The sequence below is a fragment of the Anguilla rostrata genome, chromosome 14 (assembly GCF_018555375.3).
Source record: "Anguilla rostrata isolate EN2019 chromosome 14, ASM1855537v3, whole genome shotgun sequence".
Classification (NCBI taxonomy): domain Eukaryota; kingdom Metazoa; phylum Chordata; class Actinopteri; order Anguilliformes; family Anguillidae; genus Anguilla; species Anguilla rostrata.
In genome coordinates, this window is record NC_057946.1 from 23,615,281 (window position 1) to 23,686,581 (window position 71,301).

Genomic DNA, 71,301 nt, shown 5'->3' on the forward strand with positions numbered 1-71,301 from the left:
TTGGGACAGATCTATCATTCTTAGCATCTGGTCTCACTCACCCCAGGGTTACACTTTTAAATGCTTGATTCCATAACCACCATTCTAAGAAGCAAGCTAGCCCACTTTTGGGACACCTACACAAAGTTGCAGTGATTGTTTGGCAGGCTGCAGAGAGAGAAAAATGCTTAAAACTCAACCGTTTCTGGCCCACAATGACACACGAGTCCTCAGCCTGGATGCACTGGGATTTATTTGCACACGAGCACTAGCAGCTGCACAAGGCTCATTAAAAAAAAGAGGTTTAACTGAGGGTCCTTTCACAGATCTAGTTTTTCAATGTCGTACAAAGGACTGGCGAATTCTGGTTTCTCACACATACACATGCCCACACACACACACACATACACACCCCCCACCTCTTGACGTGAGACACATTTGCAGAGGTGACACTGAGACAAGCAGTTACCCTAGATGCGTTATTACACACACGCACGCACGCACACACACACACACACACGCACACACACAGGTAAGGCAATGGGCTGGTGCACACCTGATCATGAGCATGTTCTGCTCCTGGGTCAACCGGGGACCAATGAGGACACCCCAGCGAAACCCCAGTCTCTGAAACCCCCCCCCCCCCCCAGTGCACTGCAGGTACTGCACCCCCCACTGGATAACCTGCCTCCTGAAACAGGCTCCGCCCCATCCCCCATCATCCTTTGGGGTTCTTCTCCGTAATTAATTACAGTGCACTCACAAGAACAGCTGACTGCCACGGCTTTAATGGTGGAAAACACTAAACACTAATTATGGTTTTGTTTCATAAAAATGCTTCAGAGAATCAAATAAGGTTTGGAGAATTCTTAAGAACGATGTGCACTGTAATAAAAAGTCATTGGTTCAAGCCTGGCTTTGAGTACTCAAGTTTAGGGGTGGGAGGGGGAGACAGTAAGAAACACTGGTCTCCCAAAAAAAGGCAAACCCCGCCCCCCCCCTAAAAACCCCACCCATCTCAACAACCAACCAGGTAGTCCACTCCCTTCTTTCTCTCGGGTCACCCGGCAGTGAGTGGCGGCTGGCCGCCCGTAGCCCCGCCCCCCCGGGCCCAGGCCCCGCCCCTCACAGCCTCTTCCTCAGCTTGCCCTTCTTGGTGGCGCCGCGGCCGAAGCCCGACTTCTTGACCTCTCCGAGCCGTTGCCGGGAGCGACCGCGCAGCTTCTTCAGGGCGCCGCTCTGCAGGAACTGCTGCTTCTGCTGCCGCTTCCTGTTCTTCAGGATCTGCTCCCGGCTGCGCAGCTCCGACCGCGCCCGCGCCCCGCCCTTCTGCTCCGCCTGCTGCTGCTGCTGCTGGGGGCCCCGCCGTCCTCTGCGGCCTGGGGGGGGGGGGGGCACACGGGATGACCCGTCACAAAACGCAGGGCGCGGCATCGCAACACAGTCATCATAAAAATACATTAATATGCACAGACACACTGACATGCTAACATACGCTTGCACGTGGATACACATATGGCTACACTGACACAGACACTGACACAGACCTGACACAAACACTGACACAGACTCTAACAGACACTAACACACATGCTATCACACACACTCAACTAACAGACACAGACTCTAACAGACACTAACACAGACACTGACGCACATGCTATCACACACACTGAACTAACACAGACACCAACACAAACACTGACACACGCACACTAACATAGACACTGACACAGACACTGACAGGGATACAGACACACAGACATGCATGCGGGCAGTCTGAGGGTACGCTACCTCCACCTGGCCTTCTCCCCTTTCCTGCTGTCTCTCCCTCAGAGTCAGAGCCTCCGTCGTCCATCTTGTACTTCTTCTTCCACTCCTCATAGCTGCAGGGTTTCCAGTCAAGGAACCCAACCGTCCTGATATCAACAATCAACTGTACCGATATGCACAATCAGCTGTCCCGATATCAACAATCAACCCTCTCGATATCAACAATCGACTGTCCCGATATCAACATGTCGCCAGAACCTGGCAATGACACGTGAATACTTCACCCAAAGGGAGAAATTACACTACTGGCTGGACTTAACAATTATTGCCTACAAACATCACCTCTGTCGTTAAAAGCAGGACTAAATTTGCATCTAGCAGAGGTATTCAATAGCTGAGCTGAATTACCATACCTACCTCCTAACATATTCATGTTTGGTCTCCTTAAAAAGAGGCTAAAACCATGAATCTTTTGATAATATCATGGTGTTTAGCCCAGCTTTCAGCAACATAAGGTAACTTCAACAAGTAAATTTGTTGACTTTTAGATAAGCCGGTCCCTGTCATAAATGAGCCCGACTCCTCACTTCCAAAGACACTCAGGACAGAACCGCCACCGTAAAGGAAACACAGCTGATCACATGGTTCCTGTCACATGGTTCAGATTAAGGCCCTGAACGTGTCGCTCTTCTCAGTCACAGCCTTGGTATGTGTAAACGCTAGCAGAGTCTGGTACGACTGCCAGCACACCATGTAAAAAAAGAGGATACAAGCTCTTCTTCTTCTTCGAGCTGACCACCTGCCCGCTCTCCGTCCTCACTTTCTTCTTCTTGTCCTCTTTTCCGGTCTCCCGCACAAACCGCTTCTTCTTCCGGTCCCTGGGGGGGGTGGGGGGGCATCAAGGAGGAGAGAAATTTACCGAATAGCCTTTCGCACCAACCGTATCAAACGGCATCATTAAAAACAATCACCACATGATCCGTAATGAGAGAAAGAGACAGAGAAGGGAAAAAAAGTGAAGAGAACGAGAGAGTGAGAGATGAGACGCAGGATAAGAGAAACAGAAAGAGAGACAGAGAAAGGAACAGTGGAAAAAAGAGAAGGAGAAGAGAAAGACAGAAAGAGAGACGGAGACAGCGAGCCCCGGTGCATGCTGGGGAATCGGGCGCGGCTCTCTCACCACTTCATCATGCTCTTGTGCTGGTTGAGCTGCTCGCCCTCGTCCCCCATCAGGTCCAGCACAGCGGAGGAGGCCTGGAGCTCAAACGCGCTCCCCTCCCCTCCCAAACTGAGCCTGCACACCACAGCACAGAGATTTAAACATCCACACACACCACCGCACAGAGATACAGCCTTAAACATCCACACACACCACCGCACAGAGATTTAAACATCCACACACACCACAGCACAGAGATTTAAACATCCACACACACCACAGCACAGAGATACAGCCTTAAACATCCACACACACCACAGCACAGAGATTTAAACATCCACACACACCACAGCACAGAGATTTAAACATCCACACACACCACCGCACAGAGATTTAAACATCCACACACACCACTGCACAGAGATTTAAACATCCACACACACCACCGCACAGAGATTTAAACATCCACACACACCACACCACAGCACAGAGATACAGCCTTAAACATCCACACACACCACCGCACAGAGATTTAAACATCCACACACACCACAGCACAGAGATTTAAACATCCACACACACCACAGCACAGAGATACAGCCTTAAACATCCACACACACCACAGCACAGAGATTTAAACATCCACACACACCACAGCACAGAGATTTAAACATCCACACACACCACAGCACAGAGATTTAAACATCCACACACACCACCGCACAGAGATACAGACTTAAACATCCACACACACCACAGCACAGAGATTTAAACATCCACACACACCACAGCACAGAGATTTAAACATCCACACACACCACCGCACAGAGATTTAAACATCCACACACACCACAGCACAGAGATTTAAACATCCACACACACCACCGCACAGAGATTTAAACATCCACACACACCACAGCACAGAGATTTAAACATCCACACACACCACCGCACAGAGATTTAAACATCCACACACACCACCGCACAGAGATTTAAACATCCACACACACCACAGCACAGAGATTTAAACATCCACACACACCACCGCACAGAGATTTAAACATCCACACACACCACCGCACAGAGATTTAAACATCCACACACACCACTGCACAGAGATTTAAACATCCACACACACCACCGCACAGAGATTTAAACATCCACACACACCACTGCACAGAGATTTAAACATCCACACACACCACCGCACAGAGATTTAAACATCCACACACACCACACCACAGCACAGAGATACAGCCTTAAACATCCACACACACCACCGCACAGAGATTTAAACATCCACACACACCACAGCACAGAGATTTAAACATCCACACACACCACACCACCGCACAGAGATTTAAACATCCACACACACCAGAGCACAGAGATTTAAACATCCACACACACCACACCACAGCACAGAGATTTAAACATCCACACACACCACACCACCGCACAGAGATTTAAACATCCACACACACCAGAGCACAGAGATTTAAACATCCACACACACCACCGCACAGAGATACAGCCTTAAACATCCACACACACCACCGCAGAGATTTAAACATCCACACACACCACAGCACAGAGATTTAAACATCCACACACACCACCGCACAGAGATTTAAACATCCACACACACCACCGCACAGAGATTTAAACATCCACACACACCACAGCACAGAGATTTAAACACCCACACACACAACAGCACAGAGATTTAAACATCCACACACACCACAGCACAGAGATTTAAACATCCACACACACCACCGCACAGAGATTTAAACATCCACACACACCACGCAGAGATTTAAACATCCACACACACCACAGCACAGAGATACAGCCTTAAACATCCACACACACCACCGCACAGAGATACAGCCTTAAACATCCACACACACCAGAGCACAGAGATTTAAACATCCACACACACCACAGCACAGAGATTTAAACATCCACACACCACCGCACAGAGATACAGCCTTAAACATCCACACACACCACCGCAGAGATTTAAACATCCACACACACCACAGCACAGAGATTTAAACATCCACACACACCACCGCACAGAGATTTAAACATCCACACACACCACCGCACAGAGATTTAAACATCCACACACACCACCGCACAGAGATTTAAACATCCACACACACCACCGCACAGAGATTTAAACATCCACACACACCACCGCACAGAGATTTAAACATTTACACACACCACAGCACAGAGATTTAAACATCCACACACACCACCGCACAGAGATTTAAACATCCACACACACCACAGCACAGAGATTTAAACATCCACACACACCACTGCACAGAGATTTAAACATTTACACACACCACAGCACAGAGACACAGACTTAAACATCCACACACACCCTCTACATAGAGACTCTACACCCACCCTCTACAGACACATACTCTACACCCACTAGGGGTGTGCAGAGACATTATCATTATCTGTATCTGTATTCGGATAGAATTTAAACAGCTGATAGTGATATATTCTTGTGCTGCCGTTTGGGCATATTATTTTACCGTTGTCAAGCAAAACTCTGGTTGGTAGTTCTATTTCCACCGTTGTTAAGCAAAAAACCTCTGGTCGTTAATTCAATGAAAACAATGACTCATTCTATCAAGAAAAAACAGTTCCTTCTCGTTTTATATCATACAATTAGTTTATTCCATGTATACCATACATTTTTTGTCATTACATTATTTAATAAAACTGCATGAAACCTCTCTAAGACCCTCTGAAACGGGTTTTGAATGGCAGCTAGCTTTATGATTGGTTCGCCATCACGAGGCAGCTGCTATGTGCCGGAGTTCCAGATACTTTCTCTCTCTGCCCTTGTAACGTTAGATAGAGGCTATGAGACTCGACTGGAGCTGCTCCCCCCCCCCCCGAATCCGAATAATAACGAGCAACTTCGGGTAGAAGAAACATCTGTTTCCATCGCATTATTCGTGCTTTCCCAAATACAGTATTCGCATTTGGATACATCCCTAACACCCACACAGACCCTCTACAGAGATACAACTCTACATTCACACACCGTCTACAGAAATACAGACTTAAATATCTACACACACCCTCTACATAGAGACTCAACACCCACACACACCCTCTACACAGATACAACTCAACACCCACACACACCCTCTACAGAGATACAACTCTACACCCACACACACCCTCTTTAAAGAGAAAGATTACATCCAAACCCTCTTCAAGGAGAGAGTCTAAATCCACAAACCCTCTTTAAATAGAGTAACTACCTCCACACACACACACACACACACACACACACACACACACACACCCTCTTTAAGAGAGACTTAAACATCCACACACACTCAGGACCCAGATGTCGTAGCGGTGGTCGTACCCTCTCTCTGAGTTGAAGTCTTTGGGTCTGTAGGGGATGTAGAACTCTTCATCACGAACAGGTCCCCTGGTCTTCGTCTTCTTCGTCTTCGGCCCGGCGGCGTCCCCCTCCCCCTCTTCCTCCACCTCCTCCAAATTTTTCCTCCTCTTCCCCCCCACCACTCTGGAAAACACCCCCTGTGGGTAATTGCAACACAAGACACAAGACACATTAATGAGGGATCCAACTGCACATGGAATACAAAATCAAGCCCGTTTCTACGTTTTCAAAGACTGCAGTACTAAACTACTGACCTAATAATGATCTTTTGTAAAGTGCTCACATTTCCCTCAGTTTTGCTAAGAAAAACTCCTCTCGGGCTGACTAACCATTGGAGAGGGAGGCTTCATCAGGTTTGTGACTCTGTGCCTAACAAACAAGCCAGCCTGGCCATTGGGCCATTATTCACAGATTTCCACCAATCAAAGAGTGTTGGAACACAGCAGGTCTTTTGATTGGTCTGTGTGATTCCGTGACTGACAGGTCTCCCATCTCCTCCAGGAGAAGGTGTTTAGGGGTGGGTAGGGAGGGTACCTGGATGTCCTCCTCCTCGCTCTCGCTGTGTCCCGGGTCGGCGGGGGCGGGTCTGGGCGGGGCGGGGCACTTCATCAGACCCTCGGCGGCCCGGTCCTCGCGTGCCCGCTGGAACTTGTCCACCAATCGCGTGTCCCGGCTCCTCTTGGCCCTCATGACCTCGCTGGCCGCCGTCTTGCTGCTGGAGTTGATCTCGAATATCGTCTGAGGGGCGGAGAGGATACGCCAGAGGGTCACCAGGCAACAAACGTCCTCAGTGCTCTGGGTACTAGACCCGTGCTCTTAAAGGTACAGTAATTATCACCAACCGTTCAACGTTACTTTAAATTTTACTGAAACTGTTACCCGGGGTCTGCTGCAGGTAAGCGTGTTCTCATGACACAGACAGACAGGAGAGTTGTCTGTTGCCTGAGAATACTGAGGCACTGGACAGCCTACATTCACACGCTCAACAGCAGCCGGTCTTACACAACCACGGAAAAATTGGAAGGCATATTTCTGTGCAGCGCTGGCTGGTCTCAACTTACGGCTTTAGACTTGTAGGTCTTGATGCTGTCCACCATCTTCAGCCGGTCAAGTTCCATGCTCTCCAACCCCGAGCCTAAAGAGAAGAGAGAGAGAGAGAGAGAGAGAGAGAGAGAGAGAGCATGATGACTCTGTTGTGATGTCATCGCTGCGTTTGCGTGATGGCGGTGTGACGGGGCGCAGACTGACCGAGCAGCGGGTGCACGGCCATTCCGGAGAGTTCCGTGTTCTTGACCCGCTTGAATGACTCGGGGGAGGGGCTGGGCCGGGACTTGAGGTACTGCTTGTAGGCGTTCTCCGCGATGCGACGCAGGTTCTGCAGGTCCAGGGAGTTCTGGTGGGCCGTGATGAGCTGGGCCTCCTCGTCGTCCAGCACGCTCTGGGGGACCCGCCCAAACACCCCGTCGGCATCTTGGGGAGTGACAAGTTTTACAGGAGGGAACGCAATTATACACACGCAGAGAACCAAACGACATGTTAAAAATGAGTAGAGAAACTAATAAAGCTTCATATTTCAAAATAATACTATGAAATGGCAATACTGTGTTTAATTTTATTCCATGAAGCTCCATGTGAATTTGACTTCACACAGTGCAAGACAGAAACTAAGAAATACTTCATTAAAAACCATTAGTACTCTGAAAAATGAATTTTGAAAGAACTGAATAACTAGGTGTGACTGTCTGGTTGGTGATGTGCCAGACAGTTTGGGCTTGGAGTGGGTACCTTGGGGGTGTTCAGGCAGGGCGAGCTGTAAGGGACGTCCCAGGAAGAGATGGAGGTCGTAGACGAACGGGACCTCGTCGGTGCACACCAGGCTGTAGGCTGTGCCGCCTCTCCCCGCACGGGCCACTCGACCTGCGGGACACAGAGCACCCCCGTTAGCTCCTCAAAGCGACCCCGATATCCCCCACTCACAGCAGACAGCCCCCGCCCAAAATCCATTACCTGCACACAGATCCACCCCCCCTCTCCAGAACCATTCACTGCAGACAGCTTCCTCTCTCTGTCACTAAAACATCTCACCGCAAACAAATCAATTATATCCAGAGATCTCTCTCTCTAAACCAATTACATTCAGAGATCTCTCTCTCTAAACCAATTATATTCAGAGATCTCCCTCTCAAGAATCATTACACTCAGAGATCTCCTGCTTCAGAACCATTACACTCAGAGATCTCTCTCTAAACCAATTATATTCAGAGATCTCTCTCTCTCTAAACCAATTACATTCAGAGATCTCTCTCTAAATCAATTATATTCAGAGATCTCCCTCTCAAGAACCATTACACTCAGAGATCTCCTGCTTCAGAACCATTACACTCAGAGATCTCTCTCTCTAAACCAATTATATTCAGAGATATCTCTCTTCAGACCCATTACACTGAGACGGACCCCCTTGCTCTCCACACTAACCGACTCTGTGCAGGAAGAGCTTGGCCTTGGAGGGGAAGTTGTAGTTGATGACGTTGTCCAGCAGGGGGATGTCGATGCCGCGCGCCGCCACGTCCGTCACCAGCAGCACCATGGCCTTGCGGTGGACGAAGCGGCCGATGTTGATCTTGCGAGCCGTCTGGTCCAGAGCGCTGTAGATGTAGGCGCAGTCCACGCCCTCTGACATCAGCAGCTGTGGGCGGGGCAGAACAGTGAGGGGGCAGGACTCAACAGTGAGGGGGCGGGGCACCACAGTGCGGGGGCGGGACACAACAGTGTGGGCGGGACACCACAGTGAGGGGGCGGGGCACAACAGGGTACAGGTAGGATATAACATTGTGGGGGTGGGCCACCAGTGCGGGCAGGACACCACAGTCTGGGGGCGGGGCAATACAATGTAGGGGCGGAATACAACAGTGTGGGGGCGTGACACCAGTAGCTGATTGGCTAATTGACTAACTGACTGACTGATTGTCTGACTCACTGATTGATCTGACTCATACGCAGTGACCGTAGTGACATGGTCAGGAGTATCTGGCGTGTGATTGGTGCAGGACTCACCTCCTTCAGATACTCCACGTGGTGCTTGGTAGCTACGAACACCACGGTCTGCTCCTGGGGCTTGACCACGTTCCGCAGGAGGTGCAGGAGGAGGGCCGGCTTCTCGTCCATGCGCAGGTGGAAAAAGGCCAGCTGCGATTGGACAGGAGGCAGGTGAGCAAATCACACAGATGAGCAGCGACTAACGGCTGCTCACAGGACAGATCCCCACTCAGTAAGACAGGAAGTGTTTGAGCGTGTCACACACAGTAACTAAAAGTCTACAGGAAGCATGAGCGTGTGTCATACACACAATGAAAGCCAAAAATAAACATAACCCATATTCACTGAATTGAGGTCACCTTTATGTGAATGAGCCCCACACTAATAGGTACTTAAATCCAGGAGACAATTTGGATAGGTGGCTTAAAAAAGTACACTCGGTCCAATTAATTGGAGCATGCACTACAAATATTTAAAAACTCATTAGCCTGATATTTTCATAGTCATAGGCATGTAGACGCTGGTCTCTCTGCAGTTCAGTTACAGTATAATAAGCCTGATCCCTGTCAGAAGCAGAGCTCAGGGTCAGTCTGTAGTTCCCACCTGTAACTGATCGCTCAGCTTGGTGTCCACATCCAGCCGCAAGAGCACAGGTTCCGTCAGCCCTGCAACACAGACTCACATTAGCACCTCCCTCCTCAGGAGTACAGACTCACATTAGCACCTCCCCATCAGGAGCACATTGACCTCAGGCGCATTAAACACAAGCACACTCCAGCCTCCCATCAGGAGCAAGACTCACATTAGCACCTCCCCATCAGAGCACGATACATTGCTCTCGACACAGACTCACATTAGCACCTCCCCATCAGGAGCACAGACTCACATTAGCACCTCCCCTCAGGACACAGACGACCTCAGGTCAGATCTTAGATCCATCGAGCACAGACTCACATAGCACCTCCATCAGGAGCACAGTCCAGCACTCACAGCCGATTAGCACCATCAGAGCCAGATCATTAGACCTCCCCATCAGGAGCACAGACTCACATTACAGCACCTCCCCTCCATCAGAAGCAGAGACTCACATTAGCACCTCCCCATCAGGAGTACAGACTCACATTACAGCACCTCCCCATCAGGAGCACAGACTCACATTACAGCACCTCCCCATCAGGAGCACAGACTCACATTAGCACCTCCCCATCAGGAGCACAGACTCACATTACAGCACCTCCCCTCATCAGGAGCACACACTCACATTAGCACCTCCCCATCAGGAGCACAGACTCACATTAGCACCTCCCCATCAGGAGCACAGACTCACATTAGCACCTCCCCATCAGGAGCACAGACTCACATTAGCACCTCCCCATCAGAAGCACAGACTCACATTAGCACCTCCCCATCAGGAGCACAGACTCACATTACAGCACCTCCCCCCATCAGGAGCACAGACTCACATTACAGCACCTCCCCTCCTCAGGAGCACAGACTCACATTACAGCACCTCCCCCATCAGGAGCACAGACTCACATTACAGCACCTCCCCTCCATCAGGAGCACAGACTCACATTACAGCACCTCCCCCCATCAGGAGCACAGACTCACATTACAGCACCTCCCTCCTCAGGAGTACAGACTCACATTAGCACCTCCCCATCAGGAGCACAGACTCACATTACAGCACCTCCCTCCTCAGGAGTACAGACTCACATTAGCACCTCCCTCCTCAGGAGTACAGACCCACAGCTCAAACCTCCCCTCGTGACGAACATGGTCTTCATTGATAAGCCTGAATAAAGCTTTCTTCTCAGCATGCATACTTCTGTTCAGCCCACTGCCTGTCTTACACCCATTAAACCATCCAACCCAAACCACATAAGCACAGCCTTCATTATAGCTATTTTAGAATGAGCAGGACCTGCGTTATCCATATTTTGCCATCTCTTTAGCATAGAACAATGGCATTAAGCCAAAACTACACAAACTTGGTACACGCGTCCAAATCATGAAGCATGGCGGCCTGCGGACTCACCGGCCCGGGCGAACTCCACCAGGAGCTTGGGCAGCGTGGCGGAGAAGAGCAGGGTCTGCCGGGAGTCCGGGAGGCGGCGGATGATCTCCTGGAGCTGCTCCGCGAAGCCCATCTCAAACAGCCTGGAAAAGTCCGGAAAACCCGGGACAGAGCGCTCCGTCAGCCCCCAATCCGACCTCACACAAGAGCCACAAGCACAGGCTGCTATCAAGCTCAAAACCCCTCCGCCTTAGCACTGAACCCGGTCAACCCCTCTGCAGCTTAACGCGTGTTAAAAGTGCCGCCTGAACACGACCGCAGGTGTTCCACAGCGAGAAGCCTCACCTGTCAGCCTCGTCAAAAACCACATACTCCACGCCATGCAGCTTCAGGTTCATCTGCATGACGACGTGCATCAGACGACCGGGGGTGCCAATGATGCTGTGGGGGGGTGGGGGTGGAGGGAGAGAGAGCGAGAGGGGGGGAGAGAAAGGGGGGGGGGGGAGAGAGAAAGAAACGTTAAGTGTGAACATACATGAACATACATGTACATGTAACTGCACATGTTCAAGGTGTCCATTGTATGTAAAAAAAAATGTTTTAAAAAGGGGGGAGTTCCACAGTACTTACATATCTGGGTTTTCATGCAGAGCAGCGAATTGATCGTCCATGCTGGGGGGACAAAGGCAGAGCCATGTCAGATTACAATACTATAGGTGCTCATTACACTCACCCATACCCATAATGCACTGCTGCAGTACACCTACTCCAGCTACAGAAAGAGGCTTTAGACGGCCAAGTTTCCTCAGGTTTTGGCTGCATGAGTTCCTTCCAAAGACACACCAGGTATACACAGGCTACTAGTTTGTTGTGAGTGAGAAATACGCCTCTCCAAATGTACTGGTTCCGCTACAGTCCTGTGACACCACTGTGTGCACCATAGACACTGTCTGGTGGCCCTAGTGCATCAGAGGAGTATACATTCTTAAAATATCAGTGCTATTTGAATGGGAACCAGCGACACAGAGATGACTCCTAATGAGAGGGGAAAATAGCATTACCTGTCTCCTCCCAGGATCAGTGCTGTCTTAAGGCCGGTGAACTTGCCGAGCTGCAATATCACAGAAAAGAAAACTCACTACCCCGTTAACACATGCAGTGTTTCATGGCAGAAGGGGAACTCAACACAAGACACTGATAATACAAGTATTTTTACAATATATTTCCATCCAATTGGAATAAATCATGATGCCAGAAAGTTGAGTTTTTAGTTTTAGCCCAGTGACAGCAAAATGGGCACAAGGAAGGTAGTGGGGTGGCATTGTAGTATAATGGGTAAGGAACTGACTTTGTCAGTTCTTTGATTAAATTACATTACAGGCATTTAGCAGACGCTCTGATCCAGAGCGACTTACACAACAAGCAATGCAGGCTAAGTACCTTGCTCAGGGGTGCAACAGCAGTGTCTTATCAGGGAATCGAACCTCTGACCTTTAGGTTGCAAGGGGTAGGACACTACTGTTGTACCCTTCAGCAAGGTGCTTAACCTGCTTAATCTGAATTGCTTCCGTTTATATCCAGCTGTATGAATGGATGTAAAAAATAAGTTGTTGGCTGTACGCCTGTAACGTAAGGTGGCGTGCACAAGCACACTGTGATTTCATTGGCCGATGAAAAGGGGGAGTGCCCCGAGCGGCACACGGCGGTAAGCAGCCGGAGCCATGGCGGGAGCGCGGGAGGTCCTCGCCTCTTTGGTGAACTTCATGGTCTGCAGCGCCAGCTCGCGCGTGGGCGTCAGGATGAGGGCGCGGGCGCCCGTCTGCGCCTGCGGGGCCTTCAGGCGCTCGAACATCGGGATCAGGAACGCCGCCGTCTTCCCGCTGCCCGTCCGCGCCATGGCGACCACGTCCTTCCCGTCCATGATCAGGGGAACCGTCTGGGAGCGGGGATTGAAGTGTTATTACTTTTTTAAAGTTGTATTAGTTAGCTTAGTATTACAGTATTGTTGTACAACTTTACTGACAGATTGCTCCCAACTAAATTTCATTGTACCAGTGCAATGACAATAAAAGGAATCTTATCTTATCATATCTTGAATGCGTTTTTTCCACTCCATCATCTTTTCCCTCATATTTAAAGATCAAGGTTATTTCGGAAAGGCCACTAACTCACCTTTCTCTGAATAGGAGTAGGGACTTTGTAGCCCTTCTTCATGACCCCTTTGAACACTGGATAGCTGAGCCCTGAAAGGAGAAATGACGTTGCTTTTGAATTTCTAGAGAGGCACAGAAATTCCTGCGATTTCTATTTCAAAGCCATCCTGGATCTTACCCATTGACTGGAAACCTCCAGACTTTTTCTTCTTCTTGTTCTGCGCCCTGACCAGTTCCCTGGTGTCCGGCTCCACGTCGGAGAGGCACTCCGATGCGGCGGGGAAGCGGAGGGTCTTCCTCTCAGGCTGAGAAAATAACCAGAAATTAATGGAGATCAAGAACAACGCGACGAACATAACTGACTACGTAAACTCGGACGGACAGTGTCGGCCCTGGACATTGAGAGACACCTTAAGCATGATTTCATTTTGGACCCACATCCCCCCAACCCAACATTCTAATAAATATATTGCTATATTTTAGAATAATTAGGGGCTCCCCTGGGCGATCGCGGGGGCCTAAAGAGCAGTTAATGTCGCTTATTCTGTGGGGCCGGGTCTGTCCCAACAACAACTGTCATCATGTTGAATAAGCCAGGGATCTGATCTGTGGCAAAATAAGTCGAAAGCTTGCTGTCAGTAGCTAGCAAAATAGCTAGCTATCCCATAGCTCCATGCAATCTCGCTATTGTAAGGATCTATCTATACCGCCAGGTAGCCCCAAAAGATTAAGCTAGCCATCACGATGGCTCGGTAGGACTATCTAGAGACTATGTACAACCCAACATGTACACATATAGGTTAGTAAGCCTAGTTAACTAACCATGTTGTTTAGCCTTCCACGATTCAACTCGCAACTAAACTAGCGATAACTAAAACAACAAAAGATTTTAAACGGTCAGCAAGCCTGCCGTTTTATACAAATGCACATAAATAAAAAAGAAAAATTAATAACTTCTCACCGTGTCATCTTGCATCTGGGCAGCCAGTTCAAATTCGCCACCGTCCGAATCCAAATCGGGTTCTTTTAATTTACTCCCCATATGTCGTTTTTTCTTCGTGAATTTTTTCTTCCTTTGTGCCATTGTAGACGAAGCTTTTCGCGTATCTTAGAACGTATATAAAAGAGAAATTTTCGTGACCGCCTGGTATTGTATTAAAAATCCCAGTTTTCAAATATATTTACAAACAATTCTGCATTTAATTTTGGGGATACCACCACAAGGCAGACATTTTGTTAACACGTGTGTTCTGCAGTCCCTCAGTGTCGCACAACACTGACGTCAGCCGGCCCAGCCGAGGAACTTCCACTGAACTCCCAAGTCCCCTCCGTGCGCTCTCAACCAAATCAAGTCCCGAGCGAACATGCTTTTTCGGATCCGCAATGATTTGGTCCTTCGTTCTAAAGACGCTGAATTAAGCCGCGTTTCCACCGAAATTACCCGGAACTTTCAGTCCCAGGAACTACTTTACCAGGAACTAAAAGGTTCCTTCAGCCAATGGTTGTCTGCGTTTCCACCGGGGTCTAAAGTACCGCGAAGATTAGGTAAATTAGCCCACTGACGTTGTCGTCGGTCCATCTGTCATATGAGTTCTTCTGTAACCCCATACTACCACCGAAGTAGCCTACATTATTTTCTAATAACCGGGACAGCCCGGAGGGGTTTATTCCACTTATATACAACGGGTTACCAACAACTATATATGGTTACTTTTGTATTTATTGATTTTCATATATCCTCTCAAACACATTCATTAACAGCAGAAAACATGCACACGTTGTAAACAATTAGCTGTTTTATTACTTTCTCGTCGTCAATTCCATATAGGCTAATCGCAAAATGACAAGAATAGAACGAAAACTCGGACTTGCGTGAAAATGTAAATTAGTAGTGGTACAGCCACCGTTTGCTTTCCTTCGAAGTTACTGCTAGCCGAGCAGCGACGTGTGCCCTCCAGATGCGAACCATGCACCATAAATGAGTCCATAGTCTTCCTGGTCTTTTCGTGGAATTGAAAAATGGCAGTAAAATTGAGTAAAATTACGGCAGTCTGAAAAAGCTAAAGGTTTTTAACCTGTTATTTTACCCGGATAAAAAGTGCGGAAGGTGATTTCCAGTTTGCTTGTACTGTATCACCAATGTTAATTATGCATAACTACCGCATAGCCTACCTCACATAACTGCATCAAACGTTTTGAGTCAATTACAACGGGCTAACAAAGAAAATCCGGAAGAAAATATTCAGCAACCGAATTAATCCGTTTGAATGTTTTGGTAGCCTACGTAATATGCTGTCCCAGCACGAATGCTTAGCATTTTATAAAACGAATACTAAAGCAAGAAAAGAACAGAAGAGCACACGTTATAATTCCAAGACGTTGACAGGTTATAACCAAAAGTAGGCTACTGCGCCGCATAACATACAAGTTTGATTTGAAGTTATTATGAAAATAAATTGGTTTGCGCTGCATATTTTCAAACATGGCGGGTAATGGCGGAAAATAAATACAACACAAACGCTACGAGTACTCGACCAATCAGAAATGTTCAGCGCTGCAAGCTCCACCCATCCCCATGGGGACTGCTCTTTGAAAATGGCCGCCTGAATGCAAACTCATGACCTGTCTCTGAGCATTACCTGAGAAATCCGTCACACAGAAACTCCAGAGCAGATGCTCACACCAGAGTCTGCGTTCCTGCCCACCGCACCATCGGTCAGGGAAAACTGAGCCCTTCCAGGATTTAAGATGACACACAGTGATGAGCACTTGTCTGAGGAAAGTGGTTTGTGCATCCATCCATGTAAGAGGAGAGTGCCATGTCAGCAGGCCCTCTAGTCCATGAATTCAGGGGAGAGCACTAGTGACCATCCAGCATCCTAGCCCAAAGTTTGGGGGAGCTAGCCTGTATCCCACAGTTTGGGGGAGCTAGCCTGTATCCCACAGTTTGGGGGAGCTAGCCTGTATCCCACAGTTTGGGGGAGCTAGCCTCTAGTCCACAGTTTGGGGAGTTTAGCCTGTAGCCCACAGTTTGGAGGTGTTAGCCTGTATCCCACAGTTTTGGGAGAGTTAGCTTCAGCCCACAGTTTGGAGGAGTTAGCCTGTAGCTCACAGTTTGGGAGAGTTAGCTTGTAGCCACAGTTTGGAGGTGTTAGCCTATAGTCCACAGTTTGGGGGAGCTAGCCTGTATCCCACAGTTTGGGAGAGTTAGCTTTAGCCCACAGTTTGGGGGAGTTAGCCTGTAGCCCACAGTTTATAGGAGTTTTCTCCGTATCCTGGTGAATATTATTGGTGTCCAGGCTGTCCGTTTCTCTGTCCACATACAGTATCATGCTTGTTGAGGGTGAAGTGGGCCCCCTTGAGAGTGTTCCACATACCACTCCTGAAAAAAAAAGCAGAGAGAGAAAGTCAAAATGTCTATATTTCATAAACACCAAATTTTGTAACATATGTCCATTCTTTAATGTGAGCATGACATTTTTGGGGTGCCATCCCATATCTATGAAGAGCCAGAAGGCTGTACGACCAGCGACTCCCTCCTCTTTCGCACCTGAGTCTCCTCCTCGTACATCTTCATGCTCAGGTCAGTCTTAGTGCGGGAGCGTCGACCCACAAACACTAGAGAGGCAAGCTGCAGAGAGAGAGAGGGGGGAGAGAGAGAGAGAGAGCAGGAGAGAGAGAGGGGGGAGAGAGAGAGAGAGAGGAGATGAACAGAGAGTAACTGTCTTTATCCCACTAGTGTGGTTCACATGTCCTTTATCCACAGAAATATATTAAAACACACAACACATTGCTTTAATGGTGTCAGTCACAGTGCCTGGATATTTTCACCAGAACAAGTGAGAATGTGTGAGGAAAAGGAGTGTGTGTGTGTGTGTGTGTGCGCGCGCATGTGAGTGTGCATGTGTGTGTTTGTGTGCATGCTTGTGTTTGTGTGTGTATGTGTGTGTGTGTGTTTGTGCGTGTGAATATGAATGTATGTGTGTGTGTGTGTGCATGCTTGCGTTTGTGTGTGTGCATGCGTGCACATCCATGTGTGTGTGTGTGTGTACGTGTGTGTATCCGTGTGTGTGTGTTTGTGCATGTGAATATGAACGTGTGTGTGTGTGTGTGTGTTTGTGCATGTGAATATGAATGTGTGTGTGTGTGTGTGTGTTTGTGCATGTGAATATGAATGTGTGTGTGTGTGTTTGTGCGTGTGAATATGAATGTGTGTGTGTGTGTGTGTGTTTGTGTGTGAGTGTGTGTATGTGTGTGAGTGTGTGTGTGTGTGTGTGTGTGTGTGGAAAGGGACAGGGACCCACTCTGTTGCTTTCGATGCTCAGCAGTGCCTCCTGTAGGGAGCTCAGGTTGGAGCGTTTGGGGTAGGTCTTTTTACTGAGCTCCAACATGGACAGAGCCTCCTCCCGCAACACTTCCACCTCAAACACCACACCATTATCATCTATCACATAATCAAACACCATGCATTATCATCAGTCACATAATCAAACACCATGCATTATCATCTATCACATAGTCAAACACCATCCAGTATCATCAGTCACATAATCAAACACCATGCATTATCATCTATCTCATAATCAAACACCATGCATTATCATCTATCACATAATCAAACACCATGCATTATCATCTGTCATATAATCAAACACCATGCATTATCATCTATCACATAATCAAACACCATGCATTATCATCAGTCACATAATCAAACACCATGCATTATCATCTATCACATAATCAAACACCATGCATTATCATCAGTCACATAATCAAACACCATGCATTATCATCTGTCATATAATCAAACACCATGCATTATCATCTATCACATAATCAAACACCATGCATTATCATCAGTCACATAATCAAACACCATGCATTATCATCTGTCATATAATCAAACACCATGCATTATCATCTGTCATATAATCAAACACCATCCAGTATCATCTATCACATAATCAAACACCATGCATTATCATCTGTCATATAATCAAACACCATCCAGTATCATCAGTCACATAATCAAACACCATCAATTATCATCCATCATATAATCAAACACCATCAATTATAATCTATCACATAATCAAATACATCCATTATCATTTACCACACATCCAAACACGATTCATTATCATTTACCACACATCCAAACACCATCCATTATCATATATCACACAATCAAACACAGTGCCATTACCATATGTCGCACGAACGCTATATCATCTGAGCACAATCAAACCAAATCCATTATCATCTAACATAGAAACACCATCCTATTATTATCTGAGCTCAGTCATACAAGATTGCTTTTTTATCTGTGCATGAACATAAAACAGAAACATACACAGTCTCATACACAAACACACACAAACAAACACTAGCACGCACACGCACGCACACACACACACACAGTATCAGACCTCCTGGGTGTCCCGCTGGTTCTCTGTTTTTGCGGCTGTAGTTCATTCTGAAGACAAAGGCATCCAGAACAAAGGCCACAATGATAGTCATCACAACCTGTGGTTCAGATCCAAAGAATCAGCCTGTCAACTTTATTCACACCACTAGGGGGCAGCAGAGCAAATAGACTAAGAACCTTGTTGTCATAAACTGCTAAAGAGAGACCCTTAAACCAGTTGCAAGGCCAAACAAATTTGTTCTGAGAAAACAAAGAAACTACACAGCCAATAGATTAATAAAAAAATATTTGTATGAACAGCACACATCATTACAATAGAGGAAAAACACACAAGTTTGAAAATGGAGGAGTGCAAGATTGCCTCACCATGGTGATGATGTAAAAGGTCATGAAGTAAAGGCGACTCCAATGACTGGTCTGTGATGTCACCCCTTCCTAATGGGAGGGGGGGAAGGACTTGTCATCTGTACATGCCCAGTCGCCAATCACAGGCCAGAGATGTAGAATCTAACTATTCCCGATCATGCTGAACAGCCAATGGGAGAACCCACCGGTAGAGCACTCGCTGCCCACTCCCCCAGCAGCGCTGATCTCAGATCAGTACTCAGTGAGTTAATACCTGATATCACACATGGTGCTGGGTTACTGCGCTCTGATCACAGATCTGTGTGTTTGCACACAGCACATGCCTGCGCTAAAGCTGGACTGATAGTGAAGCAGTGAAACTGTACCTTTCATTTCCAGCATTATTTCCACAGTGAAGAAAATCAAATCTATATACAATGGTCCTTACCATTGTAATATACCAGTTGTTGATGACTGTCAGCTCAAACAGTGTGACTGCAATAAGGAAAAACAAAAAAGAAATCTTTACTCAAGAGTTATCCACTGATCACTGATTTTGGTAACACTTTTACAATAAGGTCCCATGAATTGGCATTAACTAATGTAGTTTTTAACTACTAACTACTGAAAAGTTAAAATGTACAGCTTTGTTAATGTGTTTGTACGTTATTAATTCATGTTAACAACTACATTAGATAATTCCAGTTCCTATTGGGATTAAAGAAACAGTTAATGTATTTCTTAATGGTTAACTAATTATAAGTTTATCCTATGTTTTACAAGTTTATAAATAATCATGTAACTAATACATTAGATAGTTAATGTTTTTGTTACCTACTAACTAAATTTCAAGCTTAATTAATGTATGTATTACATCATTAATTAATGTTAAGTACTACATTTGTTAATGCTAATTCATGTGACCATATTGTGAAGTGTTACCACCTATTTCCACTGAGGTGTGAATAGCAGCTAGCCGTTGTCTCTGTACTGTAGACAAGATTGCTGTCAATGAGCTCTTCTGGACTGTAAACACGCAATGATGGAATGATCTCACTGTGCACGTATAAATGACTTTGTGTGTGTGTGTGTGTGTATGTGTGTGTCTTTGTGTGTCTTTGTGCTTGTGTGTGTGTGTGTGTGTGTGTGTGTGTGTCTTTGTGCGTGTGTGTGTGTGTGTATGTGTGTGCCTGTGCGTGTGTGTGTGTGTGTGTGTGTTTGTGTGTCTCTGTGTCTGTGTGCGTGTGTGTGTGCCTGTGTGTGTGTCTGTGTCTGTGTCTGTGTACGTGTGTGTGTGTGTGGTATGTGGGCTGTGTATGTGTGTGTGTGTGTGTGTGTGTGTGTGTGTGTGTGTGAGTGTGTGTGTGTGTGTGTGTGTGTGTGTGTGTGTGTGTGAGTGTTTTCTTGTTTTACATGCAGGGTTTGTATGTGCGATTGCCCACCGAAGGCACTGAGGATGTCGTTGAAGTTGTTCAGATAGTAGTATCCCTCATCCAGAACAGTGCGGTTGCCGACGGTGATGGCGATCTGCCGGTAGGACGTTGCCACTGTGCTGTTTCTGAGGGGGGGCAGGGGGGTGGGGGGGGTGGGAGGTTGGAGAAAACCTTAAAAATGGATCTTTAACCACAACCCACTTCCCGCACCAATCCATAAACTGCACCCTGACATCTAATCTCTACACTCCCACAAACCCCCGAGTCCACGGCGGCGCTAACGGAGCTGCTAACGGCTTCAACCTGCCGGCGGCGCTTCGAACGTTAGCGCCCCTAGCGGAAACGGCGCTCGCCGCGTTCCGCTTCGTGAGCCGCCGCAGCGAGACGGAGGGGTCCGAGAGCACCGACGTCCCGGGACTTGGAGGGGGCGGGCGGATTTCGCATCGTCACGCGTCTGACCGAACGCGGCCCGTTACCGTGGATACTCACTTGCAGCAGTTGGGGTAGACGACGTTGGCGAAAAACTCCATCCCCACAATAGCGAAGGAGTAGTAGAAAATGATGAGGGTGAGTCCCAAACTGTGAGATTAAAAACATCGGCCTCTACTGAGTCAGACCCTAATATGCTTAGACAAGTGATCATAGACAAAAACACAACACATTATTGCTCACAGGCACACAAAACACCTGACCAATCAGAGCTCAGAATGAGCCTGCTGGAGTGGTCGACACAGAAATGAAAATGACACAAAACACACAGCCCAAACAGGAACCACAGACACAAAACACACAGCCCAAACAGGAACCACAGACACAAAACACACAGCCCAAACAGTCAGTTGACACACCAAGCAAGTTACCCGAGTTAACTTCCACCCTCGCGCAGGGTGCAGTAGGCTACATGCATTGGGGGGCGTTACCTGGCCATCCGGGGAAGGAGCTCCACCATGGTGTCTAAGACAATGCGGAAAGATTTCTTAATCTTAAACAGCCTACAAAACACAAGGGTGGGGTGGGGGGAAGGGGTAAGGGGGAAGGGGAGAGGGGGTGAGTCTCCTCCGGTTACAGAGACATGGTTTTTCAGGCTTTAACTGAAGAGGAAAGAGACTCACAGAGAGATTCACAGAGAGGCTAGAGGCTCACAGAGACACACAGAGAGACTCACAGAGACACAGAGACACACAGAGAGACTCACAGAGACACAGAGACACACAGAGAGACTCACAGAGAGACACACAGAGAGACTCACAGAGAGATTCACAGAGACACACAGAGAGACTCAGAGAGACTCACAGAGAGATTCACAGAGACACAGAGAAAGACTCACAGAGAGACTCACAGAGACACAGAGACTCACAGAGAGACTCACAGAGAGATTCACAGAGACTCACAGAGAGGCTCACAGAGATTCACAGAGACTCACAGAGAGGCTCACAGAGATTCACAGAGAGATTCACAGAAACTCACCTGAGGAGCTGCAGCGGCCGCAGGGCCACGATGAAATAGAACGGCTCGACATCGAAGGCCACGGCGACCAGGCCCAGGACCGCGAAGAGCGTGACCAGGAAGTCAAACCTGGACGAGACACAGACACGCGCTCAGATCCTCCCCCCTGTCCCCTCTGCTCCACCCCTACTGGAGGATCTCCTGCTACATCACAGTAAAGAACATCCGTTGCCACAGTAATGCACTTGGCCACGTCCCTTAACGCCTTCATACGGGAGACTGAAATCAAGTAGCAGTATGTTCTGGAATTTTTCTGACTTGTGGATATTGTGAACACTGAGGCACTGATATCTGAAGGGTTGCCTTCCCCTCTGAAGTGCTTTCAATACGGGATTTACCACCGTAGTCAACCTCTTCATAGGGGCCATTATTCTGGGAGAAAAACATGTATCTACGATTGAGGGAAATATTGGAAACCCAGTCTGGTGAGCGTACCCCTGCTCTACAGCACAGCCCCCAGCTATGAGCCACGTCCAAAAGCTTATTTAATAAAAATAGGAAATTATTCACATTTTTAAAAACTCAATTTAAATATTACCTCTCCTTTTCACTGAACTTGGATCATATTCTTGCGGTTTTATGGTTATGTCTTGGCTGATAATAAATGATTGCAGCCGTCCATCAGTGCGCCTTCATCGCTTTGATTTAAAGCTCCACTGGGGCACAGACCCCAGGCCCCAGCTCTCACATCCCAGAAAATCACGTTTCTGCACCCATACAGCTGCCTTTTTTTTTTTACCCCTTAGTTGTCTAACTGCTTGCTTGGCAGTGACAGTGGTTACTACTTGTCATGATCATTTTAGTGGGGCACAGAAAAATATTACTGGGGCACGTGGGCTAGTAAACGTGGTCCGGCAGCACACCTGCTATCCAGTAACTTACAGTGAACAGAAAACAGTCACTGACACCGCATTACAACGGAGGAACCCAGATAAGGCACACAGCATATGCAAAGAGCCCTCTGTGTAAACACGGCAGAGATACTCACAGGTTCCACCCAGAGCTGAAGTACTCCACAGGGCCCAGACCCGAGGTTTTCAACAGGATCTCCACCCCATAGACTGCAAACAGGCAGACATTACTAATCTACACGCTCACCCCATAAACTGCACACAGGCAGACAGACATTACAAATCAACAACCTCACACCATAAACTGCACACAGACAGACAGACATTACAAATCAACAGCCTCACACCATAAACTGCAAACAGATAGACAGACAGACAGACATTACAAATCAACACCCTCACTCCATAAACTGCAAACAGGCAGACAGACAGACAGACAGACAGACATTACAAATCAACAACCTCACACCATAAACTGCAAACAGATAGACAGACAGACAGACAGACAGACATTACAAATCAATACTTTCACTACATGAATTGCAAACAGGCAGACAGACATTACAAATCAGCACCCTCACTCCAACAGGATCTCCACCCCATTAACTGCAAAAAAGTGGCCTCGTCATGACTCATTATCCACCAGGCTTGAAGCCATGACACAGGTCGACAATTTGTTTAGGGGGTACATACAGACATAGCAAGCAAAAAACACACAAGCATGCACACGCAAACACATGTACACATGTACATGCACACCCACACGCACTCACACACATGCACACGTACATGCACATGCACACACATGCAAAAACACACAAACACACACACACACACACACACACACACAAACCCACACTCAACCAGCAGCGTTGGTTACATAATTCTTCCAGAGGTTAAAATTAAAAACAAGTGACAAGCTGAGCAGAAGGAACTGAATTTGCATTTGGTTTTATTTAGACTGTGAAAATGTGCAAATTATCATTTTTTTGGTCTTCCAGTTAATTCTACATTACTATTCACACACTAGATTTAATCACCAACCTACTGTCCACTGTCATACCATGCCTACTTCAGTAATTCTGAATATTAACAGCTCTGCTATTGCTTACGGCTATATGCAAGAAGCCTGGCATTACCAGCGACAGGCAAGAACCTCTCCACCACTTAAGAATGTTACCCAAGATAGTAGGGAGCCAGTCAGTTTGAATCCCAAAGCTAACAACCGACATCTGAACAAAGATGTATGACTTTATCGCCTTTTTTGTGATATTCTGTGATAAAAATTTCCATCGTACAATTCTGCTAACATTTTAGCGCAACAAACTTTAAGTCTTGAACATTGAAATCTTGGACATGCACACATCTGGAATTTTGTCTTGTGGTTAGGTTTAAAACAAATGAGCAAAACAAAAAACAGAATCACATTTTTTTTATGACAACAATTCTCTCAAAGTGTTGAGGTGTTAAGATAAAGTATGCGCCTAATATCAATGCACGTTTGACTGAAACTCAAAAAATAAAAAGATAATGTAAAAAACGATAAGGGCTAAAAGAGGAGGAAATGTGGAGTCACTTACTGCTGAGGAAGACTATGTAACTCCAGGGAAAAAATGCTGACCAGGAGGAAACGTCTGCACAGAAAACATCAGAACAGAAGATTGCTTTACTTAACTTCGATCAAATCTGCTGCTTTTATTGACGAGAAAAGTTATACTTACTATGTAAAAGCTACAGTATAAACTACATTAATAATTAAGCCATCATACATAAACAAGAGTGGTGCATTGAACAAGCATGTTCAAGAAATATTGAAAAAACAAAAAACGATTCTCTTTATAATACCAGTCCATACATACAGTACATGGTCCACAGAATAATGTAACCTACGAATCACAGTCATTTCCACTTGGTCATTAGAGAAGTATATTTGTTTCAAGAGAGATAAATTGCACAGTTTTACTGTATGTGTTAGAATACTCTCCGGGCACTCAAAGTAGAGGTGTGATTCATGTGAACTGCTTGAATGGAGATAAAGCCCCACTGGTATTAAAGTTAAGAAGAGTTATTAAACGCCTGCCTGTGAGCATCTAACTGTGAAATATCTCGGGCAATGGAGGGAGAGGGAAATCTTACTGTTCACCAGATACGTTCCCACCAGGACCCACACGCCATTCACCGCTACCACCACGTCTGGAGGCACAGAGAGAGCACGAGGGAGATATCACACTGGTGCACAAACAGGCTGAGATCCCACTGGTGCACCAACAGGCTGATATCACATTGGGTTTGAAAGGTGAACAGGTTGATATCACATTGGGTTTGTATGGTGCACAAACAGTTTGAGATCACATTGGGTTTGTATTGTGCACAAACAGTTTGAGATCAAATTGGGTTTGTATGATACACAAGCAGGTTGAGATCATATTGGGTTTGTATGATACACAAAGAGGTTGATTTCATATTGGGTTTGTATGATACACAAACAGGTTGAGATCACGTTGGGTTTGTATAGTGCACAAACGAAATAGACTCCTTCTGTGTAAATCGCATTAGCATTGCCATTCCGTGCAGAGTCTGGTGTTAAACTCTGACTGTCCTGGTGTTGAGTGGCACTGCTGGACAGAACGCAGTTGACCGGGCTTCGACCAGAGGGGAGGGGTTTCAGGCAGCGAGTTGGTCTCATCGCAGAAGAACGGCTCATTTTATTGGTCAGCTCGTCTGCAGAACTCCTGCGTCAGCTGCGCGTGAGGCACAGTGCGTCCAGATTTAAGGACTGCGCAGCTGAGCTGGGGGGCTGCAGAAGAAGCAGGGTGCGCTTCGGAGTAGTGCTTTTCTTCAGAAGAGAGCTTCTCTGCAGAAGAGAGCTTTTCTAAAGGGGAAGGTCTTTTCTAGAGGAGAGCCTTTCTAAATGACGAGAGGTTTTCTAGAGAAGAGCTTTTCAACAGATGAGAGCTTTTCTACAGATGAGAGCTTTTCTACAGATGAGAGCTTTTCTAAAGATGAGGGCTTTTCTGCAGAAAAGACATTTTGTGCAGAGGCTGCTGCTGCAGCAGAGTAGGACCTAGAATAGACTGGGAACCTAAATTGAGATCGAGAGCAAGGACATATAAAAAAATTGGCTAGAAAAGAAAAAAATCTCATTGTCCAAGGTACAAATTCAGGTTCCTCTTATTTGTAATCTTTCAGAAGCATTACTTCTGACAGGAGTACACGACCAATGTCTCGGCTGCACAGTACTTGGAGAAAGTATTTGGTATGGGAGGTGCTCTCCCACAAACAGAAAACAAATAGCTTGTGAACCAGACCACAAAAATGAAGGAACTGCTTAAAGAACTTACACATTCCATACTGAAAGGCTTTGGATTTCACAAATCTTCGAATTCCTGTGAAAGACGTTTTAATAAAATATAGATCAATGATGCACCGCATCTCAAGCTTCTCTCAAAAACACCAAGGCATATTTCCATAAGCCTAAGTAATAAAGCAGGGAATTCATAAACTGGTATCTGTTTTTTCTTTGGTTGTCTATTTGTTTACAATGCATCTGTGGTGGCGTACAGCACAGAACTTGAAACTGAGGCACAGATACAATAAATACTTTCTATAAACAAATGTTTGGTGTATGATTACTGGAACTAGAACTAGGGTTCAGACATGGGGCATTGCTTTTGTAATCAAGGAATCTGAATAGGTTCAGACTACAAACTTGCAATATGCTAAAAATCCAAAACTGTAGGTCATCCTAAGGAGTTATTCTCAGAGAAATATCAGAATGTTGTTGTGTAAATGCCAAATATGGGGCCTGAGTTTGTCGCTTTGTGGTAAAACTCCATGGTGTCATGGGTCATTGATAACATCAGTCACCTTTGAAAATGAGGACGGTGGTGTGTGGAAGGCTGTCGAACCAGTGACTGCTGCTCCGCTGTGCCTGTGACACACACACACACCCACACACACACACGCATACACACACACACACACACACACACACATGCACACACACACACACACACACACACACACACACACACACACAGTATGTGAACATAACAACAAAAGGTAGCAGAGAGTAAATTTCAAAGAAAATCTAGCAAGCAGCAGCTCACCGTCCACTTCAGGCCCATGACTTCATAAAAGTGATAGAATTCCTCCCGGCTGAAACAAAATGGAGCCATGACCTCAGAGTGTGAGCTGTGAGGAGAACCGCTGGTCTCAGAACAAACATTAAACAGAGCTGCTACTGACACATAGCTATGCATCCCAACGGGTGCCTGTAATCCAAAAAACACAAGCACTGGAAAATGACACGGGTCTTTTCATGTGCCTGTTCACATGCAAATTAAAAAATGTGAAAAGATCATGTTACATGGGAACTCGACATTTTCACATTTGATTGACTTTTTTCACACATGTGGTTTCTGAACACGTGGCTTTTTAACACACATAGTTTTTGAACATGTGATTTTTTCCCTAGAGACTAAGATTAAACACACGCAGGGTGTGTGCAGGATAGATGGGGTGTGAGGGCGTGTCGAAACTGAGCGTGGGGCAGGGCGAGCTCGCAGGGCGTGTGCAGGATAGATGGGGTGTGAGGGCGTGTCGAAACTGAGCGTGGGGCAGGGCAAGCTCGCAGGGCGTGTGCAGGATAGATGGGGTGTGAGGGCGCGTCGAACCTTAGCGTGGGGCCGTCAGAGCGGCTGAGAGCCTTGAAGGTGAGGAAGCGGTCGTGGGCGGCCATCTGCGGCTGGTAGAACCGCATCAGCCCGTCAAACTGCCTGAGGGACACCGTGCTGGGGCTCTGAAATGGACACAGCAAAGCCCTCCTGTACTTCAGCAGCAAAGCACTACCTATCTCTACTGACTAGGCCTTATGCTTCTGAGCACAATTTACTGAATACAAGTAAGTCATGGGATACTTTAGTATGTTACATTGGAAAATGTGCTTGGTTGCTGTCTTCATGCCTTAAATACATTTGCAAAACACACAGTAGCTTCTGTCAGCTCTGTGTAACTCTAACACAGTGGGTGGAGTCAGCTCTGTGTAACTCTAACACAGTGGGTGGAGTCAGCTCTGTGACTCTAACACAGTGGGTGGTGTCAGCTCTGTGACCCTAACACAGTGGGTGGAGTCAGCTCTGTGACTAACACAGTGGGTGGAGTCAGCTCTGTGACTAACACCGTGGGTGGAGTCAGCTCTGTGATTAACACCGTGGGTGGAGTCAGCTCTGTGACTAACACAGTGGGTGGTGTCAGTTCTGTACCTCTAAGCAGGTGGACCCACTGATCCTCACCTGTTTGCTGACCAGGAGCTTGAAGGCGTGGTCGATGGCTGACCTCTTGTGCAGCAGCAGCGACTTGAACTTCATCTTCTCCACATCGTTGAAGGTGTCGAACACCACCGCGAGGAGCTGGAACGGACAGCAGCGATAAGCAGGACCCGCAGCTCTAAGCCGCCCCGCTTTCCCACACCTGACCAGGTGAGTTAAGGTGTATCAGTGCTGCAGGTGAGTTAGGGTGTATCAGTGCTGCAGGTGAGCTGGGGTGTGGTGGTGCTTCCTCTTTTTAAGCTGCTGCCCCTCAGTACCTCAAGCTTGCGCTTCTCCCCTTCTAATCCCTCTGGTGGATTAAAAACGTCAGCAAAACACACACTTTTTCAGCTCCGACCACAAAAAAAAAGATTTTTAAAGTTTTAAAATGAAGTTGAACTGGCAGCATTTTTCTAGGAGCTGAAAAGGGGGGCTTTTTGGGGTCATAAGAGTGACTCAGAGCGTGGGACACACCCACCAGGTTCATGATGAAGTAGAGCTCAATGGACAGGTAGACGATGAAGAACACGCAGGACCAGCCGCTCCTGGAGTAGGCCGGCATCATCACGTCCGGAAAGCTGAAGCCGAGCCCGAGAAGCCAGGAATCAGCCATTAATCAATATCAGAACAGCACTCTCACATAAAACACTTTTTTTAAACAAGTAAAAAAAGACCTGATTGTGTTTAAATTTCCATTACACAATCACACAGGATGGACCGAGCACTATTTCACGAGTGACACAGAGTGACACAGCGCTTTTTAAAACTGTCCTGTAATGAGCGTGAACACAACAGGAAGGGGCGGGGCTTACTTGGCTGTGGTGAGGAGCACAAACAGACTCACGATGCTGTTTTCCAGCGAGCTGAAGTACTGTAACAAGACACGACACAACCTGTTCATCTGCCCGGAAGAGACACAACATGCTAAACACATCCGGTCCAAGCACAGTACTCACTGGGTCTGCCGCGTTTGGAGAGAATAAATAAAAACCTGCAAAGGAAAAAATCAGGGTATTTGAAGGATATATTATAGGTATTCTGAACATGAAAACATTTAAGAAAAAAAGCCAGATACTACACATATGATTCTTTATCAAATCAACACAATATAGAGAGAGTTAGTGTGTTGGTAAATAACAGTACCATCTACTGTACATAAATCTGCATAATTATTGCATATTTACAATGTATTCTAAACTGTATTACAAATAATGGTGTTAACTCTTTGACAAGTAGGCTTTTTAGAATGTTTTTTCAAAATTCTAAGTCAGTGTTCTAGAACTCCACTGCTTTCAAGCATTAGAATGTTCAGTTAAGAACATTCTAATCACATATTAAAAAGTATGAATGGAGCAATTAAAAAGCAGACTTGTGATAACTGGTGACTGGGATGAGTGTGTGATGAGGGGCTCACCCAGGATGGAGAAAATGATCATGAAAAAGAAAAGGAGGAGGAGGATGTCGATGAAGGGCGGAAGGGACTGGAAGATCTGTCGCAGGTTCCTGGCGGTGAAGGAGATTAAACATGGGCTTTCATTTAAATTGGAGGTCTACAGCATATTTTGAGGTGATGGACACCCCCCTCCCCCGTGGCAACACTACTGCACCCCAATATTCAGCAAAACATTGATTCAAACACAACTACAGGCATATTTGTGTCCATTTCACTCTGTGATCTATGTGTGATGCAGTATGACAAACTCTCCAGTAGGGGGCAGTGAAGAGGCTTGGGGGGGGCGGATCTCAGCAGGGCGTGCGGCTGCCTCACCTGCGCACCGCTCTGCAGTACGTGCAGTCCACCAGGAAGATGGGCCGGAGGGCCCGGGTCACTCGCATGTGAGACGTCTGTCGGATCAGAACCACGATGGCCTCCACCAACTGGAGCAGCAGAACACAGGTCTGGCCAAGAGTCCGGGAGGGAGAGAGTCCAATCAGGTTTAAGGAGAGTGGCTTACTGCACACTTAACATTGCTACAGGGTGTGGCTTACTGAACAGGAAGCACTCATAATTTATTCATATTACTCATAATAAATGCAGGGGAGCCCAGTGCATGGATTCACATAGATTTGCAAAATTTGTCGCGGGATGATGACATCACACGCTACCTTGACCATGATCCTCTTGTGGCAGGTGAAGGCCTGAAAGCCCAGCCATCTGAGCTTTATGGAGAGTTCTAACGCTACTATCACCAGCGCCAGCAGCTCCAGGGTGGTGTGGACCTGCGGGGGAGGACCACAGCACGTCACTGCTTCTCTCCCCAAACAACGTCTGTGGAACTCAGCTATTATCAAAACCAGTTTAAAAAATAATGTTTTTCCTCCAAAAGTAAATCTTCAGTTCATTGAATCTGGAAGTCAATGTTAAGGATGAAATGAAGAAGGGGTCCAGATTTGTGAGTAATGTCTATTCCACGGTGCTATTCCATAGAACAAAAACAGAAGTTTTGGGCAAAATGATTGATGTCCGTTAAGGGTGGTGTAGTAGCATGGGCGGGGCACGGGGGAAGGGCGGGACGTACGTAGACGTCCAGCTGAAGGCGGGGTACGGCCGGGGCCTCGGCCAGCGACAGCGCCATCAGCAGGAGCCCCGGGAGCAGCTCCATGGCGTAGAACAGGGGATTGTGGGCCGCGAGGTAGGCTGTCAGAGCCTTGGGGTCACGTGGGTGCGTCAGGAACTTGTCGTTGTTCTCCCCCTCCTGTCAGTCACACACGTGGCCCAATGGTCATGTGACCAGCAGTCGTCCAATCATAATTGCTCTGCTTTATCATTTTAGCTGACATCATCCTGCACAAAGCTTACCTATCTCATAATTGGACACATTAGCTGTTCTTGTACCATTTCCAATATTATCCACTGTAGCTACGGAATAATTACTGCTGGAACAGTCAGTGCCAAGAGCTCTTGTGAAAGGTAATAACTGGGATTAGATGGCATAATAAAATGTAAGAAATGGGTGCATATTTCAACACCTTTAAAGCCACATTATGAATGTTATACTGTCCAACTACACCACACTGTATACAGTATTATCCTCACATAAATTTCAAGGATACAATTTTATTAAACTGGATTTCTCATTTATACTATGTATATAAAATAAAATAAAATTCATGAAACTGACAATAAATAACATAAACTATGAAGTATATTTTTCATGCTGCTTACCTGTAGATGGATAGTTACCTCCCCTGGTCTTCCTCACCGAAGCAGCCATGTTGAAGGTTGAAGCTGAACGCTGCTTACCTGCAGGTAGACAGTGGCTTCCTGTGGTCTTCCTCAGGTGACGCGAGTGTTAGAGGTTGCAGGTGAACGTTGCTTACCTGCAGATAGATAGCTGACTCCCCTAGACTCCTCTCACCTGAGCAGGCACATTGAAGGTCGCAGGTGAATGCTGCTTACCTGTAGGTAGATAGCGGCCTCCTGGTAGTTGGTCTCCCAGCTTTGGCGCAGGGTGCGGAACTGGGACGTGTAGTCCCACAGCCCGGGCGTGGGTATCACCACGTTATTCATGATGTCATAGCCGCCAACCTCACCTATCAGAGTGGACGAGGCAAATGCCGGTGTTAGCAGCCCAAACCAGATCGAGAATCCAATATCCAGATTTAAATAAAAGATCCAGCCAGATTACCCAGATTACCATAAAACTGATCCTGTATTGCGAACGCAACTGGAGCACAAGTTGTCCTCACGTAACTGCAAGATTTTCATATTACAGTTTTAACAACGGAAAAACTCTTCAGAAACTTTGCTAGCCAGCGAGGAGAAAAAGAGAGAGCAAACTTCTGAATTTCATGGTAGAAAACAAGACTCAACAAGGGGGAGCAAGATCTGTTCCTGTCAACCCTGAATGGTAAATACACAGACATTACACATCACTCTATCCTCATGCAGCAGTTGTACTCTCAGTATACTCATTCAAAACACAGCAGACCACTCCCAGCAGGCAATGCTCTCTGATTCAGGTACACGAACAGCTGGAGATCTTTCCTAGTGGTATGTGTTTGTGTGTTTTAGTGTTTCACAGCAGATGAAATCTTCATCTAAGCTTGACTTATAGACACAATTATCCATTATAAACATGCACCTGGATATTTTCTGAAGGGAAATTGAGATTGTTATTCACCAGGGATTTCAGCATGACACCTTGTGGTTTAATCAGAGATGGAAAATCCAGGTTCAGAAAGTAAAAGTCCTCCCCGTATTTTGTTCCAACCACCTGGATTTGGTAATTAGCACACTTCTTCAGCTAGGGGGTAAAACTAATTATAGAAATCAGCGGGATGAGTGCATGGGTGGAAGAAACATGTGGCAGGACTTTTAATTTCTGATTCCTCGACAGTCCACCCCTGTGTTTATTTTCCAGTGTAGTTCCCTGACCATTACTCACGGCATATCTAATCAGTGCTCATTACTGCAACCTCTGTAATTGATCCAGGAGAGCACACAGACAGGCACGTTCTCATCTTCCAAGCACACTCTGCTTCTTATCACACTGTAGTTCACAAGTCCAGCTCACACAGACATGAATTGAATGAAGACGCTTCATGTGCATCTTAACAAGACGGACTAGCAGTTTATCCAGTCCACCAGTAGGTACCACTGGTGTGTGGGGAGAGGCTGCCACCCCAGCCGACTGAAACCCTCCCTTTCCTAGGCGACAAGAGCCGGCTGTGTGTTGCCCGGCAACGCTGCCGGTCACAGTCAAGACTGGCACAGTCTGCACTCAATACCAGGCCATGGGGGCCCATCCACGCACCAGTACAACAGAGCCTTAACAGATACCAGACTTTGAGACTCATCCATGCACTAGAACAGGCCCTTAACATATACCAGACTGTGGGGCCCATCTATGCATCGGAACAAAGCCTTAACAGATACCAGACCATGGGGGCTTAACTTACTACCAGTTCACACAGCAGCCAATGTGTGCTGTACTTTTTCACATATAAACATACTGTACCAGGGGAGTCCAACTCTGAGCAGGGGGAGATCTGGGCTTTATCAGTTTCATACTGTACCAGGGGAGTCCAGCTCTGAGCAAGAAGAGGAGATCTGTGCTTCATCAGTATCATACTGTACCAGTGGAGTCGAACTGCAGGCAGTAGGAGGAGATCTGGGCGGGAGTTTCCTGCGTCAGTTCTGTGTCCCTCACGCCGTCTCTAACAGTCCCTCCCGCCCTCATGGCTGAAGGTTCCGTCTCACCGGCCGTCGCTAATGCTGATGCTAACGCTAACAGAGAAACGGGCATCAGGAGTCTCAGTCAATGAGTCGATCGAAAAAATCAAATCAATCCTGGTTTTAGAGCCGTGCAGATGGCCCAAATGGTCTTTCTAAACACAGAGATTGTTTGTGTAACAGCCAATGGGACAGCAGGCAGCGACTTCACACCGGAACCACGGGGGGATACAGTCAAACCTGAGGCAAGCCCGGCCACGCGCAGACGACGTCAGCAAAGCCTGCGATCGTCCGCCAGCTCCGAGTCCAGCGGCTCCGAGTCCAGCGGCTCCGAGTCCAGCGGCGTTCCGCGCGAAGTTCGAGCGGTTCACTCCGGCCCCTTATCCCAGCGCTCCGGATCCGCTGGCTGGCCGGACGCAAGTCCCTCCGGGGCCACGACCGCTGACAAACGCTGCCGAAGGCGATTCCCGCTTCTGCTGAGCGAGGCCCGGTCCCACAATGGGGATTTTATTCATCCGCCATGAGCTGCTGTTCTTAAACTACCTGAGAGAGAGGGAGAGAGGGAGAGGGAGAGGAGGGAGAGAGAGGGAGGGAGGGGGAGGGGAGAGAGGAGGAGAGAGGGAGAGGAGAGAGAGGAGAGGGAAAAGAGGGAGAGAGAGGAGAGAGAAGAGGGGGTGATGGAGAGAAATGTGGGCCCAATCCACGTGGGGAAGTCCAGTCTTCAGCTCCACGGAGCCCAGGTTGTCAGCTCTGAATATCCATATCGCCTCAAATTGAGATGAGTCCGTCTGTACCCCCTTAAAAAAAACCTCCCGCTATAACAAAACGAAGGGCTTCAGCGGTCAGGCACTTGGGTCAGACGTCCTGGTCACTCGATCGGATGCGTGCTGTTGTGCAAAATCAAGTCCTGTGCGTTGTTTTGAGGCTTCTTTTTTGAAGAGCGGACACATTAAATATCCGCTGTTTTGCAGCTGAAACACTTCATTAGTCCTCTTGCATCGAATACATTTCCACTGCAAAGATTCTCCAGCGTTTCCAAACTCCCAGGCATGAAGGTGTGTAAGTCAGACTGGACGGGTCCCGTGGAATTCTGCACATGTGGCTGATCCCATTGGAAGACACCCCCCCCCCTCACCCCCACCCCTTTCCTGTAAATCTGCGATGTATAGCTGTTCTCTCTTCCTGTTCCCTTTAAAGCCAGGGTGGAAATTCCGATCTCAGAAAGAACACACTGTTTTCACAAAAAAAAAAAAAATGTAGCCTGTCACTTCAAATCTTACCTCACAGTTTTTTCTCTCATGTTTCTAACAGTCCTGCATGTTTGTGGATTTACACACATTAAAAATACAGGCACTACGGTGAAATACGAGCTTGTTTGATAGCGCAGCTTGCACAGAACCGTTCTCCAGGCACAAAAACACAACAAAATGTGAGAGAACTTTGCCAGCACAAAGACCCGTACTCTGGGACCAGGTGGTGCGAGTCAGTTCAAGGGGTCAAGGGAAAAATGTGAGCAAAGGATTGTGGGTAACTGCGATGCACTCCTCAGAGACAGAAACAGGTCTCGCCAACCTCCACCGACTGCAGGATGCCTGCAACAGAATGAGGCAAAATAGTGTCACCAGATTTTTAAACTGAAAACCAGGGACTGTGTACTGCCTCCCGGCTAATACACAGTTGATACAGGGCCTCAGCCGCTTCTGGCTACCAGATTCTGCTCTGTTTTTTTCCCCCTGTTTTTCGATGCTTTATCTATGTGAGTGATGGAGGTGGGAATGACATCCACAGCAACTGCTCCCGGTCCTGCTGAAGAATTCATCTGTATTCCTGACAGAACCCCTTCCTGTGTTTCTAAAAAAAAAAACATGGCTGTCTGTTTTTTTTTTGTTACAGAGCTGTTCCCTCTGAGTTTGTAAAAAACCGAGAAGGCTTTCTGGATTCCTTGCAGACATTGCAGAAATGTTCCCCATCTTGCAAAAACAAAACAAAAAACTAGAATGTTGTTTGTATTTCTCCCATAACTAGGAATTGGACTCTTTGCTGTCATGGTTTTGGTTTTGCCATCATTAAATGAGGAATGTTTCTTTCACCTTGAAATTAGCTTTTAATTTCATGCTCTACAGAGAGGGTCCCCCTTATATTGAATAGATTTTACAACAGGCTTGTGATTCAAACCAGTCCATTTAATGTGATCATTAGTGATGAGAAACGAGACTGGTTATGGATCTGTACAATAATGTACCTACAAGACCGTAATTCAGATTCACAAGTGACTGCTTAAGCCACACACTGAAACTATACTGACAGATATTATGCAAAATCATTTTCAGAGGAGACATTTCTATGACTTTAAACAGTTTTTTTTTTTTTACAACAGTGGGACATTGTGATAAAATGTCTTTTTTTGCCCTCTGCCCTGTTGAACCAATATGGGATCATGCTATAACTGAACATAAAACAGAGCATGTACAACAGGAAGGACATAACTGACGGTTTGAACAGCAGACTGTCAGGACCTGCTTAGACTCAAAGTAAAATGAATGTGAATTCAAATAAAAAAGTCCTGTTTCTTACAGTAACCAGTCAGGCCAGTCAAGAGCTGCTGCAGTTCCTGGAACTTCCAACAGACAAACACCGCAAGGGCTGATGGGCAATCGCACAGTTCGACGGCGCTTGTTGTTATCTACAGAGCGCGCTACGGAGAGCGCGTGTGTGAAGCGCAAAAACCTCGCTCAGAAACGGAACGCCCCCTCAACCGTTCACTTCCGCCAGCGCGGCACAGAGAGAACAAGCCTCGGGCCGGAGAGATCTTGGACAGCCCGGTTTTCCTGGTCCATGGCCAGGTTTTCCTGGTCCACAGCCCGGTTTTCCTGGTCCATTGCCCGTTTTTCCTGGTCCATGGCCCAGTTTTCCAAGCCCAAGGCCCGGTTTTCCTGGTCCACAGCCCGGTTTTTCCTGATCCGTTAAAAAGAGGGAAAAGCAGAAGAATGAGAGGTACCACGTGAATGCAAGCAGTCAGTCACACAAGACCATCCCGGTGAACATCGCCTAGAAGACCCCCCCCCCCCAGCACTATGCTGAAGCGGCTGGACCCAAGGCTCATCAAGACCAAAGTGTCCTCATCAGGGTGATGAAAGGGGGCTTCATCAGAAGCACACACTGACATGTCACCTGTCATTCGGAGTCATTTGCTCTGAATAAACCTCCACTTAGACAATATTCCTCAAAGGCAGCAGAAGAACAGCAGACGACTACAGCTGACTTTCATCATTATTAATTGCTTTATTTAATTAAGCTCTGTTCTCTGAGTCAGTCAGAACTGGAACAAACATTTAAAGGAGACATGCCATTTGCTCACACTTGTTGACTATTTACATGCCATAAGAAATCAGTTTATTTTTTTCCGCTATTTGCAAAGATGAGTCTACAATGAATCGTGTTTAGACTGAATCTTGGTCCTAGTGCCCTCCATCACAAAAGCCGCACGTTCCACTTGTATGGCAACAATAAAGTGACTGTGACCCTGCTAAATCAAATGCCATCAATGTGAAAGATATTCAAATGGCTGCTGTTTCCTCATATAAGCTTAATTTCAGAGCATTTAGAGAGGGGCCTCCTGGTTGGTCTGTCCAGCTGATGCACCTGTCTCACTCAAAAAAAGCCCAGTCTTCAGGTCCAATCTCGGCCCGGGCGTGTGAGTGCCAACTGTTTCTGCCCCACCCCCATAAGAGCTGCTGCTCATCCACTGATTCATTTAATTGTCTTAATGAAGCTGAAATTCATTATTTCAAAATGGGGTTACACAGTAGCCAACCGTGAAACACAGAAAAGGCCAAAAGTGTAGTGGAGTTATTATGTGTGCTCGGAGGGTCCAGGGCACAGCGCTTTTGAAATTCATATAATTCGCTGCAGCGATGCGGCGGGGCTACGCTCCCGAAAGTAATGAAGCCAATCTGATTATGCGGCGCATCGTATTATTACTCCAGGAACGGGCCTGAATATGTATCCCATGAGCCTCGTAATGAGGCCAGATGTCAGCGTGTTTTGGGTCAGTTTTCCTATTTTAAAAAATATGCACTCTGACAAAGCAGCGTAGATGCTGAATTTAAGCTAGCGAGGGATGAGAGAGAGAGTGGGAAAGAGAGGGAGGGAGGGAGAGAGAGTATAAATTAAAAGATTGTTCAGCTGATGCGCATGCTGAACTATAAATCTGAGAGCCTGTTAAATATTCCTCAGTTGTATCTGTGTCAGTTTTTAATTATTCAGTATTTATCCACTGCCCTTAAAATCCAGGCTTTGTCCTCAGTTTTCCTTTAAACAGGCTGTGCTGGAGTCCGTGTCTTAGCCAATGAGAGAGACGTTTTTAATGGACAGGGTGCAGAACTTTTATTTTGGTGTAGTGTACCAGCCACAATATGTTCCAAGCACTTAGGCCTGTAGAAAATACAATGAAAATACCTTTCCTTCTGGGTCTTGAGCTGTCCAGTCCACCATTATTCACAAGCAGTGTCTATGGGCTGGATGAATTCCTTGAAGTTCTATTTTTTTAACCAAACTCAACTCTGAAATGCATCATTTTGCAGATTCATGACTGTTATAGTAACTGATTGTACATATTCCCAAGTTTAAAAAACGAAGTCCTTGGAAACATAACAAGGCAAAGGCTACCGCAGAGAAATAAGAAGTGTCGACCAAAAATCCCAGAATGCCCCTGTATCATATTATACCAACCGCTGTAAATCAGGCTGGTTGTTAGAAACGTCTAGAATATCCATTTTTTCTTGGTCGATCGACAGCTGAAACCGAAATAACACCGAACACCCTCGGAGCTAATTAAGGAGAACAGCGGCGCCTCATGCAGTGTCCACAGCGCAGTCCCGTGTCAGGCTCTGGTCTGGTTCGAATATCAGCTCCTGAGCTAATGAACACAGACAGCGTGGAGCGGTGGCATTTACAGACAAAGGCTAACGTGCGCGGCCATCGCGAGGACCAGGTAGCATGGCGAGCTGGCGGGAGAGCTTCGGTTTTAACAATGGACTCTTTAACAATGGAAAATGGGTGCATTTTTACTGTGAAATTCAGGGACTGGTTGCTCAACAACAACTCTTGGATGTCACTTTACAGTGATGAAATAAGGTGATTAAACACAGTTCATTGGTATTATTTATATTTTTAGAAAATGGGGCAGTGATTTTAAAACCGCAGTGGCATTTATTTACAGTATTTAAATGTTCCCTGACGTGTTAAGTCTCTGAGGAGGTGAACGGAGCACAGACTCTCTCCCCGCAGATACGTCTGCTTAAAGAGTAGAGTTGGGCTCGTTTGACTTTGCCTGTGGTGGAGCATCCAGTTAGGTTTTTTATTTAGCGTAGGGTCCATGGGGTAATAGAGGAGAAACCAGACCGTAGGCAGCTGCATAGACTTCATCAGCTGTCAGACAGCATTAATCAAACTACCAATCAGACCATTTCAATCAATCAATGTCCTGCGAGATGATTTTTTCAGTTCACTGCTACTTGTAAACTGTGTTACGTGAAGTTATACTTTATTGAACCCTGTGGGGTAATTTGTACTTGGCATTTGACCCAGCCTAGCTACTTAGTGGGTAGACACAGTGCAGCGCCCGGGGACCAACTCCAGTTCTGAGGCCAGTGCCTCGGTCAAGGGCAACGGCAGAAGTGTACCTATAACCTGACACAAATGTCTTTCGGTGTGGGAGGAAACCGGAGTACCCGGAGGACACGCACGGGGAGAACACACAAACTTCACGCAGAGAGGATCCGGCCGGCCCAGGACTCGAACCCAGAACCTCCTCGTGCTCACCGCTGCACATTGCAACCACGGTCCAATGCTCTAAAACTGACTCAAAGGGAAACTAATCAAACCTCCGCTGCTCCGGAGATTTCCGTGGCACCCCGCGCTGAAAGCAGGCCGTCTCCTGCTAGATATAGTGCTGACGGACAGGCGGCCTTCCTCGTGGTCCGTTAGGACAGGATAACGGAACGCACTGCCTGCGGTCGTCAGTGGCGACGGCGAGGTGGTTGAGGGGGAGGGGGTAGGTGGTGGTGGAGGGGAGAGGGAGGGGGGGGTGGTGGTGGAGGGGGAGAGGGAGGGGGTGGGGGGTAGGCTCGATCCCTGCCCCGGGCCCTTGCTCTGGTGCGATTCTCAGACTGCGATGGTGACAGCGCCTCTCCAGCGCGGACAGATGGTTAAATATCCCCAAACCTCGCCCAGGGTCTCCTCAGCAAAGCGCACTCAGCCATGGAGAATATGGCTTCTGGTTAGGCCATGTCAGTCTGCTACCACAGGCCACCCCCCTCCCCCAATCCCCCCATTCCAGGACAGCAGGGACACAGCCCTGCAACATGGGCCTCTGGCTGCCCCCACCCCCCCCCCACCCCCACCCGAACCTCCTCCATTCCCCACCCATACCCGTCATACGTGTTTGAACAGAGAGACACTCACAGCTCCTCTAAACACCCAGACTAAGTCTTAGATGACATAATCCCGGGTTCGATGCAGTGTTTGAACTTGCCTGGTGTCATGTCCGCATGTATCTGGGAAACCTGTAATCCTTAAACCTTGAGAACCGGGACGTGACACATTTTTAATGTGAAGACTTTTACATTTTTGATTGTTTAATTACAGGCAAATGTGGGTGCTATTGCACCAGAGCCATCGGCGGCGGACACGGGAATGACAGGAAATTCGGGATTGCTGGCACATTTTCTTCCCCAAGAGGAGATTAGTCCTCGCTAAATCATCCTTGTGCTGCAGAAGGGGGATGGAGCTCTTGGGTCTTAAGTGCCGAGGCACACAGATCTGGTCAAACTTTCAATTACTTCCGAAATCCCCGCCGTAAAAGGCAGCTTCCCGTCCAGAGCCCCCGGTCACTAATCTCACGCCGAGTGCCTGAATTATAAGGCGATAATCACGTTTTTTTTTTAAAACGACAAAAACGAAATTTCATCCGTCGGAGCACGGAAAGGCGGTCAGACAGAATAAAGTAAGTAAATTAAAGCCCACGTTTGAATTTTGGAATTAATTTCTGTGTATTTAATATCTTAGCTGCTCATTGTCCTTTCTGAGTGTAGATAGTGATAAAACAGCGACAATACAGGCCACGCCGCGATTAATATCCGTTATAGGCTACAGTTATGGCAGGTTTTAAAGGAAATCTCTCTAACGTTATTGTGAGCGGGAGAGGCGACAGATGCTCAGCCCGTGAGCCTCGAAGCGAAATTAACTTTTCATGCATCGTGTTCTCACTTCTGGTGTTTCTGAAGGAGACGCGCGCGCTTCTTCCGTTTTTTCTTCTTCTTCTTCTTCTTCTTCTTCTTCCGCCGTCGCGCTTTTTGAATTTCCAGTTCGCGTACTCTCCGCGCTCGCCTTCCCTCGAAGGCGAAAATGGAAACGGCGCTCAGCGCTGACGGGCTGTCTCCGTGTGACACTCAGACGCGGGGGCTGCTCTGCGCTCGGGCCGAGGGGAACCGTGACATCGCTGCCCGGACGACTCCTCCTCTCGCTCTAACCGTCGGATGCTGAGCGCTCTGACAGAATGAAAGAGAGGAGGGGGTGGCTCACCTCCAGTCCCGTAGGCTATGCTGTATTCTTTATTTATTTTTTTTATCAATAAAGACTGGGATAGATGAGGAGGAATGGCTTGCATTATATTCAGTATTTCTCAATTGATTCCCATCTTTTGAAAAAATCTGACTGAATACATTAATATGAACTGGGCATTGATGATCTCGTGACTGAAAGGTTTTTCACCACATTTTCTTTTTGACGTTTTCTGAGCATTTTTTCCCTCCTCAGTTGGCTTGAGAATGTCAGAAAGAGGGGTATAGCAGCTGGATTCCAGGAGAGGGAGGTGAGGGGGGGGGAGGACCTGCAGGTGTAGGGCTGAGGTGAATACTGATTGGGGACAGTTCAAAAGCAGCCCCCGGTGCTCGCCCCCATCCCCCCACCACCACCGCTCACAGGGCAAACACAGGCTCTGTCTGGCTCCAGGGCAATCAGCGCCTGGCAGAGAAAAATGGAGTTAGTTCCTGCTTCATTATATAATGAAAGGCCCTTTAAAAAGAAACGAAAGGGAGAGAAATCAGTCACTTAAGCCATAAATACACCTTCATATGAGAGACGGGAACCTGTGACGGGATCCATAGCAGGGGACCATATGCTGCTTTTGGTCCGGCAGCTTACCGCAAAGCCAGCCTTATCCCCCTGCATTACGGACTCCGAGAAGGGATTTGAACCTTGATTAGACTGAATTTCGCCACCCCCCCCCTCCCCTCCCCTCCCACCCCCGCCCCTAAGCTGAACGGCGTTACCCAAAACAGAGAGGGCTGGGCTGGGCTGGGCTGGGCTGACCTCCCCGGGGTTATCGGCGTGCACACAGTCGGCCTGGCGCTGACGCGGCGTGTTTACGTTGTTATTAGAGCCGCGGATTTTTCAATCAGAAAGCAATCCTGCTTTTCGCTTCTATTCCTGAGTGACCGCTTGTACTCCCCCCCCCTAACCCCCCCCCCCCCCACCTCACCTCCCACAGCGGGTCTCCAGCACCTCCCTCCTCCTAGGGAGGTGAGAGTGGGGGGGAAAGGGGGTGGGGGGTGGGGGGCAGTGATGTTCTCCGCCAAGGCGCGCGGCTATCGACTCTCCCTCTCCCGCTCGCCAAAGGAGAACGGCGACCACTCAAGAGGGAACTTCTTTATTTATATCGCACTTGACTGTTTGCCCCCCCCCTCCCGCTACAGCCCGACCCCCCCCCCTCCCTCCCTCCCTCCCTTCCTCTCCGCCTCCTCCTGCGCTCACAGGGTCCGTGCGCTCGTGTGGTTGCGCGCGGTGAGTGTGTGAGAGAGCGAGCGCGTGGCGGGCGTGTGTGTGCGTGTTTCTCGGTAGGCGAGGCTAGCGTTGCGCTCGCTCCTCCGGGGGGGATCGGGGCTCCTGTGAGGCTGCGTGAGGAGCGGCGGCGGCGGCGGTACCCGGAGCTCGGACCGACTCGGTCCCGCCAGCGCAGCACCCATGACTCCACGCGCCGGGCTGGGGCTCGCACTCGGACTCTTACTCGCCTCCCTGCTCCTCTGCTGGCAGGGTAAGTGAGGGGCTCTCTGGTGCCCTTTGGAACCGTGTGTGTGTGTGTGTGTGTGTGTGGGTGTGTGTGTGTGTGAGAGAGTGTGTGTGTGTATGTGTGAGTGTGTGTGAGAGAGTGTGTGGTTGTATGTGTGTGTATGTGTGTACTTGTGCATGTGTGTGTGTTTTTGTGTTTCTATGTGTTTGTGTGTGTTTTTGTGTTTCTGTGTGTGTTTGTGTGTCTGTGTGCGTGTTTGTGTTTCTATGTGTGTGTGTTTTATGTGCCTTAAATATGCCAATTAATTTGTTTTGTGAAAGAAAACACATTGTTGTAAGAAATAAACATTTTAGAAAAATGGTGCCTGAGAAAATGACCAGAGTTCAGAACTGCTGGTGTTCCTGAGCAAAAGGTATTTAACTTAGGTGGATAAATGTATCTGTGATGGCTCACTGTGTCAGAACAGGGACCTGTACTGTTCTGTTTCACAGGATACGACAAGGGGGGGAAATCATTTCCCTGGTGAGACTCTGAGGTCCTTGGCTTCACATTATAACCTCAGTCACTCGTTGTTTCAAACACAGCCCTTTGTGTCTCCGTTTGTGGACCCTTTATGGGCTGTTAGACTGGCCAGATGGCCACAGACAGATTCTGCATCAGTGGGATGCTGTCAAAGACAGATTCTCTTATGAGCCGCTGAAATTTTTTGGATCAAGTTTCAGGGCTTTGGAGAGATTATTTACGAGAATGATCCCTTCTCTAATCTGACTTTTTTTTTCTCGACATCTCAGTAAAACCATATTCTGTCAGGGTGCTTAAGCAGCCTGTCTGTCTGTCAGATATATTTTAACCTTACGGGGGTGACATTTTTGAGATTTTCCTCAGTGGAATTCTATGAGTGACAATGAGAGAACAAAAGATGCAAAATGAACAGGTCTGAGAGTCATTCGTTTGTTTCGTACGGCGAGGACAGAGGACTGCATTTCTGATTTTTTTAACGAGAGGACAGAAAACAACGGGGCTCTCGCAAAAACCCATCACACCTTACATTCAATCTGTTTTAAATCAATACACCCAGGACATTACTACTACCATCTTAGTTCTAAGGCGCTGTATCAGCAGTAGAGCTGGAATAATACTACTCCAATTGCAGAACCCCCTCCAGGGTTCTTTTCATTGTCCCAGTGCCTTCTAGAACATACTGTCAGTCAACCTCCCTCTCCCACATAATACAAAAATACAAAAGGCAGTTTAACAGGTATTTTTAGTGGCAATATGGAACTACCAGCATGGTCTGTGTTTGTGCTAAACTCCACAGTCTGTAAAAGGGTGAATGCTGCCCGGTCTCTGTGTTTGAGGAAAGTACTCAGATAAAAACAACCCCCCCCTACACACACACAGCCAGCCAATTAAATTATGGGGGAAATGAACGCATCACACACATCTGGCTCATCAAACCAGGCAGCTGGCTGGAGCCCACACAGGTTCTCCCAGGCAGTTTCCATGGCAGCCAGCGGAACGGAGAAACGGGAGGTGTCTGAGGACCTGGCCTTCGACAGGGTCCCTCATCTTCCTCCCTGCTAAAGAGCGTAGGTGCCATACATCCGACAGCTGCTAGCGCTCCCCACAGCTTCATAATTAACACGAAAACAAACACACACGCGCGCGCACACACACACACAAACACACACGCGCGCTCACACACACACACACAAACACATAAACATAAACACACATACACACTCTCACTCACACACACACATACACACACACACACACACTCTCACTCACACTCACAAAAACAAACACACTCTCACTCACACACATGCAAATCATATTATATACAGATCACTTAGAGTAAAAATAGTGTTTTATTTATTTGCATAAAATGATTTGCGTCTGTTTCTCTAACCTGTAGTCAGTAAATGCTCAGCTATGCTGGTTTACAGTTTTTCGCCATGGGACTGTAAAAATAGCACCCGTGTATGATAGAATTGGGATTAGAAGCAGCCTTGAGAATATGGCAATGGGAAATTCTGTGCAGATTTAAGCAGGATAAGGTTCAATGAGAGATGAGAGGGCAGTTGGCTGCTTAATAAGACGTTTTAATTAAATTAAAATATTAGACTAAATCAGTTTAGCGATCTGTTAAGATTAGTTTCACATCGGCTGGCTGGAAATGTAGTGTAGGGTAAAGACCAGCCAGATTTGGCACTTTGGTGAGTGTAGCCCTGAAGCCCAGAGCCTGTGAGTGGAGAGGAGCAGAGAATATCATTTAGCATGGAGCCCGGAACAGGTGCATCTAAGAGCTGGTCTCTCTCTCTCTCACACACACATACCTCCCTCTATCACTGTCTCTCTACCTCTCTCGCTTTCACTCCCTCTCGCTCTCTTTCTCCTCCCCTCTCTCTCTCTCCTCCAAACGCACACACACCTCCCTCTGTCTCTTTCTTTCCCTCTCTATCTCCTCCTGACACACACATACCTCTCTCTCTCTCCATCCCTCCCTCTCTCTTTCTCTCCTTCTCTCTCCTCAAAATGCACACATCTCCCTCTTTCTCTCCCTCTCTCTCTCCTCAAAATGCACACATCTCCCTCTTTCTCTCCCTCTCTCTCTCCTCCAAATACACACATACCCATCTCTCTCCCTCTCTCTTTCTCTCTCTCTCTCTCTCTCAGCCAACAAAAGTCATGTTTGGTGATGCAAATTATATATAGATTACTTTAAATAGAGTTTGTTATTTATGTCCTGCAAAAATAATAATATACAATATTTGTGTTAAAAGGTTAGGAAGGAGATGCAGTGGAATGTGAATATTTAAGGAAAGTTTGACCAGATGTTCCTTAAACACTCTTAGACCAAAACTAAAGGGGCATGTGTATGGTTCTAAGGGCAGGATTAATCTCACCTGTTTGATAACATACGCGGTGTAGCCATGGTGATTTAGCCTTGTTAGCCATAGCATCTCCGAGGAGTAAGCAGGCATTTGGCCCATCTCATCACTAAACAGCAACTGCTCTGCTCATTCACCTTAGTGTTAGCGACATCTTTGGAGATTCATCTCAATATAACCACATCTATTATATTCTTCTCCATGAATGGTCAGCAACCAAGATCCCCAACTGAGGATTGTAAATATTAACTGAGATATCATGCCTTGCATTATAAATAGACACAGAAGGCTAACACGTGATAACAATTCCACTCATTCTCCCTTTCCACCTGAGTAAGCCTAATTTCATTATTATTTTAAATGTATTACACCGTATTATGTGCATTATCATCATTTTCCGATATATTAATAGAAGAGTGCACTCAGTAGAGTGCAGATCTCCACCAGGCATTCCAAACAAAAGCAGTTTTTGATCACTTGCGCCCCCTATCGGCCTGTTAGGAGTTAGCACTCAGTCTATTTCAATGGACAGCAATGATGAAAATTAATTCAAATAAAATACTTTTCGTTGAGAGATTTGCAAAATATTCGAGAGTTCAGGTCCTTGGCCTGCTGTGAGAATGCACAACAAGAATTAGGCCGATCGGCCCAGTAGTATGCGAGATCAGCTACGGAGAGAGACACAAACACACAAACACACGTGACCAAACGTATGCTACGTAGGCTACGCCTGGCGGAGATAATAATAAATATTACGGGCCCTGATTTACTGCTGTTAGCTTCATGGAGAGTAGTGTTTACCGTACATTTTCCGTGGTGAATATATGCCATACATTTAAAAATTTTGCATAATGGGAGAATTTTTCATTTTAAAGTAAACAGTAACGTGTTATTTATTTTTAAATTGCCCTTCCTGAGAGCACCTGTAACAGGAAGTGCGCGCGCGGAGCTTTTGACTGGAGGCCGCTCCGGGATCCGAGACGCGGCAGCGAGGTCAGGTGGCTCCATTCACAGCTACAACAGCCAGGCGAATTGCACCGAATCCTGGAGTGACACCAGATGTCTCATTTAAATATCTCCCTCCTTCCTCTCAAATCACCAGTCTCCCGAGAGGAAGGCATCATCTCCCGTCTACGCTTTTTTTTCCCCTCTTTGTATTTTGTTAGAAAGAGAGATATTATAAACGGGGGGAGACATCAATGCCAACTCAGGCTGAATTTGTTCCCTGATGTGCGGCACTTCACAGCACTTCAACGGAGCCGGTCGTATTTTATTCATCTCAGATTTCAGTTAATCTCTCTGTTCCTGCCTCCTGACACGCGTATCCTGAAATCTGACGCGCGTTCGCGGACGCCTGGCGCCCCGGGTTGACTTTGGCGGATAAGTGATTTCTGTCAGGAGCGTGTGGCGGGATTAATTCGCCTATGAAAATCTCCACGACAGCTTCTTTGAGGCTGATTAACCTGGCGAGAGAACAGCGGTGTCTCGGTGAAACAGCGAGGAAATTCAGTTCAATTCCATTTAATTTTATTTGTGTTGTGCTTTTTTACCGCATACTCTAATGAAAATAGAGAAAATAATGAAGGAAAAGGCACAACGCCACCTGTAGGTGATCTCAGGTGAGACACAGGTGTGAGAGGGAGGGAGACTCACAGTCAGTCCCCATTGGCTGGACTGCATTATGACTGGGAAGTTTCCGGATGGCCGTCACATGACCAGTCATGTGACACGGGCACACGGTGACAGGCGGAAGAAGCGGGGAAGACCGTACCATCAGTATCATGGTCACACATAAGAGCTTTTCCCTCCATTCTCCTGCCATTGAGATCCGCTAACCCCGTGAACACAAGCATATGAACATATGAGGACCGTTTGTCCGCCAGCCAGACCTGGGTCAAATACGCATTTGTTTTTGGATTCAAATATTTTTCTGTGCTCTGTTGATCTTGCCTGGTGTAATTGAGCCTGCCAATAAGACCAGAAGACGGGGTTTGCACTTTTTGAGAGCATTTCATTGGTTCCAATACACCAGACAAGATCAGTAAAGTGTAAAAAAGCATTTGAATCCAAAACAAATACATATTTGACCCAGGTCTGCTGCCAGCCCAAAAGCATTTCATCTTTTACTCAGATATCATGGCCTAAATTTCTGTCCACACCGGGACGGCCTTTTACCCAGACGGGCATTGCTTTGGCACAAAGTTTCCTTCTTAGTACTGCCACCATGTGACACTCCAGAGATTTTACGCACTTAACAAGTTCTTATTTTAAAATCAAGTCGTGATTCAGCCATACACATACTCACTGACAAGAAAATCTTTGAATACACCTGCCAGAGTACAATTTGTACTGCTTAACGTGAATCGTGCTTCTCAGTATATTTTAAGAAGTCAGCTTTACTTATTTACAAGTTTTCGTAATTCTACGTGGAGTCGCTTTGTGAGTAAACAGCTTGAGAATGGGTGTTGAGCTAAGAGTCTGGTGAGTCAAAGCAATCACTGAAAACCAAGACCAGCAGGTTTCCTCAGAAGAGCAGTAAAACAGTAGGCTCTATAAAACTGAAGTTAAAGTTAATCCACATGTTAATGTTGTGGTAATGCTTGTGTTAATGTAAACCCACATGTTAATGTTGTGGTAATGCTTGTGTTAATGTAAACCCACATGTTAATGTTGTGGTAATGCTTGTGTTAATGTAAACCCACATGTTAATGTTGTGGTAATGCTTGTGTTAATGTAAACCCACGTGTTAATGTTGTGGTAATGCTTGTGTTAATGTAAACCCACGTGTTAATGTTGTGGTAATGCTTGTCTTAATGTAAACCCACATGTTAATGTTGTAGTAATGTTGATTAGAAACTTCCCTGGCTGGTGAATCCACACATTGGGCTACGCTTCCGGTAGTGTGTAAATCAGGGATGAGTATCGGCAGAATCACCCAGGGTTTCTCTCCGCGAATCGGGCTTTATCTGCCTGACTTTAAGCCCATCAACTGCAGCAACAGCAGCGGCGAATGCGACATTTCGCAAGCGTCTCTCGCCCATTTCAGATTGATGAACCGCCGTCTCCTCGCGGGGGAAGAAACTGATTAAATTGTCACATTTATGGAAGCGATCTGCTTTTTATTCGGTCGCTTAGAGGAGGCCTACCCCGACAGGATTTCATTAATCAGACTGCAAATGACGCTCGAAACATTTAGTCGCTCTCGTGGCAGCTTTCATTAACATGAATTTCCACGCATTTTGTCTACATATGGAATCCGGGGAAACTTAAAGTAGAGAAATACGCTGCATACCGGAAATATGAAGTAGCATAATTATTTATTTGCTTAGCATATGGCAAAATCCTGGGTGACTGACAGTGCCAACACAAAATCACTTTATGATATTTATTGTCTTTATTTACAGCATTTATTTATTCAAACCCGCAACCTCTTGCTTAAAATTACATTTCCCTGAGCTCTCCTTCCTCCAAAGGAAGATGAAACAACAAGACTGGCCAACAAACAGAGCTGAGAATTCCAAATTAAAATGAAAAAAAAAAACACAGATTTGCAAGCAAACGTAGCCGCGTCCGCAAGTATAGCGACCTCCAGCTAGCCCCATAAGGATCTGAGGTAAATTAAGTTATTTTGTTAGCCTGTCATATCCTATAGAGCTGCATCTCACAAGCCTCATGGGCTTTCTGAGGTAAACGAATGCGCATATTTCAGCCATGCTAACGGCAGCGCCCGCTGTGAGCGCTCTTTATACGTCTTTACGGATGGATGAAACCGCTCTTGGTGAGCTCTCAGAGCCTAAATGAGCTTCTCTTTCATCTTGCTGGAAAATGCAAACGACCATAAGCCCCACCCACTGAGCGCCTGCTCCTGCCCCAGCTCGCCTCTCATTGGCTGCTGTACATGCATATCAAAATGAAGTCAAAGGTCAGCAGAAGGTTAAACTGAATGTTATTTTTATGTACTGCCATGCACTGGTCTCAATCGCCTGCCAATGTGTAGCTCTCTTTGAAAGCAACTGTGCATTTTTGACAAATATCAAAGCAGCGGTGTGAACACAGCCTAACTTCACACACTGTGAGGAACATCGCTCGCGCTGTAATTTGAGCTCCTTGGTATGGTTTCGACACCCATAATCTTGAGTGCTTTCGGAAGAAAGGAGACCATAACAGGGCGGAAGTGTAAAATCTGCTGAATTCTGGCTTCTCCTCCCTGTGGAGGTTGGACCCTTGGCAAGAAGAACCATCTGTAAGAATTTCCATTTGTAAGAAATTACAGTTCAGTCAGAGTTCAGTCAGCCATTTTGGAAAGAGCAAAGGATGAAGGACGACGGTGGCACACGGATGTCCAGCTGTATCATAAGTACAGACATGTACTTCCAACTTTACTGGACTTGGTCACTCACGCAGTCCCTGATCATACCATCACAATCCCTGTGTCACGTGAATTGAACTGCACTAGTGAAACAGCCACGAACACGTACAGATAAGAAAAAAATAACGAATCCCAAAACGTTCACGGAAACGTTCTTACGCACAGTTTACGATCAAAAGTGCTCGTACTCACGTTTCGTGAATGAGGCCCAACGTCTCTCAACCAGCCTGACTCTCTGACGTTTGAACGGACGACGCGTGCGACGTCCGCGGCTAACGCTCCTTTCCGCTCTCCCTGTCCGCGGCTCAGCTCACGGGCTGCAGTGCTACGGCTGCAACATCATCCAGGAGAGGAGGTACGTGGACGTGGGCTGCTCCAACCCCGAGGTCATCACCTGCTCCCACTCGCACAAGGGCTTCAAGCACCGCTTCTGCCTCAAGACGGAGAGCAGTGAGTAGCGCCTTCCCGGGCGGCGCTTCGCCTCCACGCAGCGTCACCGAGTCAGCTGGGTAACTGCGCCGAGTAAAACCCGGAAATCCTCCCAAATCTGGAACGTGGACCGAAGTAAAAAGAGCCGTTCCGTGTTTTACTTAGCGCAGTTATCCAGTTAACCCAGCTTCATGAAATACCCCCCTTGCATTGTGAAACAGGGTTCTGCACTCCTGAGTAAAAATAAGAAACAACGCTCTCCTTACCTCTTTTCCCACACTCTGCCGTCCCACGTCCTCATGTAAAAGCAGGCTCCACTACTCCAACGACCACTAATTGCCACTCACCAGGCTCTACTAACCTCATCCTCCTCAGTCTGTAGTGCTCTGTGGGTCTAATTAGGGGTGTGACTGAATCACTGCCTTCAGGTGAACGTGTCCTGACCAGCTGCAAAACCTGGCCTGGCTCCAATCGGCCAGGGACTGGAGCTAGCGTCCAGGAACAACAGGTCTCCCACAACACCACTCTGGTCCTGCTGATATAAAAATACATGTTTCACAAGTCATATGATATGAAAAGCAAAAAATGGGACCATATAGTATGTTACATAATTGCATGCAGGCAGATTGTTATATATATACCAGGGGTATCCAATCTTGTTCGAAAAGGGCCGGTGTGAGTGCAGGTTTTTGTTCTGTTTTGTTTCCTAATTCTATTTATCAAGGTCTTGATTGGAGACCATGATTAGTTAATTAGTTGAATCAGGTGTTGTAGTTGCTGGGCTAAAACAAAAACCTGCTTCACCCTCAGTTGAGGGGGATAGTGGCGTTCATTGCTTGACTGACCTCTATGTACGCGTACGATTGGGTCTCCTCCACCCCCACTCTGCGCATCCAAGGCTTGTGGCTGCAGTGTGAAAAGAATCAATCAATCAATCAAATTTTATTTGTATAGCGTATTTACTGCAGTTGTCACAATACGCTTTACAAACAACCCTGGCCTAAACCCCCACAGGAGCAAGCCTAAGGCAACAGTGGCAAGGAAAAACTCCCTGTGGCAGATGGGAAGAAACCTTGGAAGGAACCAGGCTCAAGGGGGAGACCCATCCTCCTCTGGTTGGTTCAGGGTGCCGACTGGTGACCAACATGTCAGTCAGTTTCATAGGGTTTATGATGTGGCTCACTGTAGTACTACAAGTTTCAAACGTTTTAAGAAACATTTTTTATTTCTGAGCCTGAAGATGTAATTCATAAAGCTTGAACTGCATTAACATTCAGTTAAAATATTTAAGAGACAGTTTAAATTGATTGATTTTTCAGAGGTAATGTGAATTTAAGCAACTTATTTCATCAAGGGAGAGAAACTTAGGATTAAAACGAGGAATTCTGCCAGTGTTCAGCAAGAGTGATCACACCACTCACACTGCCCATAAGGTTGGCAGATGCCTTGTAAAGGTGTGTTAACCACCTCCCTTCCGCTCATCCTACCCTAAATAGTCCCCCACCGTCCACCGAGACCAGCTCGTCGCCCGGGCGCAGGCGGCCTAATCACCCAACCTGCCCGGGTGCCACTCCCCAATTCTAATTTCACAGCACAATAAGACGCTAAATTACTACCGTTCAGCAATGCATCGACCAAAGCGTCTTCATCCTTCAGTCCTGTTCTCAGCCGCGGTATACAGGTCAGGTTGCTGCTAAATAATTACCAGGCTCAGATGGAGCTATTAGCGGGGATCGATCGAGGGAATATAAATGAGGATCGGAATGGAGACCCAAGGGTCTATAAGCTACGCGTCTCCCAAAGGGTATCAGATTGCTGCGAAGGTTACCAATTACGTGTCCTTCCCTCTTAAAGGGAATCCGGTTGTCCTGAGAGTTAGCGTTTAGCAAACAACACGGTAAAGGCGCAGCCTGCGTTTCCGTGATAACTGGATGTTTGTTAGTGAGTGCTGTTCGAGAATTATTCGGTGCTAATGTGAACGAGCAATGCAAAACCTGTCCTGCTGGTTTAAATACTTTGCGGTTGGAATCCACAAAGATTTAACAGCACATCCAGATTTCTTAATGTTGATGGATGGGACCGTATAAACAGTCGCTTAATCGGATACACAGCAAGGCTCCAGCATGCCTAGAATGACACAGTCAGTGAAATGATTGTTCTTTAAGTAATCTTGTGCTCATTAAAGCATTGTTTTTGCTTGGTGGAGTACATTGTGAGTTTATTTTTCCCAGTAAAGGAACTCACAGGCTCAGGGTAGGGAGAACACTTTTTCATGGGACAGAGGATATTAGTTAATGTATTCCTGTTGTAATAACTTTATCTTGGCTGTGGATGAATGGTAGCCTGTTTTGTGGGAAGGGAGTCTGGACTTTGTTGTGGCTGTATTTGTATTCACTGGAGGGAAATGGGCTCTGAGCCACTGCCGTCCTCCGCTCTCAATCCTCATTACAGACGTAAGTGGGTCAAACAAGACATTTGGCAGATAGCGCCATGTGCAAGGGCCAATCTGGCACATTGTTTTTTGGGAGACAGGATGCAGGATCCTAAATTACCTTGCATTTCCTGAAGAGTCCCCCCTCTTGATCTCTCTCTTGAAGAGCTCAACTGTGGAATGAGCTCCCCAAAACTGTCAGGACAGCAGATACACACCCTCCCTGTGATTTTTAATGACCGCACCCCTCCCTCCATGACCACACCCTGTCCCTCCATGACCACACCCCCTCTCTCAATGCCCACATCCCTTCCCTCCAAGACCACACCCCCCTCCCAGCATTCTGATAGCCTTAATGATCACACCCCCTTTCAGTATGACCGTACCCCCTCCCTCAATAATCACACCCCCTCCCTGCATGCTCCCACTCTTCCTCATGCCCTTGCCCTCAGGGTCAATAAAATGATGTGAGGACAGGCTGTGACACGTCCACACACTGATACCAAACCACAGCTGAGCAGCTCCATTGGTTTAATTGGCTAGTTTATTTCTGGTTTGACACACTTGAAGTAACCCTGTAGGTAACCCTGCTAAACTCCTCCCCTTTTCTGTGTGATTGGCAGCGGCGCTGGGGATCGTTCTGACCAGCGGCTGCGCCACGTCGCGGCACTGCCAGCAGCAGGAGCTGCCCGGGGTGCGAATCCACTGCTGCGATACGGACCTGTGCAACAGCGCCCCCTGCTGCCGCCCTGGTACACTGCACTGCCTGGCCCTGCTGGCTGGCCTCCTCCTGGTGTGGCTGTGGGTGTGAGAGGGGGGGGACAGGTGGGGGGGAGGGGGTGGATAAAGTCACCTTGTGGACTCTGTCAGGGTGAGAGACACAGACTGAACACCAAAAATGACCCCCCTCCCAGCTAAGAGTCCTGAGCCAATAACACTCTTCCCGGACCCACCTCCCACCGCTAGCCTGACAAATGAGCGCGGGAGAGGCCTCGTGTGCACGGCCCGAATATTACACTCCCGCCATTATACATCTCCCGCAGTACGACGTTTTAATGGCTCCGTTAAACTGTGTTTGGATCTCTACCTAATTAATATGAACCGGGATGAGGCGCCCGTGCCCGCGGCTAATCCGAATGTCAGTCATCCATCATCCTTAATCTGGCCATTTATCCAAAGCACCGCTTGCGATGAGACGGAGTCGTTTAGGCTTTGTACTTTTCGGGTCGTATTTTATTAATTATGGACGTATTGCAGCGGAGGAACAGACCGTTCATTTAGACGAATGCTTGGCGGAGCCAGAGAGAAGCCGTTACGCGCTGCGGCTGCCAAATTTTGCGAAAGGTTCCAACAGCTGCGATTGCTCTTCGCGCAGACATCACCTGCCTTCCTTCCGCCGCTGGGAGCGTTCCGTCAAAATCCTCAGCGGGACGGAGAGACGGGGGGAAAAACAGCCTTTTTCTTTCCCTTCATTGAGGTTAATGTAGCTGTGTTCGTCGCTGTCGGTTTTTATCAACGAGAACTTTCATCACCACGGAATAACACAGCCGTGTTAAAAACTGCAGCGGAAAGCGAGAAAGAAAAAAGAAAAGAAAAAAAAAACACACCAGTACTGACTGAGGCACAGCGTTGTGTCTCCGTCAGATTTCCATCGGTTTGGATTGTGTTCTTGCAGGATTACCCACTGCCTCTTTGATCTGTGTATAATGAAAACGTTTTTTTAAATTTGCTGTAAACTGTGTAATTTGTTTTGGAATATAATTGTCTGCATTGTGAAAGCTAACAGGGGATAAGAACCTCCTTCATGCTCTCTGTAATGATTTGGAGATTAATGTGAGCAAATCTTGTTTCTGTGAAGGCATGCCCTGTCAAATATACTTGTATTAAAAAATATGTAAGAAACTATAAATGTCCTTTACCATTTATATTTCCGGCCAAACGGAGGCTGGAGCAAGTTTCTGAGTCTGTGATTCGTTCATTTATTTTTTCATTTGAGAAAAGTGTCAGAGCATTGCAAAGGTGTTTTATGGTGGATTTGCCACATATTGAGAAACTGGATTGTCTTCGGCAAAGCCCGCGTGGCTATTTTCGTTCCAGAGTCCCTGCCTAAAAATGTATTAGAATCTGAAAATGAAATGCGCCCGTGGCGTGTCTCTACGTGCGCGCCTGAGAGCCCCCCAAGCGCCAGTGCGCCGCCTGCACTTTCTCTGGGACAAACCGATTCTGAGTCAGTGCATTAGAGAGCAGACTCGTTTCAGGGTGGAAACGTCGAATGAAAGGATCGCCTTCATGACGGACCCCTTAAATGTGACAAATGTGAAGGGCGGATTTTGAAAATTACTGCTGACCAGATTCTGAGCAATGAGCTTATCTGGTGACCCACCTCCCCCCCCTCTCTCCTGTTTCACTGAGTCTTTCTCCAGCAGCACCAGCTGATAAAAAAGATCGGTGACATGCTTTATTCCGGTATGCATGCACTCGTTAATGCCATCGTATCTCAGTTACTGCACACCCCAGCAGGGTAAGCCAATACTGTCCACTAAATCTTTCTCTGTGTTAAATCTTTGCTTTATAATGGTATGAAATCAATCTTTTTTTTTGCATGTAGACGGGCTGTGATTTCTACGCACGAAACACTTTCTCATTCTCTTCCACTCTCTATGGAGCCCACTAGGCCTGTTTCTGTATTTTCATAGTCATGCCGACATCACATTTCACAACTATTTATTAACGAAAATATGATGTGTATGCCTTTATTGCTGATGAGATTTGCACTTCAGTGCAGCGGTAATGAGCTACTTGCACACATTTGCTTATCAAATATTGCATATGAAAAAAAAAACTAGCACACTATCGCTCAAAGGATACATCAGTGAAGTAGAATGCCCATTAAAGTAGTTCCCACACATGACATGGGAAATTCTTAACTGCACATAACTGCTCCATAATGTTTCTCTTGGGCCTCTCTTCCTAGGTACAAACAGTGTTGGACATCATTCAGTAGCGGTGTAATCGAAATCTTCCCAGAGTCCTGTTCCTGTTCACGTTATGTAATGCCAAGCGTCCGTGACCCTGTCACGTGCGCTGACCTCGTCTCCCGGTTCATCCGCTCTTGTCCTTCCATCTTTCAGCCGTTTCCCCATACCCAGGATAAGAAGATTGTTCCAAATCTGGCGGCGGCTATTTTCGGAGTCGCCCCCAGAAAATGGGGAAAAGTCGAAGAAGCCGGCGATGCCACCTCTTCGTCTTCCTCACACGGTTTCCGTTCGGTTTCCCTAAAACCCTCGAATTCCACCCTGCGCTCACTTTTCAAAATTAATAAAGACACAATGATGCATTTCCCAGAATATGTGGGAAGATAGTGCAGTATAATGATGGCTAAGAAATCTTGTTGAACCTGTAGGTTGTGGGTTCGATTCCCAGCTAGGACGCCGCTGTCGTGCCCTTGAGAGATGCACATGACCTAAATTGCTTCAGTAAATATCCAGCAGTGTAAATGAATACAAAAAAATGTCAAAATCGAAAAATGCTAAAGTTGTGCAAGTTGCTCCGGATAAGAGTGTCTGCTAAATGCCTGTAATGCAATGTAATGTAATGTAATCTAATGTAATGTAATGAATGCGCTCTGGCATTACATGACAGTTGTGAGGCAAAGCACCGATTGGATGTCACAGACTGGGTGTCAGAAGAGGTGCCGCAGGAGGATCACTCCATCCTCAACAGCCTCTGTTTCCTTCCGTCTGTCAGGTGACCTGCATCTGCACGCAGGCTCTGCTGTTGTTTATCAAAAGAAAGAAAAAAAAGAAAAACTCCATAAAAACAGCGTGAACTCTGCTCCGTTTCAGCTCTGCGTTTTTGGTTCTTTTTACACATTTCGCATGGCGATGGATTAATACGAGTCTCAGAGGATGCTGATGTAATGTTTCCACCATTTCCCCGAATACTAGGCGGCTGTAAATGTACAGAATAAATCAATTGATGAAAAACAGTAAGGCCCTTCTTATTGTAAACCCTTCATTACTAGTAGCAGTAGAAAAAAACATTATGATTCTGTTTTATTAACCCTTTGAAGAGCAGGCTTTTCGGAACGTTTTTCATAATTCCAAATCAGTGTTCTAGAACTCCATTGCTTTGAATTGCCAGCAGTGGTCGTTACATCAGCATTGGAATGCTCAGTCAAGAACATTCTAATCGCATCGCTGCGATGCCACACCTTCAAGGGTTAAATTAGTGCACATTCTCCGGAACGTTCAGCGGCGGATTTCGTACAGAATGGCGCCGCTTCAGAGAGGCTGCAGCCAACGAGCAGCGGGAGGCTGGGGGCGCCAAATCAATTCAAACAGGATCCCAACGACAGCCAAGGGACCCCAGCCACACAGCGACCCCGCCTCCTTCATAAAACATCCCAATTCTGATAATGTTCCCCTCTGTGCGGCCCGTAAGTGCTAATCGCAAACATCTCCCCCATGGGCTCCATTTGATGTCAGCGTGAAGATGGAAAGATAATTATTTTTTCTCTCCACGTTGCAGGTATTGGTGGCGTCCACCAGAGGGGGACATTCACCAGCATGTGAGTACCGGGCGGCGGTGGAAGCCGGAGCATTCTGACAGAGAGCGGCAGCAGATTGAGGCTGAACTGCGTGACCTTTTGACTGCAGATTGCTCCCCCCTGGTTCCCTCCTCAGCGCAGTGCTGCTGAAAGAGGGGCCGCAGAAGGCCAGGGAACCGGGCGGACGAACGGGGCTGGGAGAGAACTGGGTCAGCCGGTCGAGTAACTCCCACACCCCTGTCCCACCATGATCACACACACACACACACACACACACACACACACACACACACTCACACACACACACACACACACACACACACACACACACACTCACACTCACACACACACACACACACACACCCACACACACATCACTCACACACACACAGCACACACACACACAACTCACTGCACACACCACCACCACACACACACACCCCACACACACTGCCCACACACACTCCACACCACACCACACACACACACACACGTGCCACACACACACACCACACACACACACACACACATTCACACACCACACACACTGACACTCACATTCAACACACACACACACACATCACATCACACACACACACACACACAACAAATCCCAACAACACAGCCACACATTCCAGCAACACACACCCACACAAGCACACACTTACACGCACACACACACTCACACACACAAGCACACATGCACACACACCCACACAAGCACACACTTACACGCACACACACACAAACATGCATGCAAATGGACAGCGGCAGAAGTGTGTTGGCATGACTGGCTGCAGACTCTAAACTAACACTTACACTGTGTAACCTTTGCAAAGAGCCCCTACCTTCCCCCCCCCCCCCCCCCCGACCGCCCTGGGGAAGAGGAAATCAATAAGTACACATTGTGCTGCCGTCTGGAGCTCCTCTCCAAGCAGCCATTTCTCAATCCGCTCCCCCCCCCGTGTCTTCCAGGGCCGTGCTGTCAGGTGCGTGTCGGGCCTGAGGCCAGCCGTAAATCTCCCCTCGAGAGCACGCAAGGCCTGGAGGTGCAGACGGGACGGGACGGGACGCGGGGATCGGCTAACGCTCGCCCTTTCCCGACCCCCCCAAACGTGACCGATCCCGGCAGTCGGGAGTAGCCGACCGAATTCGAGATGCCCTCCGCGGGACGCGTCTGCTTCACAGAGGGCTTCTCAGCGGGAGCTCGTGTCTCCCTCCCCCGGTTCACAGGAAGTGGCCCCTCTTCGTTCCAGCCGTCCTCCGGCAATTTCCTGTTTCGCCTTGTGCGTGCTGTGTGTAAAAACACGGCGCAGTCTGCAAAAATCACAGCAAGTTGAAACGTGCCTCTCTGGTTTTACTAAGAGCTTGGGAGCTCCGACCCCCCCTCACCCCCTTCCCCTTCCCCCGCCCCGCCATCCACCACCCCCCACCACACACACCTCATCTGTTTGTAGAAGAAAAGTTCTCCTCTGGGCACTCCTCCAACACACACACACTCTCTATGCACAGTCTCGCGGCCTTCTCCATTAAAACTGAAGCCCGTTTTTTTTGTTTTTTTTTTAAAGCAGGTCTAGCAACAAGGTGAGCTTGTGCCTAGTCAGCCAGTTACCGTCCTCCCTTTCGGTTCCGAGCAGAATTTCGGTGAAGGGGCAGGGGGGGTGGAGGTCGGCACTGCTGCTGCGGAGAGAGAGAGAGAGAGCGAGGGAGACGGAGAGCGGCGAGAGAGAGCGCTCATTAATGTTTTATTTATTTATGTAAGAGGCGTAGGGGAGCGAGCTGCGGCAGGAAAGCCTCCCCCGTCAGCAGCCAGCCTCATCCGGAGAGACCCGCAGCGGCGGCGTAAATCACGGCCGTCGTGTGGGAAACGTATCAATAGAAGCGGCAATAAAAATTATGAGACCGTGTTGTCGTAAAAGTCTCCGTGTTCCTTTTCCCTGGGACCCCGGGCGCACCGAACGGCGCAGCCGCTCCTCGGGGCCCCCCCGGCGTAATTACTTTAACGTGCGGCCCATAATTGTTTTCCTTTCTTCTTCTTCTTCTTCTTTTACCCCCCCCCCGTTTTTTCTTTTTGCTTTATTGCAGCTGAAATCCGAGTCGGTGGCGCCACTCGCATAACTGACAGCTTAATACTGTACCGAATTTGGATTTGTGGGCAGAGTAAAAAAACATTTTTAAAAAAAGAAGAAGAAAGTATTGCAAAACCGAAGGCTTGTCCAAAGCCGTTTAAAAAAAATATAAAAATCATAACTGCGCTGTTTTCTTTCGTACTTCGGCAAATCTGGGCCTGACAACCCCTCGGCAGATGAAAGACAGAGAGGGTAAATGCGACGACGTTCTTTCCTGCGATAATCACGATCGCCGCCCAGTAGGTCCAGAAACCCGGGCCTGCTAAAATTATTTTCTTTCAACGCCAACCTCCGGAGGACTTCCAGATTTAGTGCTGCCGACGGAAAATAATTCGGTTTGTCCAACCGGCGTCAGTAAATGGCTGTTTTGTTTCCCGGCGCGACAAAACATGGCGTATATCGACCTCGCCTGGAGTTTTTCCCGCGAAAGCGTAAATCAGCGTTGTGTCTGTACCTGTTCAGAGCGAGATGAAGCTATGCGTGCGAGCCGAAGCGTCCGTTGTGTTCTGCGCGTCACACCGGGGGAATCCCCCCGCTTCCTGCACTAGGGGCTAGCTAGAGGATCAACGGCAGTACAGTTAAAGCTTTTTAATTAAGCTGCTCGGTCCTGACACAGGATAGGGCTCCAGGCTAGCCACGCAAAGCCATTTAGCACCAGTCCAAACAGCCAGGCCTGTCCTATTGAGCTCTGTTGAGTGGGTGGGTGGGGTGGCGGGTCTGAGCTCTTAGGTTATCCCCCTCACCATCAGTTTAAACACGGACATCAGCTTGTGCTAAGCAGCGCTGAGTTACCACACATTACCATTACGCTTATTACAGTCGTTAATGTTATGCGTGATATAAAATATTATGCTAATACGCACACACCAAAGTGCTCTGTGATAATTACTCTCCAGCAGGTGCGAGGGATGTAAAAAACGCACTCCGTTAGGGTTGACACTTTTTCTGTGTACACAGCAGGACCTTTACCCAGTATTAAAAATGCCATTAAAAATATGTTCATAAATTACGTTCTGTAAAATATGATGCTTCGGCCTACTTGTTTGTGTTGAATAAAACATGCTTTTGCATGGCATATTTGACAGGCTAAAGGAAGCATTTAATTATCGGTGTAAAAGCAGTTTTTATGGGAAGATAGGAGCTACTCGAACCCCCCCCCCCCCCCACACACACACACACAGACCTGTGTTTTTTATATCACCGCAAGACCCGTCCCTGCTTATCCTGACTTATCAAAAAAATATTTTTCCAGCTTATTAAGCAAGCACACACTCACACGCGCGCACGCGCACAAACAGACAGCTGGACTCTCACACCATGCTCCATCGACAGGCCTTCACCTACTTCATCGCTTGCTACAGCATCCCAGTCATGGCCAAAATGTAACAGAGGTAGATCAGCTCAAGGTTTTACACTCTCTCTCCCCTTGCCATCCACTGGGCCTACCGGAAGCAGACAGGCCTCACCAGCTGAGCCAAAGACCAATCGCACCGTTGTTTGAGGTGCAGGAGGCGGAGCCATCCCTCTGTAGCAGTGCACGGTATTCTCTCCACAGCCTCACACCACCGAGCTGGCCTACATGCGCGCACGTGCGCTCTCAAGCTTTCTGCTCCTACGCTCGTGACGGCAACGCGCTCGGTACACGGACTCCGCGTTCCGTCGGAGAGCTCCCCTGAAAGATGAACACGCGGCGGCTACAATTTCCTCCAGTCTATAATTCGATCTATTTAAAGCATTTACGTGGAAGCGGGAAAATGCATTATTCATTCGAATGAAATATTGAAAAAGAACGTCCTAAACACCCATGATCGGGCAGCTGAGGACAGAGGGAAGCAGGAGTAAGTGAAGGGTTCCGATTGGCTGAGCTCTCCTCCAATGGTATGTTTCACACCGTATGATACGATGCAAAATGCAGCCTTTCCTCAAAGCACTGAAACATGCCAGGATAGACAGAGAGACCAACGTTGGTAATGCCAGTCGGATTTTGTCTTTCTTAGATTGCGGCGCCTGGTGTTGAGTGCTTTTTGAGGACGAGCCAAGCTTCAGTTCAATCCACAAAACGGCCTTGTTTAAACGTGTTGGGACCATAGTCACCTGTTCGGGCAGATCTGGAGTTTGGCTGCTTGCATAACTTTCAGGAAATATTCTGTAAATTATTTGTGGAAGGCTTGAGCAGGTGGAGAAACGACGTCAGTCGAAAGAATCAGATTTAAAGATGAGATGCTCTGACCCGCCCCGTTTCACAGTTGTGGGCTATCACACGAGTGCAGTGCCTTTCCAGAGCTGTGTAGGTGAGTGGACTGCTGGCCTAATACACAACCTTGGCTTGGTGCTCACATCGCCTTCAGCAAGGCGATAGCTCTGCGTAATGAATGGCTTGAGATAGGGGCCTAAACAGAAGGGATCAGAACGGCTTCAGAGACGTTCGAGAACAGGAGGAGAACTGTGCAAGATGCCAGGAGGAGTCTGAGGACAGGGAATCAGACAGTGGTCTAAACCACCTGGAGATGACTATTATCTCCAGCAAGGGTGTTGTCTTTAATGACCAAAACAGCTTTTGGATTTGGCAAAATACACTACATTTCCAAAAGTATGAGGACACCTGAACATCACACCCACGAGTACTTGTTGAACATCTCATTCTAAAACTACGGCCACACCCCCTCTTTGTTGCTCTTAGGCTTTCCGGTAGATTTTGGAACATGCCTGCGGGGATTTGCTTCCATTCAGCCATAAGAGCATTAGTGAGGTTGGGTACTCTCATTGGCTGTAAGGCCTGGCTGGCAGTCAGTGTTCCATTTCATCCCAGAGGTGTTTGATGGGTTAGAGATCAGGGCTGTGTGCAGGCTAGTGTAGTTCTTCCACACAAAGCTCAGCTCACTTCTTTATGGACCTCACTTTGTGGATGGGGACACTGCTGAAACAGGAAAGGGCTCCCCCAAACTGTTGCCACAAAGTTGGAAGAGCACAATTCTCTAGAATGTAACTGTATGCTGTAGCATTAAGATTTCCCTTCAGTGGAACTACGGGGCCTAGCCCAAACCATGTAAAACAGCCCCAGACCCTGATTCCTCCTCCATCAAACTTTACAGTTGACACGATCCAGGACAGTACAGTTGGCACTATGCATTCCCCCAAACCCAGATTTGGCCGTCAGACTGCCAGATAGCAAAGCGTGATTCATCACTCCAGAGAACACATTTCCACTGCTCCAGAGTCCAATGGCGGTGTGCTTTACACCGCTCCAGCCAACGCTTGGCATTGCACATGGTGATAAAAGTAATTACTCATGCTCTGCATTATATTCAGTTTATGTAGAGGACGGAGTGTGGCACAGTGGGTAAGGAACTGCGCTTGTAACCGAAAGGTCGCAGGTTCGATTCCCGGGTAAGGACACTGCCGTTGTACCCTTGAGCAAGGTACTTAACCTGCATTGCTTCATTATATATCCAGCTGTATAAATGGATACAATGTAAAGTGCTGTGTAAAAAGTTGTGTAAGTCGCTCTGGATAAGAGCGTCTGCTAAATGCCTGTAATGTAATGTAATGTACACATAATATTAAAGTATAAAGGTTATTTGTCATATTTTGGATTGAGTAAATGACCATATTTATACTATGCTGTATCACATATCTCCATTTCCCCAGAGTGCAAGAGAGCAGGACTGCCAGATTTAGATTCAAAATTTGAATAATCCTGGAATGAGAAATAAATCTAACTATTAAAATGAAAGTTTAATTTTAAAATAATATTTTAATCTAACCTAATTTCTCCCTTTTTTTAAATACAACATCAACTGTAAATTTTTAGCCAGTTGACAGGCCTGCATGAAAGTACAATAGTCAGCAGCCCTTCAATAAGTAATGAAAACAAGGATATTGTGGCAGTTAAAAATGCATTTTGGTGGTGATATGTGAGAGCTATCTTAAGTTGTAAAACTTCAAAGCAAATCTGGTAATTGATGCGTATCGACGTAAAACAGTACTAGGCTTTTTCAAAGTGGAGGTACACACAGAAACACATAGGCGCACGCACACACACACACAGAGACGCACACAAGCACATGCACACACACAGGTAGACACATGTACACACACACATACATACACGCACACACAAACACACACACACACACACACGTAGGCACACACACACACACAGACGCATACATGCACATGCACACACACATGTACACACACACACACACACACTAATCCTGCATTCAGCCGTTGGACCCTCACAGTAAGTCTTCCCTCCAGAGAGGAAACGCACGTGGCCATTGGTCCTCTGTGTCGCACGTGGCCATTGGTCCTCTGTGTCGCACGTGGCCATTGGTCCTCTGCGTCGCGCGTGGCCGTTGGTCCTCTGTGTCGCACGTGACCATTGGTCCTCTGTGTCGCACGTGGCCATTGGTCCTCTGTGTCGCACGTGGCCATTGGTCCTCTGTGTCGCGCGTGGCCATTGGTCCTCTGTGTCGCACGTGGCCATTGGTCCTCTGTGTCGCACGTGGCCATTGGTCCTCTGTGTCGCACGTGGCCATTGGTCCTCTGTGTCGCACGTGGCCATTGGTCCTCTGTGTCGCACGTGGCCATTGGTCCTCTGTGTCGCACGTGGCCATTGGTCCTCTGTGCTGTTTTCTTAAAACAACGACACTCTGCTGCTCCATCTCTGCTGTCAATCACAGGATAGTTCAGCAATCTCTAAGATTGTGGACGTATCCCTGGCAACCATACGATCTAAAAAAAAGATTTCCTGAGTGCGTCCATCTGTCAGCGGCTCTTCTGGGAAGCAATCATAAATCCATACGTGTGCAATTTTCATCTTAAAATTCCAGACATATTTTTACGAAGAGTAAGGAGACTTCTTTTTTTTTTTTTTTTTTTTTAGTAATTACCGCCAGGCTATGAAAAGAAGCTTGATTTTTTTTCCCCGAGATTATGCAGGTTTTCAAAGAGATAATGGCAGAGGGGAGAAGAACATTCTAAACCGAACGTGCTTGAAACGAAGATGCGCGTAAACACGCGCGAAGCAACAGAGTCACGAAGGAAAGACCGTATGGGGCTGCCTGTCCTCTGAAGACAGGAACATCTTGACAAGCAGAGCATTCATTGTTTGTGCGAATACACTTTTCATCTTTTACCTGAAAAAGGAAATCTGCCGTGCCCGTTGTCTGCGTGAGCCAATTTCACGGCCTATTACTGTCAAAGACCGGATTTGCACAATTCCTGCTACACGGCATGAGCTGGAACGGGAAGTACAAAAATGAGGTGAGCAACCTGTTTGAGGCAATTAGCCGAGCACAGGTCGCACATCTCTTTCCTGACAGCGTACCTCTCTGTACCGTTTGTTCAGTGGCTTTCCCCACCAGCACCTCAAATGCCCTGGACTTTAGGACCAAGGGGTGCGCCTGTGTGTCCCTGTTCATTAGGCATGAAGAGGGCACTGGACCAATCAGGCCATCAGTACTTAAAAATGGCATTACATAACACGTAATTTTTACAAATTTAAATTAGTCGTATAAAAGAGACCACTCAGTCCTGCCTGCTCACAAAATGGGAATCTATGAAATTGCCTAATTATGTAATTTTTTTTTACAATAAGTAAAATAACTAAAACAGTACGCTTCTTATTTTTGCATGAATACGCATGAAATTTTCACAGTAAAATCTATAGCATTTATGTGAGGTACTCTTTAAGTGTAAAACGTACTTTACCATTCACATGCCTGTCCAAAAACACGTGCCCCACCCCCAAGTCCCTTGTGTATGGTGCATACTACAGTGCCCCCCAGAGGCCTGGATGTCCTGCAGGCCTGTGTCCTAATGTTTATGTCCTTTTCAGCTATTTCAGGCTGTAAAGGTTGTTGACTCAAGTTTGGTAAAAAATAAAGAAATAAATATATAAATAAGTTACTGAAATGTAAGGAAGCTGAGAGCTGCAGACTCTCCCATGATGCAATGCTGTAAACAGGAAACCTGGACAGGGGCACTACGTCTGCCTGCATCCCAAACGTGTCTTCCTCCTCACATGCGTCTGTCTTAGCTCTGTGACGAGTCAGCCAAATTAGGTGACGGGTACCTCTGAAGGAAACGAACACATTTTCCATTCCAGGCCTTTTAAACCGTTTCTTTTTTAAAAAACACAGAGCAGGAGCCCCCAGATAAAATCGGCTTCATAAACATTCCAGCGGTGGGACGTCCCCGCGGCGGCAGTGTTCTGATTGATGGGCTGTTGACTGCCTGTCACGTGACTCGCGAGACCCCGACTCCTCCTATCTCCCGGAGATCTCCGCCTCATTCGTCACCCCGACTTCAAATGGCGACGGACGGCCAGCCGCGGAACGCCGCCGCCGCCGCCGCTATCTCGCCATCGGGACGCGAACCTGCTAGCGCTCGGGCCCGAGCACGATAGCCTTGAAGATTTAACACCGCGCTAGAAAAACAGCTCCGGGGGTTTTCAGGACTGATGGGACGTTGATAACCGTCCACAACTCCTCCTCCCCATCTCCCAGCCCCCCCCCCCCCCCCCCCCCCCCCCCCCTACTTGAAATCTCTGTTGCATGCTGGAGGGGTTCCACTGCCTGGAAACACACCCCTCAGCCGTGCTGGAGCTAAGCGGCTCCGTCTCTTTAAGCGCTAATGCTAGCTTCCGGTTTGGCGCTCGTATGTTGATAATGTGTCACAGTCTGTCTTAATCCGGCTTTACTTCCCTTCTGCTGTGCGGAGCCATCAGCGATCAGCGACTGCGCATCTGCCGAGCTGACTGCTTGGACGGAGTTCGCATTGAAGTCGGGACGATGAGCGGAGTCTCCGGTGGAGGCTCCGTGAGCGTGGCTGAGCTGAGCTGCGTTAGGACAGGATCCGCGGGACGTAGGGAGTCCGCACCTGATTTCCCACCTCAGTATCACACGCGCGTTCATGGGGGACCGGGCAGCCACTTCTTACCACGCTTCTGAATTGTTGATCTGTTCAGAAAAACCTCCTGCGAAAATGTCCTTATCTGGAGGATAAGAGAGAGGCCGTCTCCGCTCCCCCCCCCACCCCCCTCCTTCCTCCCTCCCCAGGGAAGGAAACGTGCACGGAGACCGAGGATGATTTCACGGCCCCCATCTCCTTCTCATTCCTTTGTCTTGACACACCGGTCCTGCAATAATTTAGCAACACATGTGAGGAGAGGGGGGGAACACATTTAGCAACACGTCCTGCATTGGGTAGGCTCGGGGGGGTGGGGTGGGGGGGAGGCGGACTGAGCTCCCAACCGGCAATGTGAAACAGACTCGGGAAAACACTTGGGCGAATCGCATTACACTGGAGGACACTGGAGAAATCATCCTTTTGTGTACAGAGACAGTACCCACAACACCCCCCCCCCCCTCGCCCACCATGTTTCTGTTTTCCCAAAAACAATGGGATCTATTGAAACCTGACTTTCGTGATTGTAGACTCAGATTTTTTTTAAACCCACTCGGGGTTTTTTTTTCAGCTTTCCAGCCCAGAACATTTCTGAGAACATATTCTTTTCTGCCATTCTCCTTGGTAGCCGTGGAAACCACCGGGCGACGGCATTCTTGCAATCGGCGCACATTTCCAGATCATTGTTCGGTCTGTTTCAAGTAAACACCTCAAAACCTATGATTCCACACCGCGACTCTGTTTTTATTTGGTCTTCAAAACATGAATCTTTTTTTTTTAATTGCAAAATGCATGCCAGTATCAATTCAGTTTTTTTTTTTCTTTCTTTCTTTCATTCTTTCTTTTTATGCAGCCAAACGTGGACAATTCCCCGCGGGATTCGCGTTCGCTTGCCGAAATGCCAATTAAACTTTACGGCCTCTCTCTCTCTCTCTCTCTCTCTCTCTCTCTCTCTCTCTCTCTCGCTCTCTCTCTCTCTCTCTCTCTCTCTCTCTCTCTCTCTCGCGCCGCGCGGCCAGGTGCTGGTTTACAGCCGCGCGTTCCCGTGGAGACGGTTTACGGTTTCACCGGCGCGGCCGGCCGCCGGCCCCGCTGCCGAGCACGCTGCGCTCCGCAACATTAAGGAAAGGCCCTTTCAAGTGAAAGAACTTAGTGTACAGACCCAGAGTACAGTGGGCGTTTTACCCACCCACCCCACCACCCCCCCCCTACGCCCCCTCGGCCCCCTCTCCCACCCCACCACCCCCCTACCCCCCCTCGGCCCCCTCTCCCACCCCACCACCCCCCTACCCCCCCTCGGCCCCCTCTCCCACCCCACCACCCCCCACCCCCCCTCGGCCCCCTCTCCTACTCCCACTCCCCCCGCACTGCCCTCACCCCCCACCCCCGTGAGTGCAGGCTCAGTTAAACGACTCGGTTAGTTTACTGTTTTGACGTGCATACCTGGATTTGTTTCTAGGAAAAGTGAAGTTGTTAAAGCTTTTTCGTGTTAGAAAGAGACGTGATTATTAATATTCACGCTGGTACGTTTTTTTGGATGTGTTCGGAAGACGTGAATGAACGAAGGTTTTCGCGCCTGTGCCGTGCATCCTGGAAATTCTTCCCGACGACCCGACTGGCCTAAATTAGTGTTTGGTGGATTGAGATAGAGGGGGTCTTCATCACTACGGCCCAATGAACAAACGATAAAGTACTAGCTCTTGCCTCTCCCCTCTGTTACCTGTTGGTCCATACTGGCAAAACCAGGGCTGGCGGGTAGGAGACATACCGGCTGCGGCGAGTCGCTAACCCGGCAAAATGGCAAGATCTGGCTGCTGTAAATTAGGGAGCAATCTGCCTCTCTCTCGCTCCCTCCCTCGGTACCTCCTGCTGCGCAGATTGCAAAACCAGCTGGCTGCGCAGCTCGCTAACCCTCCCGGCTGCGCAGCTCGCTAACCCTCCCGTCTGCGCAGCTGGCTGACCCTCCCGTCTGCGCAGCTCGCTGACCCTCCCGGCTGCGCAGCTCGCTAACCCTCCCGGCTGCGCAGCTCGCTAACCCTCTCGGCTGCGCAGCTGGCTGACCCTCCCGGCTGCGCAGCTCGCTACCCTCCCGTCTGCGCAGCTCGCTAACCCTCCGCTCTGCGCAGCTCGCTGACCCTCCCGCTCGCGCAGACCTCGCAGAACCCTCCCGTCTGCGCAGCTCGCTGACCCTCCCGGCTGCGCAGCTCGCTGACCCTCCCGGCTGCGCAGCTCGCTAACCCTCTCGGCTGCGCAGCTGGCTGACCCTCTCGGCTGCGCAAGCTAATCACCTCCCCGGGGCCCAGCGGCTAGACCCTGTCGAGAACATCGCAGTAACCGAGTTCCCCCTTTACCGTTTCGGTTTCTGTCCTGCCGTTCGAGCCTGCTGGGCGGGTGGCCTGACGGTTACAAAACTGGGCTGACCTTTAGAGAACCGGGCCGGGCTGGAGACCCAAAAGCAAGCCCCAGGCAGGCCACTGCTGTGGTGCCCTTGAGTGAGGTACTCGATCCTGAATTGCTTCAGTAAACATCCAGCTGTATAAATGGATCCTGTGTAAAAACTTGTGTAAGTCCCTCTGGATAAAAGCATTGGCTAAATGCCTGTAATGTTACGTCATGTGTGCATATTAGGGCCCCCTGCCCCTGCCTCATTGCTAAAGACACACTCCTCTTATTGGTCAGCACTGTCTCAATGCTGCATCATGCCTCCATCTTGGCCTTACTTACTGGGACCTTGTGTGCAGTTTTCTCTATATGGTCATTCTAGCCTTCATCAAAAAAACACACAGCTACTGATGTCAGTGAGCCAATGGCAAAGTATTTAGGAGTTGCACATAATGCACTGAATGAAATGACACATCATTGGGTGACAGTGGTGAAGGCAACAGGGTCTCATGGTCACATTGGCGTAGTGTAGCTCCAGTGCTAACAGAGGCTGTATTCTCATTGTTGCTGTGGTTGTTGCGTTTTAAAACCTTGTGAAAACGGCCTGTCGGTTTGGAAGCCAAGTCAGGCAGAGACAGTTATGCTAAGACAACCCCGTTCCTGAGCTTCAAGTCGCAACCGGGAGTTGTTTGGCTGCGGTGTGTGTTGTCCTCACGTCAGTATCGCTGTCGAGAAACTGCCCCTCAGCGCTGTCAGGTTTCTACGTCTCCGGTCCCCCCCCGCCAAGGCCTCAAGACGAAACCCAGCAGAAAGCTCTGTGAGATCTCTGCAGGAATCACAGACAGTATCCCCCCCCCCCCAACCCCAAAACATTAGCGGTCCCCTGGCCCCCCCGCTCAAGTCTCTCAAAGGGGCCGTCCCACTCCTCCGGCTTGTCTTGAAGGATAAAACAGTGCAGCTCAGCAAAGACCCTCTGATTCGTCGGCTCTGAAATCTCGGCCAATCAGAGCTCGGTCCTGAGGCTCGGCAGTGGGACACGGTTCTGTAAATCCGCCCAAAAGCGCGGGGGCTGTCCGTCACCCCCGAGGCCTCTCATCAACTTCTCTTCCCCGGTCCATGCATCATCCATCGCGCCATAGCAACCGCCTCCAGCCCAGTGAAAGCATCAGGTCTGCAAGCCAACGGTTACCGGGAAACCGCCTTATTGTGTGTTAAAATTGTGACTGGGTCACACAGAAAAAAAAATGAATAAATGCAACAACTACTATTATGACTATAACTACAAGTACTACTGCCACAAGTGCTACGACAATGTAAAGTTTCTGATTAAAGAACTGAATAAATCATAACTTAGTTGAAAAGAATGTAAAGTTAAAAAGAAGAGAAAGCAGTGAAAACAGTGAATACTTGAACTGACTATGTTGCCCAACTCACACTGTTCCCAAGAAAATTCAAACGGTTCAAATATATAATGCAGTGAGTTATCAGTTATATCACATATTGAGGCGAGAGCATGAAATTTGCATTTTTCCTGCAGAAGTTTTAGTTTCGAATTTACAAAAGAAATCACGCTGTTAAACATAGATTGAAGTTGACTGTGAAAGACTCTTGCAAAGGCGATGAAGGCTCTTTCTTAGTACGCGATGTGTCTGATCATGCTGTTCCCAAGCTGCCATGCATGCGGGTAAAGCTAAACGTATCGTCCCCATCGCTGGTACCACACGGACACCCGTCCTGGTTCATATCAACAGTGGCTCCTCCAGCTAGGCTGAATGGAATCTCTTCATAAAGTTCTGTGATGGAAGCAAAGTGAGGCAGCTGTTTAAATTTTCTGTATGTATAATTTAAATAAGTTATTGACAAAGACGATAAATTATATGGTTCTCACCAATACGTGATAGTGGGAAATACATAAAAAGGGTTACAAGTACAAAGCATTTAAATGTAGCGCAGTCCATCACAAAAATATTTTCCTTCATCCGTGCTAATAGTGTCTGGGTATTGGTTAGAGTGATTGGACAGACATAGGGGCCAGTACATTGCTTTGAGTGGCCTAGTTAGCCGCAGTGATTGAATATAATCATCTGGTTCCTGCGCGCCGTGACATCATCGACGGAGAGCAACGGCAGTCCGTGTGGAACACGCATCAGTTTGAATGTTTCTATATGTTCTAACGGGGACATCGTGTTCCACTGAGCTCTCCGCCAATAGGAGCCCGGCAGAGGCTCCTCCCCCCCCAGCCAGGGCAATTAGGCGAGGCCGGAGACTGGGGGAGCAGCTGCAGCTGGTTTAGCTGCCTTTGTGGAGCGCTCTGTGGCGGGACGCAGGGTTAAACGTAGGTGGCAGGCGGCCAGAATTCGAGGGGGGGGGGTTCAAGTTTAGGCCCCGTGACCCCAAAATGATAAGGTGAGGGGGTCGGAGAGAAGTCAGGAAGCCATTGCTTTCAGAAATTCTGATTATTTGGTTATTTAAGCCGACCCAGGCTGTGCAACCCCCCCCCCTTCCACCCCCCCTTAT

At 47.8% G+C, this 71,301-nt stretch overlaps 3 protein-coding genes and 2 long non-coding RNA genes across 6 annotated transcripts in view; 1 reads left to right on the forward strand and 4 right to left on the reverse strand.

Annotated features, from left to right (window-relative positions):
• Window positions 1-214: 214 nt before the first annotated feature.
• On the reverse strand, window positions 215-14,900 carry ddx54 (DEAD (Asp-Glu-Ala-Asp) box polypeptide 54). Its single transcript, XM_064307723.1, has 20 exons — window positions 14,530-14,900; window positions 13,747-13,873; window positions 13,588-13,658; window positions 13,163-13,351; window positions 12,477-12,526; window positions 12,046-12,087; window positions 11,761-11,856; window positions 11,437-11,558; window positions 10,002-10,063; window positions 9,417-9,548; window positions 8,838-9,048; window positions 8,148-8,279; window positions 7,611-7,832; window positions 7,424-7,497; window positions 6,897-7,100; window positions 6,324-6,499; window positions 2,933-3,046; window positions 2,523-2,630; window positions 1,774-1,865; window positions 215-1,358 (listed from the first exon to the last, which is right to left on the reverse strand). Exons 1-20 carry the CDS (start codon window positions 14,650-14,652, stop codon window positions 1,105-1,107), a joined length of 2,601 nt encoding a protein of 866 aa, XP_064163793.1. The 5' UTR covers window positions 14,653-14,900; the 3' UTR covers window positions 215-1,104.
• A 1,241-nt stretch (window positions 14,901-16,141) lies between these two features.
• On the reverse strand, window positions 16,142-34,211 carry LOC135239205 (two pore channel protein 1-like). Its single transcript, XM_064307724.1, has 27 exons — window positions 33,524-34,211; window positions 31,844-31,977; window positions 30,963-31,139; window positions 30,550-30,663; window positions 30,212-30,342; window positions 29,858-29,946; window positions 29,400-29,434; window positions 29,256-29,314; window positions 28,922-29,021; window positions 28,429-28,545; window positions 27,811-27,935; window positions 27,244-27,292; window positions 27,002-27,065; window positions 26,476-26,520; window positions 25,271-25,327; window positions 24,715-24,768; window positions 23,272-23,344; window positions 22,245-22,352; window positions 21,698-21,769; window positions 21,267-21,356; window positions 20,787-20,902; window positions 19,793-19,839; window positions 19,366-19,434; window positions 19,001-19,097; window positions 17,873-18,012; window positions 17,119-17,199; window positions 16,142-16,950 (listed from the first exon to the last, which is right to left on the reverse strand). Exons 1-27 carry the CDS (start codon window positions 33,690-33,692, stop codon window positions 16,897-16,899), a joined length of 2,466 nt encoding a protein of 821 aa, XP_064163794.1. The 5' UTR covers window positions 33,693-34,211; the 3' UTR covers window positions 16,142-16,896.
• Window positions 34,212-35,957: 1,746 nt separating this feature from the next.
• Window positions 35,958-50,284, reverse strand: LOC135239220 (uncharacterized). The gene is made up of 2 exons (XR_010325317.1): window positions 50,145-50,284; window positions 35,958-36,574 (listed from the first exon to the last, which is right to left on the reverse strand). It is a non-coding gene; the product is annotated as an uncharacterized LOC135239220 (long non-coding RNA).
• Window positions 42,441-54,953, forward strand: LOC135239211 (uncharacterized). The gene is made up of 3 exons (XM_064307732.1): window positions 42,441-42,713; window positions 50,262-50,402; window positions 53,436-54,953. The coding sequence occupies exons 1-3, from the start codon at window positions 42,644-42,646 to the stop codon at window positions 53,621-53,623; spliced, it is 399 nt and encodes a 132-aa protein (XP_064163802.1). The 5' UTR covers window positions 42,441-42,643; the 3' UTR covers window positions 53,624-54,953.
• Window positions 54,954-69,623: 14,670 nt separating this feature from the next.
• LOC135239216 (uncharacterized) overlaps window positions 69,624-71,301 on the reverse strand; it is a 106,505-nt gene continuing 104,827 nt past the window's right edge. The window contains exon 6 of one of the 2 annotated variants that reach the window (XR_010325309.1): window positions 69,624-70,007. This is a non-coding gene — a long non-coding RNA (uncharacterized LOC135239216). The remainder of the gene's footprint in view (window positions 70,008-71,301) is intronic. The other variant, XR_010325305.1, reaches the window with a different exon arrangement.

What these genes read in the sequence shown, in the direction of transcription:
- ddx54 (XM_064307723.1), bottom strand. Translation starts at nt 14,652, where the DNA reads ATGGCACAAAGGAAGAAAAAATTCACGAAGAAAAAACGACATATGGGG. An exon ending in CTGCATGAAAACCCAGATAT is followed by an intron (nt 11,857 to 12,045) that starts GTAAGTACTGTG and finishes ACCCCCCCACAG; the next exon opens with CATCATTGGCACCCCCGGTC. An exon ending in CACAAGAGCATGATGAAGTG is followed by an intron (nt 2,631 to 2,932) that starts GTGAGAGAGCCG and finishes CACCCCCCCCAG; the next exon opens with GGACCGGAAGAAGAAGCGGT.
- LOC135239205 (XM_064307724.1), bottom strand. Translation starts at nt 33,692, where the DNA reads ATGCCCGTTTCTCTGTTAGCGTTAGCATCAGCATTAGCGACGGCCGGT. An exon ending in CGACATCCTCAGTGCCTTCG is followed by an intron (nt 19,840 to 20,786) that starts GTGGGCAATCGC and finishes TCCTTATTGCAG; the next exon opens with TCACACTGTTTGAGCTGACA. An exon ending in ACCAGCGGGACACCCAGGAG is followed by an intron (nt 18,013 to 19,000) that starts GTCTGATACTGT and finishes ATTATGTGATAG; the next exon opens with ATGATAATGGTGTGGTGTTT.
- LOC135239211 (XM_064307732.1), top strand. Translation starts at nt 42,644, where the DNA reads ATGACTCCACGCGCCGGGCTGGGGCTCGCACTCGGACTCTTACTCGCC. An exon ending in CCTGCTCCTCTGCTGGCAGG is followed by an intron (nt 42,714 to 50,261) that starts GTAAGTGAGGGG and finishes TCCGCGGCTCAG; the next exon opens with CTCACGGGCTGCAGTGCTAC. An exon ending in CTGCCTCAAGACGGAGAGCA is followed by an intron (nt 50,403 to 53,435) that starts GTGAGTAGCGCC and finishes TGTGATTGGCAG; the next exon opens with CGGCGCTGGGGATCGTTCTG.